The 68,577-nt window shown below is 48.4% G+C and overlaps 2 protein-coding genes across 3 annotated transcripts; both read left to right on the forward strand.

Moving 5' to 3' along the window:
• Positions 1-37,240: 37,240 nt before the first annotated feature.
• On the forward strand, positions 37,241-41,352 carry LOC123098248 (digalactosyldiacylglycerol synthase 2, chloroplastic). 2 transcript variants are annotated; one of them, XM_044520188.1, is made up of 5 exons: positions 37,241-37,675; positions 38,008-38,310; positions 38,608-38,874; positions 39,791-40,140; positions 40,500-41,352. In XM_044520188.1, the coding sequence occupies exons 2-5, from the start codon at positions 38,029-38,031 to the stop codon at positions 41,029-41,031; spliced, it is 1,431 nt and encodes a 476-aa protein (XP_044376123.1). In that variant the 5' UTR covers positions 37,241-37,675; positions 38,008-38,028; the 3' UTR covers positions 41,032-41,352. The 2 variants fall into 2 exon arrangements, with proteins under 2 accessions (XP_044376123.1, XP_044376121.1); XM_044520186.1 differs by having other exon boundaries at positions 37,242-37,675; positions 37,972-38,310.
• A 7,710-nt stretch (positions 41,353-49,062) lies between these two features.
• On the forward strand, positions 49,063-58,831 carry LOC123100147 (ninja-family protein MODD). The gene is made up of 3 exons (XM_044522120.1): positions 49,063-49,162; positions 49,270-49,660; positions 58,280-58,831. Exons 2-3 carry the CDS (start codon positions 49,291-49,293, stop codon positions 58,663-58,665), a joined length of 756 nt encoding a protein of 251 aa, XP_044378055.1. The 5' UTR covers positions 49,063-49,162; positions 49,270-49,290; the 3' UTR covers positions 58,666-58,831.
• The last annotated feature ends 9,746 nt before the right edge of the window (positions 58,832-68,577 follow it).

A 68,577-nucleotide genomic window follows, 5' to 3' on the forward strand; every position in this document is an offset into this window, starting at 1 on the left:
CGGCAAAATGTCCACTCCCACGTCAGCTGCCCAAAGCCAAGTGTTTGGGAGATGGAAATTACTGTCTACCCATTACACGGACAATCCATCGGCCTGATTTCCACTGCTCTAAATAGGGGTAGGATAGTAACTTCAATTAGACGTGACACAACCGCCTCTGAGCCCATTCCGACACGGTGGGCGCCAAACATGGGCGGCAAAACACATTTGATTCAAGCTCGTCCGAAAGACCTCTGTTTCTCCCTCCATTTCCTCATTCATACACGGTGGGCGGCAAAACAAACTCGACTCGGCCGAAATCGATGTAGGCAAATATTTTCAATAGGGGCAGGTTTGTAACTTCACTCAGATGTGACACAACCGCCCTACCTGTCAGCCCCGTTCATACACCGTGGGCGCCAACTATGGGCGCCCACCACCCTCTCCTCGCCCGAAATCGCTCTGGGCAAATATTGGCGAGATGCGACATTACCGTCGTATCCCCAACCGACGAGACGTCCAAATTTTAAACGGGGGCTAAGTTCGTAACTTTCCCATATTTCAGACATGCGCGTCCCAAAAACATGGTTCCCTGTACCTCTCCCTCCATTTTCCCATTCATACACCATCCACGCTAGAACACCATCCCCACACCAGCCTCCGTCCGCCACCCCATCCATCGCCGTCGTCCTCCACCACATCCATCGCCGCCGTCCTTCACCACATCCATCGCCACCGTCCTCCACCATGCCGGAGCGCCTACCAAGACCGCGTCGTCCACTGCTAGAGATGGACGTTTCTCATCCACGGCGACGGACCAAGAGCCTTGCATCACGTCCTCTCGCTTCATCAGCGTTGTCGTCCTCTTTGTCGGGGCCGCTCACACGACCTTCTCTTCCACCGCAACGGGACTTATCCCCCGATGCACCCGTCTACCATCGCAGATCTGCTTCAACGCCACCGACAGCCATCGCACCCCCGATGCCTACACGGCGCCGCAAGAGAGGTGGTACTTCATATCTCCTCAACTTTTTGATCTCAACCAGAAATAGATCTTAACTTGGTTACTCTACTTTCTTTTCAGCTCTTAGAATTTAGTTCTTAGTTCGAAACAAACAATGGCTGCTAAATATCATTTCTCCGGTTTCCCCCTTTTATGATAACTATACGATCATAATACGTGCTTCGTGTCATAATAGCACTGCTCGACCCATCAAGCTAAACAAGCTTAGTTGTTCAAATACGAATCTGATATTATTAAAACAGATTCGTTTAATTGGTCAGCTAAATGTTCCTAAATTAGTTTCGAAAATGCATGTTCGCTGCTCGGGTGTGTATCTCTACTATACCTGGCCATACCTCGGGCCGGGTCGGGCTTCGGGCCGGGCCTAGCCAAGCCCGACGAAAAAAACCCAGGCCCGAGCCCGGCCCAAACACGTAAAAGCTCGTCGGGCTCTGGGCCGGCCCGGCCCGACCTTCAGAGAAATGCAAAAATGACGGGCCTAGGCCCGGCCCGGCCTTCGGGCTCAAGATCTAGGCCCGAGCCCGGCCCGGGGGCAGCGTCGGACCGGGCCGGGTCGGGCTTTTTCGGGCCGGGCCAGCCGGGCTGGGCTTCCCATGGCCAGGTATAATCTCTACAGGGTGCCCACGGTGGGCCGGCCCACCCTGGGATTTTGGGTCGTCCCAGGCTCCGATTCCCCTCTGTTCTGCTGCGCGCTTCTGATCTCTACTCGCCCCCAGCCGCCCGCCTCGCCTGCGACTTGCCGTACCCGGACGGCATGACTCTAGGAGGAGACGCCGGACTAACAGGAGGTCAGGAGCCGCTCGCCCAATAGCGTCACCGCTGCCCGGGCGCGCCACCGTGCCTACCTTCCCAGTCCGTTCAGGGCTTAGGCATGCAGCACCCACTAAGCCAACCCGATTTATCCTGAGATAAGTCCTCAACACTCAGCAGCCACTCCTCATCACCCATTTTCTAATTGATTCATTACTCATTAGGCAGGACTGTCATTAGGGTTTGTTGTGTGCTTAGTGCTACCTACACTTAATGGTTCAGATGTATTTCGGTAATCTTTAGTACATGTAAAGTTCACAGGATTTTCAAAATTCCGGCCCTAGGAACAGACACTAGTCATTTTGGATTGTTGGTCGTAGTGACATTGACCCAGATTACTACTGCAAGCCAGGTTTGTTGACAATTTTACTTGTCTTTCTTACTCATTCGATATAATATCCAATTATTCACGTCGATTAGTTGCAAACAATAAGTACTAGACAAACTTCTTGATTCAGATTTTGGACGGTCTCTTACTGCAGTTACAATTCTGCATACTTGTCCTAGTAAGCTCACAAGTAAATGATTGATTCACTACATCTATTCTTGCCTTGTCATATTTGTTGTCAATATTCTTTTAGGGTGGACCACCCTGTTTCTAAATACTGCAACCGTAGACATGAGTGAATAGTATTTCTCTATGTGATCTCTTCCATCATGTGTGGGCAACGAACACTGCATTGTATAGAAAGAAAGTGTCATTTCCAGCTTTTACATAGGCTTCAATCTTTTACATGGAATACAATCTGCCTACTTGCTTTGTGTTGCACTACCAACACTCCACCCTTGAAGCTAAACATTATGCCACTCATAATTCCTTAGTTTATTTGTTCAAATACGAATTTCATATGATTCTAATGTTCCTACTTCATTTTTGAAATGTGTGTCTGCCTGTTATAGAGACATAGGGGGTTTGTATTTCTGTGTGTGGTCTGGTCAGCACGGTTGGGGGGTGAACTTTGCATATGCAGGGGTTTATAGGGAGACACTCTTCGAGTTGAATCCGCAATGCATTCCATAGATTCCAATGATTTTTATGTTTTCATGAATCTCAGATTCTGAACAGCATCATAATGATTATGAGTGCTACCTCTTGAGCACTGCGTTGGTTTTCCCTTGAAGAGGAAAGGGTGATGCAGAAAAGTAGCGTAAGTATTTCCCTCAGTTTTTGAGAACCAAGGTATCAATCCAGTAGGAGGCTACGCCTGAGTCCCTCGCACCTACACAAACAAATAAATCCTCGCAACCAACGCCATAAGGGGTTGTCAATCCCTACACGGTCACTTATGAGAGTGAGATCTGATAGATATGATAGGATAATATTTTTGGTATTTTTGTGATAAAGATGCAAAGTAAAATAAAAGCAACGGAAATAACTAAGTGTTGGAAGATTAATAAGATGGAAAATAGACCCGGGGGCCATAGGTTTCACTAGTGGCTTCTCTCAAGAGCATAAGTATTTTACGGTGGGTGAACAAATTACTGTTGAGCAATTGACATAATTGAGCATAGTTATGAGAATATCTAGGTATGACCATGTATATAGGCATCACATCCGAGACAAGTAGACCGACTCCTGCCTGCATCTACTACTAGTACTCCACACATCGACCGCTATCCAGCATGCATCTAGAGTATTAAGTTCATAAGAACAGAGTAATGCCTTAAGCAAGATGACATGATGTAGAGGGATAAATTCATGCAATATGATAAAAAAAACCATCTTGTTATCCTCGATGGCAACAATACAATACGTGCCTTGCTGCCCCTACTGTCACTCGGAAAGGACACCGCAAGATTGAACCCAAAGCTAAGCACTTCTCCCATTGCAAGAAAGATCAATCTAGTAGGCCAAACCAAACTGATAATTCGAAGAGACTTGCAAAGATAACCAATCATACATAAAAGAATTCAGAAGATTCAAATATTGTTCATAGATAAACTTGATCATAAACCCACAATTCATCGATCTCAACAAACACACCGCAAAAGAAGATTACATCGAATAGATCTCCACGGGAGAGGGGGAGAACATTGTATTGAGATCCAAAAAGAGAGAAGAAGCCATCTAGCTAATAACTATGGACCCGAAGGCCTAAGGTAAACTACTCACACTTCATCGAAGAGGCTATGGTGTTGATGTAGAAGCCCTCCGTGATGGATGCCCCCTCCGGCGGAGCTCCGGAATAGGCCCCAAGATGGGATCTCGTGGGTACAGAAGGTTGCGGCGGTGGAATTAGGTGTTTGGCTCCGTATCTGATCGTTTGGGGGTACGTAGGTATATATAGGAGGAAGGAGTGCGTCGGTGGAGTAACGTGGGGCCCATGAGGGTGGAGGGCGCGCCCAGGGGGGTAGGCGCGCCCCCTACCTCGTGGCTTCCTGCTTGATTTCTTGACGCAGGGTCCAAGTCCAGTGGATCATGTTCGTTCCAAAAATCACGTTCCCGAAGGTTTCATTCCGTTTGGACTCCGTTTGATATTCTTCTTCTGCGAAACTCTGAAATAGGCAAAAAAACATCAATTCTGGGCTGGGCCTCCGGTTAATAGGTTAGTCCCAAAAATAATATAAAAGTGAATAATAAAGCACAATAATGTCCAAAACAGAAGATAATATAGCATGGAGCAATCAAAAATTATAGATACGTTGGAGACGTATCAAGCATCCCCAAGCTTAATTCCTGCTCGTCCTCGAGTAGGTAAATGATAAAAACAGAATTTTTGATGCGGAATGCTACTTGGCATTATTTCAATGTAATTCTTCTTAATTGTGGTACGAATATTCAGATCCGAAAGATTCAAGATAAAAGTTCATATTGACATAAAAATAATAATACTTCAAGCATACTAACGAAGCAATTATGTCCTCTCAAAATAACATGGCCAAAGAAAGTTCATCCCTACAAAATCATATAGTTTACTCATGCTCCATTTTCGTCACACAAGAATGCTCTCATCATGCACAACCCCGATGACAAGCAAAGCAATTGTTTCATACTTTAGTAATCTCAAACTTTTTCAACCTTCACGCAATACATGAGCGTGAGCCATGGACATAGGACTATGGGTGGAATAGAATATGATGATGGGGGTTATGTGGAGAAGACAAAAAAGGAGAAAGTCTCACATCAACGAGGCTAATCAATGAGCTATGGAGATGCCCATCGATTGATGTTAATGCAAGGAGTAGGGATTGCCATGCAACGGATGCACTAGAGCTAAAAATATATGAAAGCTCAACAAAAGAAACTAAGTGGGTGTGCATCCAACTTGCTTGCTCACGAAGACCTAGGGCACTTGAGGAGGCCCGTTGTTGGAATATACAAGCCAAGTTCTATAATGAAAAATTCCCACTAGTATATGAAAGTGACAAAACAAGAGACTCTCTATCATGAAGATTATGGTGCTACTTTGAAGCACAAGTGTGGTAAAGGATAGTAACATTGTCCCTTCTCTCTTTTTCTCTCATTTTATTGGGCCTTCTCTTTTTTTATGGCCTTTCTCTCCTTTTTTTTATTCCTCACTTGGGACAATGCTCTAGAAAATGATGATCATCACACTTCTATTTATTTACAACTCAATGATTACAACTCGATACTAGAACAAAGTATGACTCTATATGAATGCCTCCGGCGGTGTACCGGGATATGCAATGAACCAAGAGTGACATGTATGAAAGAATTATGAACGGTGGCTTTGCCAAAAATACTATGTCAACTACATGATCATGCAAAGCAATATGACAATGATGAATGTGTCATGATAAACGGAATGGTGGAAAGTTGCATGGCAATATCTCGGAATGGCTATGGAAATGCCATAATAGGTAGGTATGATGGCTGTTTTGAGGAAGATATAAGGAGGTTTATGTGTGAAAGAGCGTATCATATCACGGGGTTTGGATGCACCGGCGAAGTTTGCACCAACTCTCAATGTGAGAAAGGGCAATGCACAGTACCGAAGAGGCTAGAAATGATGGAAAGTGAGAGTGCGTATAATCCATGGACTCAACATTAGTCATAAAGAACTCACATACTTATTGCAAAAATCTACAAGTCATCAAAAACCAAGAACTACGCGCATGCTCCTAGGGGGATAGATTGGTAGGAAAAGACCATCGCTCGTCCCCGACCGCCACTCATAAGGAGGACAATCAAAGAACACCTCATGTTTCAAATTTGTTACATAACGTTTACCATACGTGCATGCTACGGGACTTGCAAACTTCAACACAAGTATTTTTCAAATTCACAACTACTCAACTAGCACAACTTTAATATCACTACCTCCATGTCTCAAAACAATCATCAAGCATCAAACTTCTCTTAGTATTCAACACACTCATAAGAAAGTTTTTACTATTCTTGAATACCTAGCATATTAGGATTATTTAGGCAAATTACCATGTTATTTAAGACTCTCAAAATAATCTAAGTGAAGCATGAGAGATCAAAAGTTTCTATAAAACAAATCCACCACCGTGCTCTAAAAGATATAAGTGAAGTACTAGAGCAAAAACTATATAACTCAAAAAATATAAGTGAAGCACATAGAGTATTCTAATAATTTCCGAATCATGTGTGTCTCTCTCAAAAGGTGTGTACAGCAAGGATGATTGTGGTAAAATAAAAAGCAAAGACTCAAATCATACAAGACGCTCCAAGCAAAACACATATCATGTGGTGAATAAAAATATAGCTCCAAGTAAAGTTACCGATGGAAGTAGACGAAAGAGGGGATGCCTTCCCGGGCATCCCCAAGCTTTGGCTTTTTGGTGTCCTTAGATTATCTTGGGGGGTGACATGGGCATCCCCAAGCTTAGGCTCTTGCCACTCCTTGTTCCATAATACATCAAACCTTTCACCCAAAACTTGAAAACTTCACAACACAAAACTTAGCAGAAAATCTCGTGAGCTCCGTTAGCGAAAGAAAACAAAAGACCACTTTAAGTTACTGTAATGAACTCATTCTTTATTTATATTGGTGTTAAACCTACTGTATTCCAACTTCTCTATGGTTTATAAACTCTTTTACTAGCCATAGATTCATCAAAATAAACAAACAACACATGAAAAACAGAACAGTTTGTAATAATCTGTAACTAACGCAAACTTCTGGAACTCCAAAAAATCAGCCAAAATAGGACGACCTAGACAATTTGTTTATTGATCAGCAGCAATTGGAATCAATATTTTATCACGTTCTGGTGATTTTTAACAATTATTTTCGTGAACAGAAAGTTTCTGGAATTTTCTACAAGATCAAATAACTATCATCCAAAAAGATCCTATAGGTTTAACTTGGCACAAACACTAATTAAAAGATAAAAACACATCTAACCAGAGGCTAGAACAAATATTTATTCCTAAACTTAAGCAAAAAACAAAAATATAAAAATAAAATTGGGTTGCCTCCCAACAAGCGCTATCGTTCAACGCCCCTAGCTAGGCATAAAAGCAAGGATAGATCTAGGTATTGCCATCTTAATGGTACGGCAAGTCATGAAAACTTTTCTCATATTCTCTACGTTCAGCAGCAAGTTTTCTTTGAGGCAAGCAAAAATAATCAAAAGGGATAAATTTAATGGGACAAAATTCCCCAAGATCAATCTCGGGAGGTATGGGTTCCTCCCTTGGCCCTTTGTATTGCACAACCAATTCATCATTACAAGCATTCTTTTGGCAAAAAGTCACAAGCCTTCGTTCAAGAGAAAAACCTAATCCATTATTATGAATAGAAAAATCATCATTAAGCTCGGAAATTCTATCAACTAGAACATCAGCTGGAACCTTTTCCTAAGATTTTCATTATAAGCAACATGATCCAAAGATTGTAAATGCATCATGTCTTCTTGATTAAAAAGGATAGCTTCTATGGGAGGATGACTAGCATCTACCCTATAATGCGCAAAGATTTCTCTAGCCTCTTTCATTATGAATCTAAACTCATCAGCCAAAAAGATAGTGGCGGCACGCTTAACAGAAGAATGCTCAATATTAGAAAATTCTAGGAAAATTCTTTGTATGCAAGGATGCATATGAAGAAATTGCCTTTCAAGTTCAACTACAAGCAAAGATATTGCATCCACAAGGCTACTAGTTTTATGAAGAATAGAGACACCCATAATGGGCAAAGCGCCGGCACAAGTAAAGAAATCTTGAATAACTCCTTTCCCAATAATATTGCCACTACCAATTTGAAACTTTTTGGTGTGCAAGATGGTAGGTTCCTCAAGAGGATCATTGAAAGCATCAAAATTTCCCAAGTTGTTATTATTGCCTTCATTAGCGATAACCTCCCCAGATTCAGACATGGCGAAGGAAAGACGAGCAAAAAGAGGCAAATGGAAAAGAGAAGGCGAATAAAACGGCAAGGGTGAAGTGGGGGAGAGGAAAACGAGAGGCAAATGGTAAATAATGTAATGCGGGAGATAAGGGTTTGGGATGGGTGCTTGGTATGTTGACTTTTGCGTAGACCTCCCCGGCAACGGCGCCAGAAATCCTTCTTGCTACCTCTTGAGCACTGCGTTGGTTTTCCCTTGAAGAGGAAAGGGTGATGCAGCAAAGTAGCGTAAGTATTTCCCTCGGTTTTTGAGAACCAAGGTATCAATCCAGTAGGAGGCTACGCGCGAGTCCCTCGCACCTACACAAACAAATAAATCCTCGCAACCAACGCCATAAGGGGTTGTCAATCCCTACACGGTCACTTACGAGAGTGAGATCTGATAGATATGATAGGATAATATTTTTGGTATTTTTGTGATAAAGATGCAAAGTAAAATAAAAGCAACGGAAATAACTAAGTGTTGGAAGATTAATAAGATGGAAAATAGACCCGGGGGCCATAGGTTTCACTAGTGGCTTCTCTCAAGAGCATAAGTATTTTACGGCGGGTGAACAAATTACTGTTGAGCAATTGACATAATTGAGCATAGTTATGAGAATATCTAGGTATGATCATGTATATAGGCATCACGTCCGAGACAAGTAGACCGACTCCTGCCTGCATCTACTACTATTACTCCACACATCGACCGCTATCCAGCATGCATCTAGAGTATTAAGTTCATAAGAACAGAGTAACGCCTTAAGCAAGATGACATGATGTAGAGGGATAAATTCATGCAATATGATAAAAAAACCATCTTGTTATCCTCGATGGCAACAATACAATACGTGCCTTGCTGCCCCTACTGTCACTCGGAAAGGACACCGCAACATTGAACCCAAAGCTAAGCACTTCTCCCATTGCAAGAAATATCAATCTAGTAGGCCAAACCAAACTGATAATTCGAAGAGACTTGCAAAGATAACCAATCATACATAAAAGAATTCAGAAGATTCAAATATTGTTCATAGATAAACTTGATCATAAACCCACAATTCATCGGTCCCAACAAACACACCGCAAAAGAAGATTACATCAAATAGATCTCCACGGGAGAGGGGGAGAACATTGTATTGAGATCCAAAAAGAGAGAAGAAGCCATCTAGCTAATAACTATGGACCCGAAGGCCTGAGGTAAACTACTCACACTTCATCGGAGAGGCTATGGTGTTGATGTAGAGGCCCTCCGTGATGGATGCCCCCTCCGGCGGAGCTCCGAAACAGGCCCCAAGATGGGATCTCGTGGGTACAGAAGGTTGCAGCGGTGGAATTAGGTTTTTGGCTCCGTATCTGATCGTTTGGGGGTACGTAGGTATATATAGGAGGAAGGAGTACGTTGGTGGAGCAACATGGGGCCCACGAGGGTGGAGGGCGCGCCCAGGGGGTAGGCGCGCCCCCCTACCTTGTGGCTTCTTGCTTGATTTCTTGATGTAGGGTCCAAGTCCTCTGGATCATGTTCGTTCCGAAAATCACGTTCCCGAAGGTTTCATTCCGTTTGGACTCTGTTTGATATTCTTTTTCTGCGAAACTCTGAAATAGGCAAAAAGCAGCAATTCTGGGCTGGGCCTCCGGTTAATAGGTTAGTCCCAAAAATAATATAAAAGTGAATAATAAAGCCCAATAATGTCCAAAACAGAAGATAATATAGCATGGAGCAATCAAAAATTATAGATACGTTGGAGACGTATCAATGAGCTTGCGCGCATGAAAAGAATAAAGCAGAACAATGCCATGGTTGTCAACCTTGGCATTAAGGGACTGAAATCAAGTCTGGATGCAATGCAATGCAAACGCTCTCCACCTACAGATTCATGCTCAGAATATGATCCTAACAGTGATTCTGAGCTAGAGGGAGACCTAAGTCAATGTAGCTCCCTAGTGGAGGAGTCAGAGGAAGATGCCCTATCTTATTCACCCATCAAGGTGCTTGCTCTAACTTTCCAAGGTTATATTTGTCGCACATATCTTGCAACTGATGCTTTGCATTGCTTCTACTTTTTTGAACTGCCATTAGCTTAGTTTACACATCGTGTATGTGAATACGCCCTGCCCATCCATTTTCAGTACATATTCCATCTGTCATCATACCATATTTATCCATTCAAATGTTGTTCTTATGTATCAAACGTTCAAAAGGAAGAGGGCGATTGCTGATTGTGGAGGAGCACAAGCAAAGTATTTGGAAAAGGTAGTGACACCTGATAAATCAAATAGCCCATTAGGTGCAGTTGCAATATCACCTAACCCACAAAACACCCCAACTCTAGCAGACTCTAGCCCTACTACACTGATCATTTCTGATGCCCCAACTCAGCAGACCCCAACTGCAGCAAACATTATGATTATGCCAGTTGACACAGCACCAGCTCTACGACGCAAAACCCCCATTCCAGCAAAGAGTACACCAAATCCAGTTGCCAAATCCCTTTTCGAACCAGAGAGAGCCCCAATTGCAGCAAATAGGACTCCTGTTCCATTTCTTCCCAGTTTAGAAGACAAAGCTTATATTGTTGTCAGGAACTTTGTGCGCATCTTTCCTTCATGGAAAGATTATACCGCAGACACAGAACAATTTCCAGTCTTCCTCCGCTACTTACGTGTAAGTAATGTACTAATGTTATTCATGGTCATTACTACATATGTTTCTGCTGAAGAAGACACAAGATTTCATTCTTTTAAATAGGCAAGGACCAAACTGGATTGTGAAGACGAGCAAGGGTTGGTTGCGCTTTTCAAGCACTCGTTGATGAAGTATCGTTCCTACCCGAGGCAAGCGCACTTCGACGGCAAGCCTCTAAACCAAATTTATGTAAAGTCTCCGGTGCTACATTTATCCGACGGTGACTGGAATAATCTTGTTACACATTGGTCTCGGCTGCAGCGTAAGGTACTATCTATGATATCACATCACAATTTGAACTACATTTCTGCATTTGCCTTAACGTCTCACTTGTACGAAAACTGTTAGCAGAAGAACATTCATTCTCAAGGGACCACGGAATCTCGCAACTATACTGCACACTGCATTGCTCTTGTGAGTACCTCTTGCCCTGTATGACCATACTTACTTTCATAGCTGTTTGATTATGTAGCATCACTGCACATGTTAGCCTCGTTATCGTCCATTTGGTAGACATTATAAGATCCGTATGGACTCTTACATAAATTTAGAATCAACCCAATGCTTTTGAAGAGGTTTAACTCAGCAGTCCTCTTGTAAGGACCGAATGTCGTCTATCACTGTACTTACATTAACAGCTACTCCCTCCGTCCCATAATATAAGAACGTTTTGTACAGTACACCAGTGTTCAAAACACTCTTGTATTATGGGAAGAGGGATTGGTTCATTGTGTAGCATTCTGCATCTTATCTCCCTCGCCCACCATTTACTAAAAAGATCAGATCTATATTTAATCTTACCAAAAAGTAGAATACACAGACAATGCCAGTGCAGAAGTGTAGCCCATTGCTCTTGTCAGTACATTTTGTCCTGTAATGCTTGTACTTCCAGGGATTGGTAGTTGATTATGTAGCATCAATCTGCATCTTATCTTCATTATCCTCTATCCCTTCCAGTATTATCATATCTATAATTACTCTCTACAAAATGTAGAGTACAAGCAATGCTTATGAAGAAGATTCTGTGCTGAAATTCTTCAGTTATCCTTCCCTTGACATGAAGAAGGGCATTATAAAGCCAGTGTTAACTGTTAATGTAAGTCAGTCCTTCTAAAGCCTTTATTCTCAACTACTGTTTAATTTGCTCATACTCCCTATCGTTTACTGCTGTTTAGTTTGCTGTTTCTATCAAAATGCATGTTCGCAAGAACCGTAAGTTCTAAGTTTTACTTGTAAAACCAAATTCCTTATTCATACCATGCACATTACTCAATACTCCCTATATGTATGCTTGTTTTTGTGGATCTATAATCCAGTGTGTGGTGAAGCAGCCCACGTTTGCACCTTGTCATCTCCTGTTTTATCTTACTGATGTGGCTGATGATATGAACAACATGCCATGCACATTAACCAAAATAGATACAATGATTTTCTTTGCCCTTCATCTATGCTTGTTATGTTGACATGGTAATCCAGTAGTGTGGTGAAGCTCCCCACATATGAACAATGCCAAATTATGCTATTGATATTTTGAACTTACTCTTTATTTTCTAATTTGAAATTGGATGGAATTGACAGCACAGTTATCATCTTTGTTTATACACGTGCAAAACCCGTCATCTCTCTGCTTTGTTTCAGGGTGATATGCCTGATGGCATGCACAAGTCTGCTGAAGGCTGTGAGACAAACCCAACATATATTGCAGCAAAGAAGGCAAAACATCTTGAACATAGCGAGACAACCCCAAAGTCTTGTCTTGATGCAGTGTTCAAGTTACTTGAGACTAGCAGTCAGACAAGCTCACAGAATTTGCTGTCTGAATCAGTTCGACTTCTTCAGTCCCAAGTTCTAGAAGAAAGGCATTCTGCAACTCAACTTCGACTTGAAGTCCTATCTCTAAAAAAGATTGCGGAGAACACCAATGAGAACCTCATCGCTAAACAGCTACACCTGGAAGCTATGACCGACATGCTAGGCCAGTCTCACAGCCTTGCTCAGCAGCTTGCGCAGCAGTTCCCGTGCAAGGCTAACCTTTCTTGAACTGTCTTGGAAGTGGTCTCGGTTCAGTATTATTTTGTTACGCTGCAATGGTGCCCAGTTTTTGTAATCTGCTTCTTCGTTGGGCGTTATGATCACTGGTGGCGAACTTCGATGCCCAGTGGATGTAATATACCATAAATCCTTTATTGTATAGTGTAGGTTTATTCTTAGTTACTATGTCTTAATTTCTTTATTGTATAGAGTAGGTTTGTTCTTAATTCCTACTAGTTACTGCCATCATTCGCTATCTGAAAAAATCAGATGTAGTCGACCGGGCCGAAACATTCGCCTCTAACGGGCCTGGTGTTTAGCGGGCCACAATTGGGCCGGCCTGCATCTTTCTTGGGCCCGAATCATTGGGGCCTTCACACTTTGCGCGAGGCCCACAACTTACACCGTCCTATATTTTAGTTGGGCCTTTTGTGGACCCAGTGCTTAGTTTGGCCCAGGTAGCGTTGGGCCATTAACAGGCTGAATATTGTACTAGCCTGTTACAGCCCAGATGAAACCATGGGCCTTTAGCAGGCCGAAATGCATATTGGGCCTCAATTTTCACTAGTCGTCGACGGGCCTTCAGTAGGCTAAAATGTAGACCGGGCCTTTTTGGGCTCAGTTATATCACGGGCAGTTACCAGGACGAAACATATCTCGGGCCTTAGTTGGCCCACTGATATCATGGGCCTTTAAGAAGCCGAAAGCTTAGTACAGACATCAACGGGCCGAATTATGCGACAGGACTTTAACAAGCCCAAAGTCACGTTGGGCTTAATTGTTGCCACCTTTATCACGGGCCGTTAGTGGGCCCGATGTCCCGTCGGACCATATATGGCCCATGGGCAGCACGGGCCATTCCCAGGCCGAAAGTCACACCGGGCTGAAATGGGCCCATGTCTACATCGGGCCTCTAACAGGCCAAAAGTCACTGGGCTGTAATTGGGTCCAAATATTCGGCGAACAATTAACGGGCCAGATCTGGCTTCGGGCCGTAAACGGGCCCAAATATTCGGCGAACAATTAACGGGCCAGATCTGGCTTCGGGCCGTAAATGGGCCTTTATTAAGCAGGCCGTTATTGGGATGGCCCACTAGTACCTGAGTAAGTATTACGGGCCTTTGACTGGGCCGGCCTTTTTAACCTATATGGGCCTCTGTTGGGCCGTGCCACGTGTCGACGTATCATAGGCGCTTTGGGTCCAATGAGTGGATGACATCTGTCCCAACGGTGAGCCAACACGTGTTTCCTCCAGCCAATGATGATTTTACACGTGGAAAATCCCCATTGGTCGGGGCTGTTAACGGGTTATCGGATCCAAAACCGGACCCGATAGCTTAACGGCGTTCCATTATGGTGGATGCCACGTGTCGGTCACCCTTGACGAAAGCACTTCTGTGACGCGCGATTTATCGTCATGGAAGTGGACACTTCTGTGATGATAATTTTGGTAATGTCATGGAACACTTCTACGACAGCACAGGTATGACTATCTTGATTCTGTCATAAATTTGTCATGGATGTACATGCATGACAGAAAACGTGACCTACTGTGACAAACACGTATCATCACAGAAGTGTATTTTTTGTAGTGAGGGCAACCTGCCACCCTCGAATCTAGGGCAGAACGTGGCCACAGTGCAGCGTACCGGGCGGACACCCCTTGCCCGGCGCAACACTATTGCCACACAGCCCGTGACATCATACATGGCAGAGGGAGCCATGCACCCACGATGGCCGGTCGGTACGGCCCGCAGGCGGCGGGCCCTACCTGTCGGCGAGCCCCAGAAGGCAGCGATGCCCCACCAGGCGAAAGCGGGAGTGGGCCGCCTTCCAGCAGGCGGCCCCCTCTCCCCCTCAAAGTTTGTGCGCCATTAACCAGAAGAGACGTGGAGTGGCTACAATGAACGCCCACCAGGCGGCGGGACTGTAGCCACGCTCTCCCTGACAAAGCATGCATCATCAGTGGCACGGCTATAGTGCTAAGCAGCTGGCAAGACCCGCAAGCGGTGGGCGCGGCCTGTTGGCCAAGTACAAGACAGCCGGCGGGACCCACCAGGCGGCAGGCCCCAGCAGCCGATGGAGAAGCCGGCGACCAGAGACACTGACGGCCAGGTCCCATTCCCAGCCGGATTACCATTGTACCCCTGGGGGTAGGCCTATATAAACCCCCAGGTCACCCATGCAAAGGGTTCAAAACCTTAGAGGACACACACACCATGTAGAGAGAGTGGAGTAGAGCTAGCCTTGTTCTTCTTCCTCCTCTAGCCAAACAGCTCAAGGAGCAAGCTTGTAGCTACCTTATTGAGATAGTGATCATGCGGAGACCCCGCAGAGCAGGACTAGGGGTGTTATCTCCTAGGAGAGTCCCGAACCTGGGTAAGATTCGCCGGCGTATGTGATCTCGCTCACTCCCGCCTCTAGAGCCCGGCGACGTACTTTTGTCCCCATCCATGATAAGCCACCCCTTGGCATATGTCGCACGATATCCACGACAATGTCTCTAACCGACTTACCACTATCGTTTTGGGGTTATGCTTTAGAGACGGCTGCATTCACGTTAAATAGGGCACCATCTAAATCCATTGAGACGACACCATATGAACTGTGGTTTGGCAAGAAACCTAAGCTGTCATTTCTTAAAGTTTGCGGCTGCGATGCTTATGTGAAAAAGTTTCAACCTGATAAGCTCGAACCCAAATCGGAGAAATGTGTCTTCATAGGATACCCAAAGGAAATTGTTGGGTACACCTTCTATCACAGATCCGAAGGCAAGATATTCATTGCTAAGAATGGATCCTTTCTAGAGAAAGAGTTTCTCTCGAAAGAAGTGAGTGGGAGGAAAGTAGAACTTGCTGAGGTAATTGTACCTTCTCATGAATTGGAAAGTAGTTCATCACAGAAATCAGTTCCAGTGATTCCTACACCAATTAGTGAGGAACCTAATGATAATGATCATGAAACTTCAGATCAAGTTACTACCGAACCTCGTAGGTCAACCAGAGTACGATCCGCACCAGAGTGGTACGCTAATCCTGTTCTGGAGGTCATGTTACTTGACCATGACGAACCTACGAACTATGAGGAAGCGATGATGAGCCCAGTTTCCGTGAAATGGCTTGAGGCCATGAAATCTGAGATGGGATCCATGTATGAGAACAAAGTATGGACTTTGATTGACTTGCCCGATGATCGGCGAGCCATTGAGAATAAATGGATCTTCAAGAGGAAGACGGACGCTGATAGTAGTATTACTATCTACAAAGCTTGAATTGTCGCAAAAGGTTTTCGACAAGTTCAAGGTGTTGACTACGATGAGAGTTTCTCACTTGTATCTATGCTTAAAGTCTGTCCGAATCATGTTAGCAATTGCCGCATTTTATGAAATCTGGCAAATGGATGTCAAAACTGCATTCCTTAATGGATTTATTAAAGAAGAGTTGTATATGATGCAACCAGAAGGTTTTCTCAATCCTAAAAGTGCTAACAAAGTGTGCAAGCTCCAGCGATCCATCTATGGACTGGTGCAAGCATCACGGAGTTGGAATATACGCTTTGATGAGTTGATCAAAGCATATAGTTTTATACAGACTTGCGATGAAGCCTGTATTTACAAGAAAGTGAGTGGGAGCACTACAACATTTCTGATAAGTATATGTGAATGACATATTGTTGATCGGAAATAATGTAGAATTTTCTAGAAAGCATAAAGGAGTGTTTGAAAGGATTTTTCAAAGAAAGACCTCAGTGAAGCTACTTACATATTGGGCATCAAGATCTATAAAGATAGATCAAGATGCTTGATAAGACTTTCGATGAGTACATACCTTGATAAGATTTTGAAGGAGTTCAAAATGGATCAGTCGAAGAAGGAGTTCTTGCCTGAGTTGTAAGGTATGAAGTTGAGTAAGACTCAAAACCTGACCACGGCAGAAAATAGAAAGAGAATGAAAATCATTCCCTATGCCTCAGCCATAGGTTCTATAAAGTATGCTATGCTGTGTACCAGACCTATTGTGTACCTTACCATGATTTTGGAAAAGGGGCACGATAGTGATCCAGGAGTGGATCACTGGACAACGGTCAAAGTTATCCTTAGTTACCTAAGAGGACTAAGAAATATTTCTCGATTATGGAGGTAATAAAGAGTTCGTCGCAAAGAGTTACGTCGATGCAAGCTTTTACACCGATCCAGATGACTTTGAGTCTCAATCTGGATACATATTGAAAGTGGGAGCAATTAGCTAGAGTAGCTCCATGCAGAGCATTGTAGGCATAGAAATTTGCAAAATACATACGGCTCTGAATGTGACAGACCCATTGACTAAACTTCTCTCACAAGCAAAACATGATCACACCTTAGTACTCTTTGGCTGTTGATCACATAGCGATGTGAACTAGATTATTGACTCTAGTAAACCGTTTGGGTGTTAGTCACATGGCGATGTGAACTAATCACATAAAGATGTGAACTATTGGTGTTAAATCACATGACAGTGTGAACTAGATTATTCACTCTAGTGCAAGTGGGGGACTGAAGGAAATATGCCCTAGAGGCAATAATAAAGTTGTTATTTATATTTCCTTATATCATGATAAATGTTTATTATTCATGCTAGAATTGTATTAACCGGAAACTTAGTACATGTGTGAATACATAGACAAAACAGAGTGTCCCTAGTATGCCTCTACTTGACTAGATCGTTAATCAAAGATGGTTAAGTTTCCTAACCATAGACATGTGTTGTCATTTGATGAACGGGATCACATCATTAGAGAATGATGTGATGGACAAGACCGATCCGTTAGCTTAGCATAATGATCGTTAAGTTTTATTGCTATTGCTTTCTTCATGACTTATACATATTCCTGTGACTATGAGATTATGCAACTCCCGAATACCGGAGGAACACCTTGTGTGCTATCAAACGTCACAACGTAACTGGGTGATTATAAATATGCTCTACAGGTGTCTCCGAAGGTGTTTGTTGGGTTGGCATAGATCGAGATTATGATTTGTCACTCCGAGTATCAGAGAGGTATCTCTAGGCCCTCTCGGTAATGCACATTACTATAAGCCTTGCAAGCAATGTGACTAATGAGTTAGTTACGGGATGATGCATTACGGAACGAGTAAAGAGACTTGCCGGTAACGAGATTGAACTAGGTATGATGATATCGACGATCGAATCTCGGGCAAGTAACATACCGATGACAAAGGGAATAACGTATGTTGTTATTGCGGTTTGACCGATAAAGATCTTCGTAGAATATGTAGGAACCAATATGAGCAACCAGGTTCTGCTATTGGTTATTGACTGGATATGTGTCTCGGTCATGTCTACATGGTTCTCGAACCCGTAGGGTCCGCACGCTTAACGTTCGATGACGATTTGTATTATGAGTTATGTGTTTTGGTGAACAAAGTTTGTTCGGAGTCCCGGATGAGATCACGGACATGACGAGGAGTCTCGAAATGGTCGAGAGGTAAAGATTGAAATATTGGAAGGTAGTATTCGGACACCGAAAGGGTTCCGAGTGTATCGGGTACATACCGGAGTACCAGAGGGGTTACGGGAACCCCCCGGGGAAAGATATGGGCCATATGGGCCATAGGAGGGAGGCTAACCAGCTCACAAGGGGCTGGTGCGCCCCCCACAAGGTAGGAGGCCGAATTGGACTAGGGAAGGGGGCGCCACCCCCCTTTCCTTCTCCTACTCCCTCTCCTTTCCCCCTCCATGAGAAGGAAAAGAAAGGGGGGCCGAATCCTACTAGGACTAGGAGTCCTAGTAGGACCCCCCCTTATGGCGCACCCCCTATGGCAGGCCTCCTCCCTCTCCCTCCTTTATATACGTGGGCAGGGCACCCCTTGGAGACACACCAATTGTTCCAAGCCGTGTGCGGCGTCTCCCTCCACGGTTTACTCCTCCGGTCATATTCACGTGGTGCTTGGGCGAAGCCCTGCGCGGATCACATCACCATCACCGTCACCACGCCGTCGTGCTGACGAAACTCTCCCTTGACCCTCTGCTGGATCAAGAGTTCGAGGGACGTCATCGAGCTGAACGTGTGCTGAACACGGAGCTGCCGTATGTTCGGTACTTGCATCGGTTGGATCGTGAAGACGTTCGACTACATCAACCACGTTAACATAATGCTTCCGCTTTCGGTCTATGAGGGTACGTGGACACACTCTCCCGTCTCGTTGCTATGCATCTCGTAGATAGATCTTGCGTGATCGTAGGAATTTTTTTGAATTACTGCGTTCCCCAACACTCCTTGTCCTCCATGGCTAGAGGTTGGACTAGGGTGTTCTGCCTGTGTTATTTCCTTGTTTGGGTTGACCATCTCATGTCTTTCTGCTCCGGGCACCATGTTCACGCCGTCTTGAGTTTGTCTCATAACGAAAAAACCTTGTTCCTATGTTGCCCGGTGTTCTCATGCTCTCATGTTTGGGAGTGGTTTTTTTCTTTCAAAATGGCAGTTATCCTGCATTCATTAAAATGAAAAGAGTTGTTCAGTTAATTAGGGAAAACCGAGTGAAAACCAGATTGCCTAGTTAATTTTGAAAAACTGGACGAAAACTATCACAACCGCTGAGCAACACACACAAGATACCCGACACCACTACAAAAAGGGCCTCGTCGAGACAGCACGCAGGTGTCATTGTCATCACTCCCTAGAGGCGACATCGCTATCACTAAACCCTGAGCAAACAACTCTGACTTCGCCATAGGCGATCATCGACTCAACACACACTGCAGAGTCCACATGAAGATGAATGATGATCTGTGTCGAAACTCATCCACCTTCGACCAAACATCGCAGTTTCGACTCTAACGGAGAACTATGAAGGACAAAACCAAGCACGGCTGGTGTCTCGGAAGATTGTCGAACAGACCACCTGCAGATACTCATCGTATACCACAAAGGCCTCGCCGTTGCAGCTTCGACTTCACATAACAAACAAACCGAGGCAATCCCGTGGACACGCCGGAGAAGAGCTGACTACTTCAACCATTGTCGCGTTGCCGATGTCACTCCCACCACCATCGTTGCCGCAGAAGCCTAGCCGCCACAACCTCCACCATCCACCGGCCCCGCTCGCCGATATTGAGCTCCAAGACGAAGCCCCCAAGAAGGAAAACAACACCAAGGCACCGCAGCGTCAGGTACACCTGCCATAATTTTGGCTGCCCGATAGTCAATTTGATCCCAAGGCAAAGAATAACCAGTCACACCAAATGATGCATGTCGGGTGGTTGGTGCGACATATGCCAATGGATGGCTTATCATTGTGGGAGCCAATAAAACGTCGCCGGTGCCTGGAAACGGGATGAGGCGAAGACATGCTCGCCGGCGAATCTTACCCAGGTTCGGGGCTCTCCGAGGAGATAACACCCCTAGTCCTGCTCTGCAGGGTCTCCGCATGATCACTAGCTCGATAAAGAGTAGCTACAATCGCTCCTAGAGCTGTTGGGATCAAGGGAGAAGAAGAACAAGGCTAGCTCTTGCTTCTCTCTATCTATGGTGTGTGTGTGTGCTATGCTTGGAAGCCAAACATGCAGAGGTGCCAACCAGAAGCCAACTATGCTCAGTGGCCAACTATGCTTGGGTCGAACCCTTTGCATGGGTGCTCCGGGGGGTTTATATAGGCCTACCCCCCGGGGGTACAATGGTAATCCGGCTGGGATCTGGTCCCAGCCGTCAGTGTCTACGCTCGCCGGCTTCTCCGCCGGCTGCTGGGTCCCGCCGGCTGGTGGGTCCCGCCGGCTGCCGGTTACTGGGTCGACAGGCCGGCCCCACCGCCTAGGGCTTTGTCGGCGGCTGCTTACTGTAGCCGCGCCTCTGATGATGAGGGCTTTGTCGAGGTGAGCATGGCTACAGTGGGCCGCCTCGGGGGCTATCACTGTAGCCTCACCTCGTCTTGTCTCCTTAATGGGGCTCCTGCTTCGAGGAAGGGAGTAGCCGGCTTCCGGAGGCCGGCTATGCTCCTGGCCGACTAGGGAAAGCCGGGCCGCCTTCACGCCTCTCTCTGGCTGAAGGGGCCCGCAGTCCTTGGGCCGTACAGGAGGGGGTCGTGGATGACGTCGTAGCTGGCGTGGCTACAGTGCCGGGCCGCACGGGAGACATCCCTCCCGTACGGCCTCCTGTAGCCATGCCCGCCTCGGGCTTCGGGGGTCGTGGGCCGCACTGTGGCCATGCCCCGTCAGGTCGTCGTTATGTAGGAGTGGTTGTGGTCTCGGCCGGCTTCTAGGAGTCGGCGTTCTTCTTGGCCGGCTTCTTGGAGTCGGTGAGGCTGGGTCGCCTTCCGGGAGTCGGCTTTAGTGGTAGCCGGCCGGGAAGGCGGCCCAAATGCTTGGAGTGCTTGAAGGCCCAAAGGCCTGATAAATTTTCTGAAGAGCCAGGGGTAGCCGGTTTGGCTACCCGTGGCCACTTACTCCGACAGTAGTCCCCGAAGCTGATCGGGCTTCGAGGTGGAGTAGGGTTCGAGAAGCTCGAACAGCTTCCCATCGCGACAAGCCGGCAGCTGGGAGCCGGCCTTGGTCAGGCACGTCGCCTGAGCCGAAATCTTCTGGAGTCGGAGGGCGGGAACCCGCTGGCATGTGCGCCGGGCCGCGGGCCGGCCGCGGGCCGACGGCGCGCCACGTAGCCGGAAAGCCTGCCAGCCCACGCGCGAGACGGGACGTTGCCGCAGAGAGGGGGCCCGCCACGTCCGCGCCCCGGCCCAGGCGCGGATCTTTTGTATCCCGGAACCGCCCGCACGTTCCGTGCGGCAGTTTCGGCTCGCACTTATGCGTAATAAACGCGAGACGTGGGGGGAGTGGGCGCAGTTAATCCCACGTCTCCCCCCCACGTCCGGCCTCTTCGGCCGCGTGAGGCTATAAGTAGGGGGAGGTGGAGGGCGGCAGACCCTCGCACGCTCCTCCTACTCCCTTCGTCTTCTCGCCTTGCTCGTTCTCGCAACAGCGCCTCGCCGCCGCGCTCTTCCTCCGCACGCTCCTCCGCCGCCGTGCTAGCTTCCGCCATGCCTCCCCACGTAGAGCAGCGTGGCGGGGATTGGGATGGCTCCATCGTCCACAACGACCACATCGACTTCCTCCGCGACACACGGCGTCTGCCCAGTGCGGACAAAGTGGAGGTCCGCCTCGCGCCGGAGAAAGAAATCAGGCCGGCGCCGCGGGATGGCGAGCGGGTGGTCTTCCGCTCGCACTTCCTGCGCGGCTTCGGCTTGCCAGTGAGCGCCTTCTTCCGCACCTGGCTGGACTTCTATCAGCTCCAGCCGCACCACCTCACCCCCAACGCGGTGGTGCTGCTGTCGGCCTTCGTCACCCTGTGCGAGGGCTATCTCGGCGTCCTCCCCACCCTTGAGCTCTGGGGGGAGTTCTTCCAGTCGAAGCTGGGTACGCGCAGCCAGGGCGTGCCGGCCCACACTGGCGCCTTCATCGCGTCGCGGAGATCGGGCGCCGACAACCCCTTCCCCGTCATCACGCTGATCCAATCGGTGAAGAAGTGGCAGAAATCATACTTCTACGTGCGGAACATCGCTCCACGGGGCGACTACGTCAACCTGCCGGCTTACGTAGCCGGCCCGCCGGCGGGGAGGCTGCCCCAGTGGTCCTTCCGGGCGGTGACGCTGTCGCAGGGAGGAAACGCCGCCATCGCCCGCCTGCGGGTGATGGTCCAGACGGAGGGCCTGACGGGGCCCGACCTCCTGGCCGCGTTCGTCACACGCCGGGTCCTCCCGCTCCAGAGCCGGCCTCATCTGATCTGTCAGATGAGCGGCCAGCTCGATCCGAGCCGGATGTGTACCAAGGAGATGCCGCAGGCCGACGCTGCCGACATGGTGAACTACCTCGCCAACTGCCAGCTTCCCGACGACTGGCAATTCGGCAAGGAGCCATACAGCCGCGCCAATCCTCCGCCTACGGTACACTCCCCTTCTCTTTTTCTCTTTGTCGCCGAGTTCCTCCGGGCCGACTCTAACTCAGTCGGCTCGCTCTTTCGACAGAATCCTCTGCTTCGGCCGGCCAGCGGGGCGGACGTGGAGCGCCGCTTCGTCCCCGACCGGACCGAGCACGACCAGGAGGACCCCGATCTGGGGGCGGTCCATATGGAGGAAGCCGCCGAGCCGGCTGGTGGCCAAGCCGGCGGCGAAGCAGGCGGCGCCGGGTTCTCCGCGACCTTCGACGATTGGCCGGACGAGGACGAAGCCGAAGTCGTCCCGCCCCGCCAGCCAGCCTCCGGACGCGGCGCGGGCTCCTCCGGCGCGCAGCCTGCTCGGGGTAGAGGCCAGAAACGTCGCGCCACCCAGGGCATGTTCGGTAGCCGGACGAAGAAGCCGAGGGGTGGGGCGGCAGCCACCAGGCGGGAAGAAGCGGCCGCGAAGGCGGCTCGCTTCCGCAAAGTGGTGAAGCAGCCGCAGGCTGTGTCAGCGTAAGCTTTCTTTCTTTCTGTGTATTCTCCTTCTTTCTTTTCTTGGGTGGTCTTCTGAACCTTTGTCTTCTTTTCTTTGATCAGAGCTCCACTGTCACTCGAGCGGGCGGCTGCCGGCTCCGTTGTCGAGTCGCCAGGGGGCTCTGGGAGCACCACCCGCCGCGTAGATCCCCGCGCCGCCCTCCTGGAGGCGACGGAAAGGAACGCGCGGGAGGTGCGGGAGGAGCAGGAAGCGCGGGAGGCGGAGGCACGGAAGGCAGCCGCCGCCCAGGCAGCTCGGGACGAGGAGGCGGCGAAGGCGCTCGCCGAGGCTGCAGCCAAGGCCCAGGCAGAGGCCGAGGCCGAAGCGGCGGCAGGGGAGGCCTTGATGGTCACCCCCCTGCGCGCCATGGCGCCCGGGGACGCGGATCCCTCGCCAGGGGGAGCCAGCGGTTCCCAGCCGGGTCTGGGCGGGAGCGGCGACGACGTCATCTTCGTGAGGGAGGCGCCGGGGCCGACTCCTCCGACTAGGGCGGCCCAAGGCGGTCAGACCGAGCCTGCGCCCGCACAGTCGGCGGAAGGCGAGCCGGCCGCGGGAGCTGCGGTGGCGGTCCGGGTTCCGCCAAGCCGGCGCGCAGGGAAGGCCGCGTCGGAGCCGCAGAAAGCGGCGTCGGAGCCACGGCCGGCCGTGGGCTCCAGCTCGTCGGCCCGAGACGCGGAGGCGGCCAGCGCTACCTCCGGGTGGACGCCAGGCGGAGGGACAGCCGTAGTGAACATCGCCGCGCAAGACGTCCGGACCCGGCTCCAGGGCCAAGCCGCGGCGCTGCGGCAGTTCACCGACGAATTCCTCGCCACGCGGGCTGCCATCCGGGTTAGTATTCTCATCTTCTTCTTGATTTCTCTCGTGGGGGCGCGTCAGCGCACCCACTGGGTGTAGTCCCCGAGATTCGGGCCGACTGCTGAGCAGTCGGCTCGGATCTTCCTTGATGATTTCTCATCGTTGCTTTCGTTCTCACGTCGATCTTCTGTCCATCTTGCAGGACTATCACAACCTCCGAGCGGCCGCCTTCAACTCCCAGGCTCGGGAGCTGACGCAGAAGACCGCCGATCTCACTGAAAGCCGAGGTATGTGACTTGATCTCTATCTCATGTGGGGGCGCGTCAGCGCACCCACTGGGTGTAGTCCCCGAGATTCGGGCCGACTGCTGAGCAGTCGGCTCGGATCTTCCTTGATGATTTCTCATTGTTCTTCTTCTTCTGTCTCTGCAGCGGCCAACGCCAGTCTGAGGGCACAGCTGGGGGAGTCCCAGACTGCTCTTCGTGCCAAGGACGCGGAGCTCGCCGCCTTGGTGCAGGAGCGCGACCGCCTGGTCAAGAAGCTGGCCGACCAGGAGGAAAGCCACAAGGCGGCGCTGAAGGCCGCGCAGGACCGCGAAGCCGCCCTCCAGGCCGAGTTCGAGACGGAGGCGGCCGCCTGGGACGAAGCCAGGCAGACTCTGGTCTCCGGCTATGGCCAGATTGAGGATCTGGTTGACGGTAAGTCGTCTACCCCTTCGTCCTTTCTTGCCATCTGTCATTTTGACTTGTTTTTCTGACTTGGGGTTCTTCTTTTCTTTTCTGCGCAGAGTACTTCCCCGGCTATTCCACTGCCGCCAACCAGGCCATCGAAGCTCGTCGCCAGGCGAAGAGGCAAGCCGGCTTCGAGATTTCGCCGACTGCCGGCCGCTCGCTGGAGGAGCAGCTCCTGGCGATCCAGGCTCGTATCCAGCCGGCTCACAGGCTGCTCCGCCGGCTTCAGCGTGCCGGGTCGCAGGTCCTGGCCGCCCTCTGGCCCGGCCAAGTGATCCCGCGCACTCCCAGTCGGACCGCCGACTGGCTGGAGGTGGCCGTCGGGCGCTTCGAGGCTTGGAAGGCGTCAGCGGCTCGCTCCGGCGCCGGGCGGGCGCTGGAGTTCGTCAAGGCCTGGTACCCAGGCCTGAATCTGGACCAGCTGGCCACCTGGCGGCAGCAAGCCGACGCGGAGCTGGAGCCGGCGCGGCCGGCCATCATTCGACGGGCTTCGGCAATCGCCGACTACACCGACACCAACGTCTTCGCCCCCGAGGTGGACGACAATGGAGTCGCCCAGCCGGAAGATTGGTTCGGGCTGGACCCGGCGTACGGCGAGGACTCGGCGGAGGAGATCGACTCCAGCGACGAGGGCGAAGAGGAGGAGGAGGAGGGTGAAGACGTCGAGCCGGCTGGTGGAGCAGCCGGCCAGCCTGACCGCGCCTCCAGCACTACGCTGCGTGCGAGTGCGTCTCCTGTTGCGGGAGGCGGTCAAGCCGGGACCAGCTAGGCGGCCACTCCTTCAGCCGGCGAGCTGCCTTCACCGACCAACTCGGCCTTCGCGCCTTTGTCTTCTTTCTTTTGTTTCCTGTCTTGTTACTTTTGAACAATGTTTTTGGTTAAGTCTGCGCAGTTCCACCCACTGGGTGTATTGAAACTCAAGTCTGTTGCCGCCTATCGGGGGCTTTTATGTATATAAGTTATGCAATCGGTCTTTCCTTGTACTTTTGCTTTTTGTCCTTCTGCTTTTTTCCTTTGCCGCCCTCCCTTGGTTGCCGTCTCCCTAGTCAAACAGTTGCTCTGCAATCTGTAGCCGGGGAGTGCCTGGCCGATTGGGGAGGGGGAAGTACTTTTAGCTCGGTCGGACTTAAGCTAAGTTTTTAGGAAGCCGGCCAGCCGGCTGCTGTGACAGCCGGCAGGCATATATGGAGGCCGTCTTTTTGCTATATAGGTTAGTTGTTCCTTAGCCGTTTTCGTGTGGGCGTCCTTTCTGTCTTCTCTCTTGCTAGTCGGACAGTCAGTTCTTTGAGCTGCGACTTTCAACAAGAGAGGACTGGGGAGCCGGCGCACTACTTTGCTGACTTCGGGAAGAACTTATAATATAGCTTAAGGCGGCCAGTCCCCGGGCCGACTAGTCGGACCCGGTGCCGGACAAGAATTCAAAATGTAATAAGACATTCATGGATATGACACTCGTCATCCATAGATAAATAAAAGGCAGTCCCCGAGTACTGTTCGGGGGGCCTGTTGGTTTGTAACTTAATACAAAAGGGGTAGCGTGATACATACTGCTTTTCAGCTGTAAAATCGTCTTAGGAGGTTTGCGTTCCATGGTCGCTCCGACTCCTTGCCGGAGTCGTCTCTCTTGCGTGCTCTTGGCTTTTGCGCGTCGATCAAGTAGTAGGAGTCGTTGCCGAGTGCCTTGCTGACGACGAAGGGGCCTTCCCAAGGGGCCGAGAGCTTGTGCTGGCCGGCTGTTCGCTGGATCAGCCGGAGCACAAGGTCGCCCTCTTGGAAGGATCTTGGCTTGACCTTGCGGTTGTAGTAGCGGCGCAGGCCTTGCTGGTAGATGGCGGACCGGCTGAGGGCTAACAGCCGGCCTTCTTCCAGTAGGTCGACGCCGTCTTCTCTTGCTTCTTTGGCTTCCTCCTCCGTGTACATGGTGATCCGAGGCGAGTCGAACTCGATGTCTGTTGGGATGACAGCCTCGGCACCGTACACGAGGAAGAATGGAGTGAAGCCGGTTGACTTGTTGGGTGTAGTGCGCAGACTCCAGAGGACAGCCGGCAGCTCTTCGAGCCAGCAGCCGGCCGATCGCTCCAGTGGTACAACCAGTCGGGGTTTGATGCCGGAGAGGATAAGTCCATTTGCTCGCTCGACCTGGCCGTTTGACTGCGGGTGGGCAACGGACGCTAAGTCCAGTCGGATGCCCTGTGTCGCGCAGAAACGTGCCAGTGCGCCTTTGGCGAAGTTCGTGCCGTTGTCGGTGATGATGCTGTGCGGCACGCCGTACCGAGTAGTGATGTCGGTGATGAATGTCACGGCAGTCGGCCCGTTCAGCTTCTTGATGGGCTTGGCTTCGATCCACTTTGTGAACTTGTCCACAGCAACGAGTAGATGTGTCAAGCCACCGCGGGCCGTCTTGAAAGGGCCCACCATGTCCAGTCCCCAGACGGCGAAAGGCCAGGTGAGGGGAATGGTCTTGAGGGCAGAAGCCGGCAGGTGTTGTTTGGAACTGAAGACTTGACATCCTCTGCAGGTCTTGACTATTTCTTTAGCATCCTCCAAGGCAGTCGGCCAGAAGAACCCATGGCGGAAAGCCTTGGCCACGAGGGATCTTGAGGCGGCGTGGTGGCCGCATTCGCCTTGGTGGATGTCTTTGAGGATTGCCACTCCTTTTTCTGGCTCGACGCAACGCTGGAAGACTCCAGTGACGCTGCGCTTCACAAGCTCCCTGTTGATTATTGTGTATGCTGCGGCTCGTCGTTGCACTAGTCTTGCTGCGATCTCATCAGTCGGCAGCTCTCTGCTGACTAGGAACTTGAGGATGGGCTGGGCCCATGAGGGAGCTGTGACTTCTTCTGCTGTTATCGTGGCCACCATGACTCGGGTGGGTGGGTTGGGTGTTGCGTTGGGGTCGACCACCACTTCTTGCGTCGTTGCAGTCCCCGGGCCGACTGCTGCAGTCCCCGGGCCGGGCTCTGAGGTCCCTGGGCCGGGTGCGACTACGTCAGTTCCCGGGGCAGTCGTCGAAGTCCCCGTGCCGCCTGCGGGATTTCTTGAGCCGGATCCGGCTGTTTCTGGCGCAGGCGGTACGAAGATGGAGTCCGACTCTGGAGACGGCTTGATGGACGGCTTGAGGAGGCGTTGGAGGGAGACGCCAGTCGGTATGGCTTGTCGGGTGGAGCCGATCCGTGCTAGGGCATCTGCTTGGTCGTTGTCGGCCCTTGGCACGTGAAGGAACTCGCACCCTTCGAAGTATCCGCTCATCTGCTGGACGAGGAAGCGGTAGCTCGCCATGTTCGCGTCCTTGGCGTCCCAATCGCCAGATGATTGCTGGACCACTAAGTCGGAGTCGCCGTAGCACAGGATCCGGCGTATGCCGAGCTCTTTGGCTAGCCGGAGCCCATGTACGAGCGCCTCGTACTCGGCCACGTTGTTGGAGGCGGCGAAGTGGATCTGCAGCGTGTACTTGAGCTTGTCGCCTTTGGGAGAGGTGAGGACGATGCCGGCTCCCAAGCCGGTGCGCATCTTGGACCCGTCAAAGTGCATCCGCCAATGGGTAGAGTCGGGAGCCGGCGGTAAGTACTGGGTCTCGGCCCAGTCGACGAGGAAGTCGGCCAATGCTTGCGACTTGATGGCGGTGCGGGGTTGATAGAAGATCGTGTAGGGCGCCAAGGCAATGGCCCATTTGGCCACCCGGCCGGATGCATCCCGGCTGCCTATGATCTCGGCGAGCGGGGCAGTGCACACGACCGTGATGGGGTGCTCTTGGAAGTAGGGCTTCAATTTCTTGGCAGCGAAGTACACCCCATAGCACATCTTCTGGTAGTGCGGGTAGTTTTGCTTTGAGCTGGATAGTACTTCGCTGAGATAGTAGACCGGCCTCTGGACCAGCTGGGCTCGGCCTTCCTCCGGGCGCTGGACCACAACAACAGTGCTGACGACTCGGCTTGTCGCGGCGATGTAGAGGAGCATGGGCTCCTTCTCAGTCGGCGCGGCCAGGACAGGCGGAGTGGTCAACATTTTCTTCAACTCATGGAAGGCTTGGTCGGCTTGATCATTCCACTCAAAGTGAGTGGACTTCTTCATGAGTCGGTACAGGGGGAGGGCCTTCTCTCCTAGTCGGCTGATAAAACGGTTCAGGGAGGCTAAGCAGCCAGTGAACTTCTGCACATCTCGCAGCTTGGTGGGTATCTCCATCCTCTCGATGGCCTTGATCTTGACAGGGTTGCACTCAATGCCGCGTTCGGAGACCAGGAAGCCTAGCAGCTGGCCGGCTGGTACTCCGAACACGCACTTCTCGGGGTTGAGCTTGATCTGGAATCGGCGCAAGTTGGCAAATGTTTCCTTCAGGTCTTCCAGCAAGGTACCGCGCTTCTCTGTCTTCACCACAATGTCGTCTACGTAGACGTGGGCATTTCTGCCGAGTTGTTTCAAGAGACATTTCTGCATGCAACGCTGAAAAGTGGCACCGGCGTTTCTCAAGCCGAATGTCATTGTCAGGTAGCAGAAAGCTCCAAAGGGTGTGATGAAGGCAGTCTTCAGGCGGTCAGCTGGGTCCAACTTGATCTGATGATACCCTGAGTATGCATCCAAAAACACAACAGCTCGCATCCGGCTGTAGAGTCTATCACTTGGTCAATCCGTGGCAAAGCAAACGGATCCTTTGGGCAGGCCTTGTTCAAGCTTGTGTAGTCTATACACATGCGCCACTTGTTATTCTTCTTCAAAACCAGAACTGGATTGGCAAGCCATTCTGGAAAGAACACTTCCATGATGAAGCCGGCTGCAAGGAGCCGGGCTATCTCTTCTCCCACGATTCTTCGCTTCTCTTCTGATAGTCGGCGGAGGGGTTGCTTGACCGGCTTCGCATCAGCTCGGACATGTAATTTGTGCTCGGCGAAATCCTTCGGGACACCCGGCATGTCCTTTGGGGACCATGCAAAGATGTCTCGATTCTCACGGAGGAAGTCGGCGAGCTCGCCTTCCTATTTACTGTCCAAGTTCGCCCCAATCACGGCGAACCTCTCCGGGTGCTCCGGGTCTAGAGGTATCTTCTTCGTCTCTTTGGCAGGCTGGAAGGAGCCCTGCGCATCACAGTCCTTGGGGTTGGGGGACAAGGTCGGCTGCTTGCCGGCCATGGCCACAACCCGTTCCAGCATCTTCTTCTCTTCCGCCACCACGAGGGACTCGGCCAGCCGGCTGCTGGCCATGGCACACTCGATGGACTTCTTGTAGTCGCCGGCTACCGTGATGATCCCCTTCGAGCTCGGCATCTTCATCTTCAGGTAGGCATAGTGGGGCACAGCCATGAACTTGGCCAAAGCAGGTCGGCCAAGCAGTGCATGATAGGGGCTCTCCAGGTCCACCACCTCGAACCATATTGCTTCCCGGCGGAAAGTGATCTTTGTCTCCGAAGAGAACATCCATCTTGATCTTGCCGATTGGAGAGCAAGATAGGCCGGGTACGATACCATGGAAGACAGTGCGGCTCGGCATGAGCTGCTTTGCTTTGATGTTCAGCTTGTCCATGGTGTCGCGGTACAGTATGTTGATACTGCTTCCGCCGTCTATCAGGACGCGGGAAAATCTGGCAGCTCGCCTCTCCGTCGCAAGGGTGACGTCCAAGACCATAGCATAGGAGCCAGGCGAAGGCATCACCTCTGGGTGGTCGGCCTGGCTCCAGCTGATGGGCTTTTCCGACCAATGCATGAACTCGGCGGTGCTAGAGGCGACTGCGTTTACTTCTTGGTGTTGCCGGCGTCGGCTGCGCTTGTCGTCGACTTGACTCGTGAAGACGACGTAGGCGTCGTGCGCTTCGGGGAACTCGTCTTGGATGGCGCCGACTGCCGGCCGGGCCGCCGGCTGCTGGGGAGCTGGAGGCGGCGGGCCGGGAGGCGGAGGCGGCACTATCCCTTCGCCCTTGGTGATGCGGGTGAGCCAGTGGCATTTCTGTGTTGTATGGTTGGACGGCTTCGCGCCGCTGTGGAACTTGCAGGGGGCATCGAGTGCTTGTTCGTAGGAGAAGGACGGCTGCCAGGGCGGCCGGCCTCCCTTCTTCTTGGGAGCGGGCCGCTCCTCGGGCTGCTCGTCTTCAATGTGGCCACCTGCCGACTGGAGGAAGTCGGCATGGGGCCCTTGCGCTTGTGGTCGTTCTGGTAGGGGCGCCGGTTGGGGTCGCCAGCCGGCTGCTTGGGAGCCGGAGCGACTACCTTCCCCGAGGCGTCCACTCGGAGCTCGGTCTTCATGGAGGAGTCGGCAGTGGCGTACTTGTCGGCGATGACGAGTAGCTCGTCGAGGGTGGCGGGCTCGTCGCAGAGGAGTCGGTGCTTGAGGAGGGTGCCCTCTCGGCACCCGGCAGTGAAGTACTCGATGGCCTGGACCTCATGCACTCCCTCGCAGGAGTTGCGGAGCTCGGCCCATCGCGTGAGGTAGTCGCGGGTCGACTCGTTGGGCCCTTGGACGCAGAGGGAGAGCTGGCGAGGCTTGGGAGGCCGCTTGTAGGTGCTGGTGAAGTTGCGGACGAAAACCTCGGTGAAGTCCAGCCAGCTGTTGATGCTGTAGGGCTTGAGGCTGTTGAGCCATGTGCGCGCCGTGCCCTGCAGCATCAGGGGGACGTACTTCACGGCAACGCGCCGGTTGCCGTTGGCGATGCTGACGGCTGTGGAGTAGTCGATGAGCCAATCTTCCGGCTTCACCGAGCCGTTGTACTTGGGCGTGTCTCTGGGGAGCGAGAACCCTTTGGGGAAGGGCTCGTCGCGGATGCGGGGGCCAAAGCATGGCGGGCCGACATCGTCTTCTTCTTCTAACGCCAGGGACCGAGCAAGGCGGTCGATCCTGTGGCGGGCGTCACTCTCGCCGACTCCTTCTCGGCGGCCGAGTCGGTCGCCAAGAGTCGGATGTGTGATGGGCGGCGGAGTGAGGCGTCTTTCTCTTCGAGGCGGGGGAGGAGGCAGGTTTCCCTGATGTTCAACCGCCCGAGGGCGGCCTTCCGCGTCGCGCTCGATAGTGATGCGGGTCCGGCTGCGGCTGGCAGCCGGCTCCTTGTCTTTCTTCTGGCGCGTGCCGCTCGCAGTCGGCGAGCGGGACGTCGCGGCGTGCTCCCGGCGCGGGGGATGGCTATCAGCTCGGGCGCCGGCTTCGTGCCGTTCTGCAGCCGCGTCGATCAGCTGCTGGATCCGTCTTGTCATGTAGGGGAGCTCATCGGCTCCCAGCCCATTGAGCTCCTCTGCTGCCGCCTGAGCGGCTCGCAGATTCTCGAGCGGGGTGGCGTAGACGGGGCGATCTGCGCCCAGCATGCTGGCAACGGCTGCGCCGCGCTTCTGGACGAAGCCGGCTCGGCTCGGGCCGCTCGGCGGCGGCGTCCCGAAGGCGGCGCGGTCGACTTCGCGCTGGTGGGCCTCGGTGAGGCGTCTCATCGAGGCTATCTTCTTGCTCTCCGTGATGAGGGCAAGACGGCGTGCCTCCAGGGTCTCGGCGTCGGCGTCGGCCGGGAGGGGGATGGAGAGGTCGTGCATCGCTGCTTGCTGAGCGTCGCGGGCGCTCCCGCCCGAGTTGGAGACGTGGCTGATGACCAGCACTTCGGTGACAGCGCTGCTGCCGCTGTCAGCTCGAGGGAGTGGGTCGTCGAAGACCACCACGTCGGAGGGGTAGGCGTCGAGCGACGCGGTGTCGGAGTCGATGAGCATCGGGTCGGTGGAGCCGACAGACTCCATGTCCGCAGCAGGCTCGCTGGAGACGTGAAGTTGGTCGAGGAGGCTGACGAGGCGGCTCTCGGGGTAGTCGGTGCCTGCGTCGGACGCAGGCTCGTCGGAGATGCGAGTCTCGCCGAGCAGATCGGCGAGGCGGCTCGCTGCGCAGGCGTCGTCGACGCCTTGCAGCGCGTCGGGGCAAGCGCCATCGGGCGCAGCAGGCTGGCTGCGCTCGCGGGGAAGGAAGAAGGTTCCCGTCCAGAACAGGTCTCCGGACGACGGTGCACCTGGCCCCACGGTGGGCGCCAAATGTCGGGTGGTTGGTGCGACATATGCCAAAGGATGGCTTATCATTGTGGGAGCCAATAAAACGTCGCCGGTGCCTGGAAACGGGATGAGGCGAAGACATGCACGCCGGCGAATCTTACCCAGGTTCGGGGCTCTCCGAGGAGATAACACCCCTAGTCCTGCTCTGCGGGGTCTCCGCATGATCACTAGCTCGATAAAGAGTAGCTACAATCGCTCCTAGAGCTGTTGGGATCAAGGGAGAAGAAGAACAAGGCTAGCTCTTGCTTCTCTCTATCTATGGTGTGTGTGTGTGCTATGCTTGGAAGCCAAACATGCAGAGGTGCCAACCAGAAGCCAACTATGCTCAGTGGCCAACTATGCTTGGGTCGAACCCTTTGCATGGGTGCTCCGGGGGGTTTATATAGGCCTACCCCCCGGGGGTACAATGGTAATCCGACTGGGAACTGGCCCCAGCCGTCAGTGTCTACGCCTGCCGGCTTCTCCGCCGGCTGGTGGGTCCCGCCGGCTGCCGGTTACTTGGTCGACAGGCCGGCCCCACCGCCTAGGGCTTTGTCGGCGGCTGCTTACTGTAGCCGCGCCTCTGATGATGAGGGCTTTGTCGAGGTGAGCATGGCTACAGTGGGCCGCCTCGGGGGCTATCACTGTAGCCTCACCTCGTCTTGTCTCCTTAATGGGGCTCCTGCTTCGAGGAAGGGAGTTGCCGGCTTCTGGAGGCCGGCTATGCTCCTGGCCGACTAGGAAAGGCCGGGCCGCCTTCACGCCTCCCTCTGGCTGAAGGGGCCCGCAGTCCTTGGGCCGTGCAGGAGTGGGTCGTGGATGACGTCGTAGCTGGCGTGGCTACAGTGCCCGGCCGCACGGGAGACATCCCTCCCGTACGGCCTCCTGTAGCCATGCCTGCCTCGGGCTTCGGGGGTCGTGGGCCGCACTGTGGCCATGCCCCGTCAGGTCGTCGTTATGTAGGGGCGGTTGTGGTCTCGGCCGGCTTCTAGGAGTCGGCGTTTCTCTTGGCCGGCTTCTTGGAGTCGGTGAGGCTGGGTCGCCTTCCGGGAGTCGGCTTTAGTGGTAGCCGGCCCGGGAAGGCGGCCCAAATGCTTGGAGTGCTTGAAGGCCCAAAGGCCTGATAAATTTTCTGAAGAGCCAGGGGTAGCCGGCTTGGCTACCCGTGGCCACTTACTCCGACAATGCAGTCAAAATAGCCAAAACCTCCGAGCACACAAGATCAAAGGTTTCCCTTGGAGAGGCCGTGATGGCTTGATCCGTGCAGGTGCTTAGTTTTTCAATGGTACTAGAACAATGCTCATGAGTTGCAACGCGTGCGTTACTTTGTGATTTACATGTCAATAATAACATGATTGTGTGAATAAATGTTCATTAAATTCTGACTGTGAATTACTTTATATTTTGAAGTTTGGTAAGTAAATTAAAGTGAAATTGATTCAGAATGTAAGTAAATTAAGGTGATTGATTATCATATATATGAAAGGTTGGACGAAGGAGTGGTGGAAAGAAAGGTGAAATGAGAACCTTGGAGCATCTCCAACAGCCGCGCTAAATAAGGGCCACGCCGCAAATTTGCCCATTTTAGCGCGCGCGTAATCGGTAGAGTGGCTCCAGCGGACACGCAATAAGAGTGCGCGCGGCATATAGAGTTGGGCGTGCGGTCCGAATAGCCATTGCGCGCTGTGTATTTGGTGCGCCGGCTTCCGCGCGCCGCACACTCGAGCGCCCGCACCGCACTCTCTCCTCCGCGCCACCTTCGCCCCGCCCGCGCCGCCGCCGGCGAATTGACCCGTTGGACGCCCGCGCCGGCACCCCCCTCACCCCTTCCTACAGCCGCGACCCCTCCGCTGCCGCAGCCGCTGCCGCCGCCGCAAACCCTAGCACGGGCAGCTTTGGCTTCGCCTCCGCTGGAGCTCCTCCAAGCACCGGCATCGCGCGCGGCTTCTTCATGCCGCCACGGATGACCTCGGCGACGGGTGGCGTCGCGCCGGCGCACGCCTTGAAGCCACGTGCCACCCTCTCGAAGCTCCCAAATGCGGCGCGGCCGAAGAAGGGCAAGACATCGGCGAAGAAGAACAAGGCGGCGGACGGCTTTGGCTCCTCGGAGCCGTCGAGGAAGAAGCGCCGGCGAGCTCACCTGTTGAGCCAGCGGCCGACGCGCACAATGTGTTCGAGGAAATGCCCCAAAGGTATAAAATTTTGCAAACTTTTTTGTTGTTGTTATTTTTGAATGCATACATATAGATAGCTTATTTGCATTGTTCTATATACTTTGTAGTGTTAACGATGAGGCATACATGTCAACTATGGGTGTTGGCTCCAACAATTCGCATTGGTCTCAAACCAATGACATGCATTTCGATGACCATGAGTTTGAGGTGGACGAGGATGGTGAGGGCATTTTCGACGCACCGAAAGGAAGAGGGGCAACTACACCAACGAAGAAGACGTCTTGCTATGCAATACTTGGTTGCAAGTGTCGAGGGATCCATCCGTTGGAGGTGATCAAAGTAGAGATGCTTATTGGAACCAGATGAAGGAGCACTTTGATCTACACAACAAGAGTGGAACTGACCGCTCCGCTCGATCTCTTCGCTCCCGGTGGTCGACAATCAACAAGGATTGTCAAAAGTGGGCGGCCGCACAAAAGGCGGTTGACAAGTTGAACCCAAGTGGCACTAATGACGATGGGTAAGTACCATTTCATCCATGTTCATCATGCTTGTTGTTGGTGTTTGTAGTGCTAACTTGTTTTGTTTTTATGTAGTGGAATATTGCACAAAACTTGTTCAAAGGAGAGGAGAAGAGGACCAAGAAGGGGAAGATCAAGAAAGGAAGGCCATTTTCCTTGCCTCATTGCTATGAAGCATTGCAGGATGATGAGAAATGGAAGAAGCGTGTGATGATATGGATTATTTGGATTTGCGCAACAAACGCAAGCGAACAATTGATTTGGATGATGATGATGAGGAGGAGGCATCAAGTGATGATGGCAAGAGGAGCCCCACACCAAATTTGGTTTCATACTCGAAGCCAAAACGACCGGATGGGACCAAGAAAGACGCAAAAGAGAAGAAGAAGAGGAAAGGAGATGATGAGCTCAAAAATGCTATGGAAGCTATTGTGAAGGCAAGAAAAGAAGCCAACGAGGTGAGGAAGATGACAAGGAATCAAGATGCCGCGACCGAGGAGAGGAGGTTGGCGGCCGAGGAGAGGAGGGTGGCGGCCGAGGAGAGGAAGGTGGCATTGGAGGAGAGGAAGGTGGGCATGGAGGAGCGATCTAGATTGTTGGACTGGGAGAAGCATTTGTTCTTCTTGGACACATCTATCCCCAATGAGGCGCAAAAGGAGTATATCAATCTTGCCCGTGAAGAAGTCTTGATCCAAGAAAGAGCCATGATTCGCGCCATGGGTGGCCTTGGCGGCATGGGTCGCGTTGGCCTTGGCGGCATGGGAGGCATGGGTGGCTTCAGAGCTACCATAGGCGGCATGGGTGCCATGGGTGGCTTTGGAGCTATCATGGAGACCGTGGAGGCATGGGTGGCTTCGGAGCACCTCCGGCCGGCATGGCCGGCATGGGAGGCATGGGTGCACCTCCGGGCGCCATGGGCGGAATGTCTTCCAGTGTGCCTCACACACCTCCACATGAAGTTGCCGTTGAAAATCTTGCCAACACCTTCCAAGCTCCACGTGATGATGCGGCGCGCGACAATGAAGAGGAAGAGGAAGAATCGTCTTCGGAGGAGTCGGATGAATCGAAGGAAGATGAGGATGAAGACGAGGACGAGGACGAGGCTTGATTGTTGATGTGCCTTTCGTTGGTGTGAACTTTTGTGTCATGAATTTGGTTTGGATTGTGAACTTTGTTGGATGATGTTGTGGGCATGAATTTGAACTTGGGGGCATGAACTTTTAGTCATCAGCTTGTTTGTGTGATTTAAATTATGCCATGTGTTTTGTTTTGTGATGTTTGAAATTTATTTTGTGTCCAAAATGCAACATATGGCATGCGCCGGCTGCTCACGCGCGCTGCTTGAGCTGCGCGCGCTGCATTTTACCGCGGCTGTTGGAGCCAGCGTTGCCCGCCGCGCCAAACCAGACGATGGGCGCGCTGCAAACTAGTTTTTAACGCGCCGCGCGTTGAGCGGCGGTTGGATTAGAAGATAGTAGAGATAGAGATATATAGAATTTTCTTTTGGGAAAATGTATAGAATTTCCTCCTGGACTATTCATTCTACCACTCCGTTGTTATATTCGTGAGCTGGCACCCCATACATTCGAACAGACACTCCCTCGCTGGCACGATGCCCTCCCAGAGACCCGGTCGGTTGCTTGGATTCGGTCGGCGCCGGAGCGTGGCTGTCAAGGGAGGAATATTCCACACCATTAGGCATAACCTCAGATTACCGGCCACTAAACTACTCGCGCCTGGGGTCGCCTCAGCCGTCACGCTGTGCCGCCTCCCGTTCGTCCAGACGCCGGCGTGCGGCCCAGATCCACCGGCGCACGTCAGTACGTCACGTCGTCGCCGCGCGGGACTGGATCAGGGGAAATAGTAGTAGCACTCCGGCTTCCGGGGGGATCTAGCCAGCGCCAGCGCGCGCCCACGACCGAGTACACGACACGACAGGTGTTGGTGGGGTGGCCCGGCCGAGTACTACCTTTCCCCCTCCGCTTCGCTAGCTCTGCTCTCGGTTGCCGCCGCCACGCGCCCGCCCGCTCAACCGCCGCTCGTCGCCCCTAGTCGCCACAGCCGGCCGCTCACCCGCCGGGACGAGCCCGTCCGGCCGCGAGCTGCCCCGACCCGACCCGGCCCGGCCCGGCGCCTCTGCCGTGTAGCTCTCCTCCTCGGCCCTTGGTGGTAAGGTTAACCGCCCTGATTCCCTGCCAATCTGCTCGAATCCGTCGTTTGGAATAGTCGTCTACTCTATTTGTTTGTTTATTTAATTTACTGCTAGTATTCCCCCAGCACGCGGGAGCTCGCTTTCATGCGATTTGTGTAGTCTGGTTGCAAGTTGCAACATGCATACCTGCTGTTACAGTTTACCCTGTGTCTCGTAATCATTCATACATGGAGATTGTTCAGTTGTTAGCACCAACGTCTTAAAAACCAATTCACAAATTTGTTGCTCATGCATATCCTTGTGTCCTTTCCAGTGACGGGATAACCATAAATTTGGGTGGAATTCACAGTGTACCTGCACGCTGCACGCCATGTCGGCGAGGCGGCATTTCGCTGTGTTCACCACAGCGAGCCTTCCATGGATGACGGGGACTTCCATCAATCCATTGTTCCGGGCAGCTTACCTTGCGAAGGATGGGAGCAGAGACGCCACCTTGGTGATCCCCTGGCTTTCTCTAAGGGACCAAGAGTTGGTTTACCCTACCAAGATTGTGTTCGATTCGCCGTTGGAGCAAGAGGGTTATGTTCGTCGCTGGATTGAGGAGAGGGTCGACTTCAGGCCATCATTCAGCATCAACTTCTACCCTGCTAAGGTATACCAGTTCTTCCAGCTCAATGTGTTCTTAGGATCATCTTATCTTCTCCATGGTTTACTTTGCACAGGTGGTTTCGTTCCAAATATATCTGACTGAAATTGATTACAGTTATAAGAGAACTTTGATCCCTTGCTTGCATAAAGTTAAGTGCAATAGATGATGATTTGTTCTTGCTGGCGGTAGGCCCTGTAGTTGTTGTCATCCATCTGGCAATATGTATATTCTGCCTCACATTTGTAATTTGGTTTCGCTTTGAGGCTATTTGAAAGAGCTTGGCCTTTTCTTATGATGTAGTTTTCTAAAGAAATGAGAAGCATTCTACCTGTTGGGGATATCACAGAATGCATTCCAGATGAAATGGCCGATATTGCTGTTCTAGAGGAGCCCGAGCATCTAAATTGGTACCACCATGGGCGAAGATGGAAAAATAAGTTCAGACAAGTGATAGGTGTGATCCACACAAACTATCTAGCATATGTGAGAAGAGAAAAGAATGGACAAGTGATTGCCTGTTGCCTCAGATATGCAAACACTTGGGTTACCCGAATTTATTGCCACAAGGTAACATCCTGAATATGTGCAGTCAAACCTTCACCTCTGTTATGTAAGACGTGTTATCTCTGTTCATGATGCCTCATTTATCTCAAGAATCAGGACCAAGCATGAATGATTCCTATTCATAATCTTTGTCCATGCATGCCCACATGTATGTCCTTCAGATATAAGATCAACAAAGTTGTGATGAGTTAGCCTTTTTTATCTGTTGACCTCAGTGCAGTGAACGTAGCCATGCTTACTCTATACAATGTTGACCTTATCATGTGAGATTGATATGGATAGAAATAGATATTTAGTCAGAGCCCATAACAAAATGTGCAAAAACTGCCTTGGAAATGCAGAAGAGATAAATATCATCTAACAGAGAATCTCTGCACTACCCGGATGAATCAACAATCTGTAACATAACCTTTATTTTCCGGCAGCCCTGACCCAATAGTTGTTCTTGCTTTAGCTGTATCAACAAATCTTGTACTTTTGTCTATAATTTTGCAAAATATAGTATGCTGGATAATTACCATCTACCGCTGGAACTTTTGACCAACTACTGCACCATATGTTATTTTTTTATAATTTGGATATTGGTTTTAATTGGAATGACTGCGTAGGAGTATGTGGTGAAATGCATACTTTTGGTTATGAGGTATGATGAATAAAAAATAGGCATACTTTCAGGGTGCATTTTGCTTGTTCAAACTTTCCGAACATTTCTATGACATGTTTGATGTTTCATGACATAACAATAGTCAATTAAAAATATAAAATGGAGGTAGCTTGAATTTTCCTGTCTGGATTTTCTTGCTTCCTTTGCCTTCTGCTCCATTACAAATTGTTGAAATTGAGTACCCTGTAATCCATAGAACCCAGAATCATCCTGCCCTGTTCAGCTGAATCTTACAATGCTAACTTTGGCTTACAGATAATCAGACTATCAGGTGCCACTCAAGATTTACCCAAATCTGTTGTATGCAATGTCCATGGTGTGAATCCAAAATTTCTTGAAGTTGGCAGGCTAAAATTGAAGCAGCTGCAGAATGGAGAGGCAGCCTTCACAAAAGGGGCCTACTACATTGGGAAGATGGTGTGGAGTAAGGGTTATAGGGAGCTTCTTGACCTTCTGTCCAAATATCAGAGCAGGTTAAGTGATCTTGAAGTAGATTTATATGGTAGTGGAGAAGATTCAGATGAAATCCGAGAATCTGCAGAGCGCTTAAGTTTGGCTGTAAATGTTCACCCTGGTCGTGATCATGCAGATCCATTATTCCATGAGTAAGTTCTCGTATTTACCAACTAAGTATTTCCTTGCATCTTTCCTATTTTCTATTTATTTATTTTTCTTTTTATTTGAAATCTATATATAGCTATATAGCACTGTGAAGACAATAAGGTTTGTTTCTGTTTCACCCTTTTATCAAGCTTACTGATTTAATCACAACTTGAGCACAAGCTACTGAATCAGGCTGGGGGGGCGGATCTAGAATGCTACTCCCTCAACATCTTATATTATGGGACGGAGGGAATAGATCGTAGGAATGACATAATATATGTTGTTATTTATTTTATTTTCAGGATACAGCTATAGTTTGTGTTATTAAAACTTAAGAGTGAATCACTTTCTTTTCCAACAGCTATAAAGTGTTCATCAACCCCAGCACAACAGATGTGGTCTGCACGACCTCAGCTGAGGCCCTTGCAATGGGAAAAATTGTTATATGTGCCAATCACCCTTCAAATGAGTTCTTCAAGCAGTTCCCCAACTGCCGTATCTACAACAACGATGAAGAGTTTGTACAAGTCACACTGAATGCTCTAGCAGAGCAGCCTACTCCATTAACAGATATGCAGATGTATGACTTGTCGTGGGAGGCAGCAACCGACAGATTCATGGAGGCTGCTGAGATTAACCTTCCTACAGCAGAGCCAAGAATCCAGCAAGCATCCAAGACATACTTCCCCACTTTTCTAAGGACTCGTAAACTGAAGCAAAGTTTGGAGGATGCATCAGTATACCTGCACCAAGCACTCTCAGGGCTGGAGGTCACCCGTTGCGCCTTTGGTGCTGTTCCAAAGACGCTGCAACCCGATGAGCAGCTGCGCAAAGATCTTGGCTTGGCTTCTCCCCCAAAGAGAAAAAAGCAGAAACAAAAGCTGATGACGTGACACTGCAAGTTCGGCCCCGAGCTCCTAGTTGAATTGCATATTTGCCATGCGTGTACATTGTTCAAAAATATGGATGAGTTAGTGGTTTTTGTTTCATTAATATCGACTCCGACGGCTGTGTGCAAGGTAGGGTACAATGTAATGTAGATTGGGTGTTTTTGTGTGAGGGGGAAATAGTCTGCCGAGAGTGTTGTAATTCTGGCATCGGCGTGCGCTTTTCTTCGGTTCTGTGTGAGGTTTGTTGTTTGGCACATTTTTGTCATCCTCCATGTACATTATTCCACGACCTGGAAGAGTTGGTGGCGCCTTTTCCAATTTTTATTTACTTGGATGACTCTGTGTGAGGTACAATGGTGCATTATTTGCTTGTCTTGGGAGTGGGAAATATAGTGTGTTGAATATAACTCTGGCATCGGCCTGAGCTTCTTCAGGTCTTTGTGAGGTCTTTTTATACCCAACCTGCCCCGTATGTGTTAGCATGGTGGAATTTCTGCACAAACTGATGGACTAGCACGGAGATGATGAGATTGCCAGCTACTTAGGCAAAGTATAATATAGAAGTTATACTCTGTATTTCATAGAGGTTTACAGTAGTTGTGTGAATGTGTGGTATTATTTGAAAATGTCGAACAATTAGTGTTCTTTTCACATTTGTCCAGTCACATGAAGCATTACAAAATGAGATTGCAAGCAGCTACTTACAGAAAGCATTATAAAATGTTGTCTGCAACAGAAGAGGCTACAAAGACCACCAAAGATCCACACATGAGGCCTCGCATAGCAAATTACGTGACTACTACCCATGTCGACGAACTCTCGGACCAAACTGAAGAAGACTATCTGTCGTAACTAAACTGAAGAAGACGATCTGACGATGTATAAACGGCAAAAGTCGCGAGACTGTAAATCATCCGCTAAGGTCTTTCAATGGCGTGTCCACGTCGAAGTCATTTGAACTGAATCTACTCTGTTTTGTGGACTTTCTTATCGATTTTGTACTCCATATACAAACACTTTACCGCGACGTAGGACGTAGCGATGGCATGGAAAAGAATCATAAGCCTATTTGAGCCCACTGAAGAGGTCTCGGCGCTCGAAGAGAAGCACCCAGGTCTTGCTGGAGCCACCGGTGCTGCTGTGGCCGACGGCCGTCGTCGCAGTCTTGCCGATGCGGCCACCGTCGCCTCTGCTGCCGACGACTTTGGCGAACTCGGTGGCGCAGCTCTTCCCCAAGCTTGAGCCGAGACGAGCCCTCAACGTTGGTTTCCACTTGGGAGTTGGGAGACGTGCGCCTGGGTGAAATCGAAGAGCTCTAGCTACCTGCCGCTCCGCAATGCACAATGCGTTTGGTGCATAGCTAGCTTATTCCACCCCAGTCTGGATCGTAAAAACTCTTTTATCTCTTACAGTCAAGCTCAAAACTGACAGCCAGTTGTCCAGCATGTAGATAGGCACTTGTTCGACGCAACATGATCCTGATAGGCCTTTGGATCGGAGTAGGCTAGTAGATCCGGTGAACCTACCTTGTCCAGTAGCAGATGAACTCGAGCTGGAGGCCATCATGGTGCTGGGGCGCACGGCGGTGGCAGAGAGTAGGCGAGGTGGAACTTCCCATGAGCACCGCGCTAACCCTAGATCGGTAGGGATTGTAGGTGGGGATTGTGGCAGCGATTAACCTCGTGAATAGCGCCCCGGCCCCCACCTCTGTTTATATAGCGCGGGTCACAGGGGCCCACCAACCATGGTTTGGTTGGGCGCCCCCGATCAGGGCGCGAGTCAAGGGCCCGTTCGACCCGTTGGGCTCGAACGGGAGAGAGATCAACCTAACATTCTCCCCCTTGATCTCAACTTTACTTTTAACTTTATACTTTCTAGTTTATCTGTTTCATCACATATTGGTACATAGAGCATGTTTCATCGTCACGGCTTAATTGCCGTTAGAATCATACAACTACAACATACGTTATGTTCAGAAACAAATTCTGTTCCTTTTGGGCCTATCCAGGAATCATAAGGCTTTCCCTTAAACCCATGCCGGCTAAGTGTTCCTTGAACACATTGGGTGGTAAGCCTTTCGTTAGCGGATCCGCAAGCATATCCTTTGTCCTTATATGCTCGAGACTTATAGTTTGATCCTGGATTTTATCTTTCACAACATAATACCTTATCTCTATTGTTTTGGCAGCATTACTCGACTTGTTGTTGTGAGCGTAAAATACCGCGGGCTGGTTGTCGCAGTACATCTTTAGTGGTTTGTGAATACAATCTACCACTTGCAAGTCGGGTACAAATTTCTTTAGCCATATCGCCTGCCCCGTGGCTTCGAAGCATGCTATGAATTCTGCATACATCGTGGATGATGCAACTATCGACTGTTTGGAGCTTTTCCACGAAATAGCTCCCCCAGCGAGGGTGAATATGTATCCTGACGTGGATTTTCTATCATCTCTGTCCCCCGCAAAATCTGCGTCTGAATACCCTTTTATCTCTAGGGAATCACTTCTCCTGTATATTAGCATGTAGTCCTTCGTGCCTTGCGCATAACGCAATGCTTTCTTTACCATCTTCCAGTGCTCTAGGCCTGGATTCTCTTGATATCTACCGAGTACCCCGGTGATAAAAGCTAAGTCAGGGCGAGTGCACACTTGTGCATACTGTAAGCTGCCAACTGCCGAAGCATATGGTACTGCTTTCATTTGATCGATCTCATACTGGTTCTTGGGACATTGAAATTTCCCAAAACTATCGCCCTTGACTATTGGAGCAGGTGTGGCTTTACTCGCATGCATATTATACTTTTTAAGAACCTTTTCTAAATATGCTTGCTGAGATAGTCCTAAGACTGCATTGTTCCTATCTCGGTGAATTTCTATGCCCAAAACATATGATGCTTCACCAAGATCTGTTATGTCAAAATTTGAGGATAAGTATTTCTTTGTTTCTTGTAGTAGACTAACATCACTACTAGCAAGCAGGATATCATCCACATACAAGATTAGGAAAATATATTTCCCATTTTTAAACATTGCATAAATGCAATTATCCTCAATATTTTCTTTAAATCCAAAACTTTTAATCGTTTGATTAAACTTTAGATACCACTGCCGAGAGGCTTGTCTTAATCCATAAATGGATTTCTTCAGGCGGCATCCCATATTTTCCTTGCCTTCCATGATAAAACCCTTGGGTTGTTTCATGCAGACCTTTTCTTTTAAATCACCATTCAGAAATGCCGTCTTAACGTCCATTTGATGTAACTCTAAATCAAAATGAGCAACTAATGCCATTATGATTCTGAAGGAATCCTTACATGAGACTGGAGAAAATGTCTCATTGTAATCTATCCCTTCTCTTTGTGTAAATCCTTTTGCCACGAGTCGTGCTTTATACTTTTCTATATTCCCTTTAGAGTCATACTTAATTTTGTAGACCCATTTACAGCCTACTGTTTTGGCTCCTTTGGGAATTTCCTGTAAGTCCCAAACATCTTTGGAACTCATCGATTTCATCTCGTCTTCCATTGCCTTCATCCACTTCGATGAATGAGGGCTTCTCATGGCTTCTTCATATGAGGTGGGATCTTTTTCCATATGAACCATTTCTGTGTTATAAACTTTAAAGTCAGTAGAAATAGCTGACTTTCTTGGTCTTGTAGACCTTCTAAGGGCCTCAGTTTCTGGCACATTTTGTGCGTCAACTTCCGGCACTTCTTCTAAATTTTGCTGTTGCACCTCCCTTTCATGCTCAACAACGGGTTCAGTCGGCTCCTGACGAACAGGTTCCGGGTCTTCCCCCATAGCTGTCATGGGTGGAGTTGCAACTGGTAGTGAGAAAAATGGCTCCTGAATCATCGGATTAGGTGCATGCACCCTCTTCTCCTCAAGATCAATTTTCCGAGCTACCAAGCTCCCCCTCATCATTTCGTCCTCTAAGAAGACTGCATATCTCGTTTCTACAAACTTTGTATATCTATCAGGGCAGTAGAAACGAAAACCTTTTGATCTGTCTAGATAGCCAATGAAGTGGCAACTTACTGTTTTGGGATCTAACTTTGCAATGTTTGGATTAAACATTTTGGCCTCAGCAGGGCACCCCCACACCCTAAAGTATTGTAGGGAGGGCATCCTTCCTGTCCATAGCTCGTACGGTGTTTTGGGCACCGACTTGCTTGGTACTCTATTGAGAATGTGAATGGCGGTTTTAAGCGCCTCCATCCATAATCCCAATGGCAAGTTGGAATAACTCATCATGCTGCGCACCATATCCATAAGGGTACGGTTGCGCCTTTCAGCTACTCCATTTTGCTGAGGCTCGCCCGGCATTCAATACTGGGCTACTATGCCAGTCTCCTACAAGAACTTCGCAAAAGGTCCAGGGACTTGGCCATATGGAGTGTGTCGACCGTAGTACTCTCCCCCACGGCCAGACCTTACTATCTTTATTCTGTTATCGTGCTGATTTTCAACTTCAGCTTTGAATATTTTAAATTTATCCAACGCTTCCGATCTTTCTTTGATTGGATAAATATAACCATAGCGAGAGTAATCATCTGTGAATGTGATGAACGAGTCATATCCATCCACACTTTTCACCGGAAATGGTCCACAAATATCAGTGTGAATGATTTCCAGTGTGCCTGTGCTATGGATTGCACCTTTTTTGATTTGTTTTACGTACTTTCCTTTAATGCAATCTATGCATTGTTCTAAGTCTGAAAATTCTAACGGAGGAAGAATTTCACTTTTGACTAATCTTTCTATTCTCCCCTTCGAAATATGGCCCAAGCGACAGTGCCATAATTTCGATGAGTCAAATGTTCTTTTTCTTTTCTTTTGTTCTTTATTCGACGCAGAAACATGTTCTTTCACATTGCAAACGGAATAAACTTTTTCACGAAGTGATAACAAATAAAGCTCATCATGTAGTAAAGCATCACCCACATAAGCATTATTTAACCAAATGGCACACTTGCCATGTCCAAAATAACACTCATAATTATCTTTGTCCAAGCAAGAAACACTTATTAAGTTTCTATGACATGATGGAACAAATAAAACATCTCTAAGTAGAAGATTGAATCCATCAGCTAACTCCAAGGAGATATCACCGACAGCTTCAACTTCTGCTTCAACTCCGTTCGCCACTTCAATGCGTCTTTTGCTTCTTAGCGTAGTCCGCGTCGAATGGAATCCCTGTAAAGAATTTGCAACATGAACAGTTGCTCCTGAGTCAATCCACCAAGTGGATTTTGAAAACTGTGCATACAGGGATTCATTGACAAATGAAACTATATTGTTACCTCTTTTTGCCATGATCGACTTTAGCCAAACAGTGGAGACAAGTGTCTTTGTCCACTGAGAAAGGCTGTTGCTGACGCTGATGCTGATAGGAAACTTTTCCTTGTGGCTTTGAAGGAGAACTTTTGTTGTTTAGATTGTAATTCTTTCTTTTGTGACCCTGCACATAGTTGAGTGTACCATCATGTGAGGCTTTGAGTCTCTCCTCTTCTTGAACACACATTGCTATTGTCTTTTCAACGTCCCATGTTCCAGGTGACATATTATAGTTCACAACAAAAGTTTCAAACTCCTTCGGCAATGAAGCCATGACAAGGTGGACCAGGAGCGCTGGTTTGATCTCCAGATCCGCATCCATGGGTTTGAGCTTTGCTGCCATATTGCTCATCCTGAGGATGTGCTCTCTTATGCCATGACTACCACCTGTGTATTTTTCTGTCACCAGTTGCTCTAACACCTGGGTGGCATATATCTTTGAAGAGCCAATAAACTGGCTCTTTATCTTTGAGAGCAACTCCCCTGCGGAAGTGCACTCTGCAATGGAGTCCACAATGGCGCTCTCAATGGTGTTCTTTATAAAGGCCATGCATTTTTTATTTGCATTGACCCACTTTTGATTATCTATGAGGTAGGACTGCTCCAAAGGAGCATAGTCCCCTTTCTTTTTAGCCCATGCAGCATCATCATCAGTAGCCTCTCTTACTGGCTCTGTGGGTCTAACCGGCTGTGGTTTCTCCATAACCCAGTCAAGATCAGCACAAACAAACGCCAGTTCAACTTTCTTCCTCCACTCAGTGTGGTTGTCACCTCTGAGTGTCGGAACTTCTTTTAGGCAACTCATCAAGTGAAAGCCTCCTGAAATCACAATTTAAGTGACATCAATATAACAATCATATGTATTAATCTAACGTTGGTCAAATTAAACATATAATTGTCTATGCAATTAAATCTATATTACCGTTGGGCAAAAATTAGAAATAAATGCACCTTTAAATGTCAATAATAAAACATGATCATGTTATTAACAACGTTGGTCATAAAAATAACATAATCATATTTATTTTAATAATCACTTTAACATGCTCTCAAAAACTTAATACTATGTAAACTTTTATTTTCTTTGTAAAAGAGCATTAATTATTTACGCAGCGGAAAAACATGAATAAAAATTCACGAACTTTTTACCTTTTACAGAAACTTTTCTATGACCGAATATAAAATCATGAACTTTATTAAAAAAATTTATAAAATTCATGAACATTTATTTTCCGAAAAATTTCCATTTGCATTTTCAGAAACTTTTTCTGTCACTTTTCTATTTTCTAGACAAAATTTTCGTTGAAAAAAAAATTGCATAGGAAAGCTATTTAAAATCTGCCCAGAAACTGGACTAGAACTATTAAAAAACGAAAAAGGAAAACTGCTGCACAGCCGGCCTCGGCCTAGCTCGCGCGGCTGCTGGCCTCGGCCCAGCGCGCGCGGCGGCGCCCGCAGCTGGCGGCCTCCGTTGCAAGCAGCTACTTACAGAAAGCATTATAAAATGTTGTCTGCAACAGAAGAGGCTACAAAGACCACCAAAGATCCACACATGAGGCCTCGCATAGCAAATTACGTGACTACTACCCATGTCGACGAACTCTCGGACCAAACTGAAGAAGACTATCTGTCGTAACTAAACTGAAGAAGACGATCTGACGATGTATAAACGGCAAAAATCGCGAGACTGTAAATCATCCGCTAAGGTCTTTCAATGGCGTGTCCACGTCGAAGTCATTTGAACTGAATCTACTCTGTTTTGTGGACTTTCTTATCGATTTTGTACTCCATATACAAACACTTTACCGCGACGTAGGACGTAGCGATGGCATGGAAAAGAATCATAAGCCTATTTGAGCCCACTGAAGAGGTCTCGGCGCTCGAAGAGAAGCACCCAGGTCTTGCTGGAGCCACCGGTGCTGCTGTGGCCGACGGCCGTCGTCGCAGTCTTGCCGATGCGGCCACCGTCGCCTCTGCTGCCGACGACTTTGGCGAACTCGGTGGCGCAGCTCTTCCCCAAGCTTGAGCCGAGACGAGCCCTCAACGTTGGTTTCCACTTGGGAGTTGGGAGACGTGCGCCTGGGTGAAATCGAAGAGCTCTAGCTACCTGCCACTGACCGCAATGCACAATGCGTTTGGTGGCTAGCTTATTCCACCCCAGTCTGGCATCGTAAAAACTCTTTTATCTCTTACAGTCAAGCTCAAAACTGACAGCCAGTTGTCCAGCATGTAGATAGGCACTTGTTCGACGCAACATGATCCATGCTCTAGCCCCCTGCCGTGCGTGAGACAGAAAACGGTCGCCTTTTAAGCGGCTGGACAGATGATAGAGATAGATGGAGATAGCTAGAGATAGACAGGTCGACACGGCGAGCTGGTCGCACGCAGTTCGCCGGAGATCGGGCCAAAAAGCCCCTCCCTCTGCTCGATGAGGACAAGCCAGGAGTTGAAACTGAAGCTCCGGGGCCGCGCAGGCGCAGCCGCAGCCGCTCTCGCCCGTGGCCCCACGTTCGCCCCGCAGGCGCCCGGCTGTACCGCGAGCGTTACCGCTCCGGCCGGGCTCGGCTCCGCCGCGGGCCACGCCACGCGCCCCCTCCTGGCACGACAAGTGTCCTACCGGGCGGCGTCCCGTGCCCGCGCTTCCGAAAATACCCTTCACTCCCACGCCTCGAAAACCGCGAGGGGGGCCTCCGGAGAGGAGCACACTGTTTCTGTTGCGACAGAGAGCGTCTCCGTCGACGTGCGAGGCAGCGGCGAGCAGAGCGTCTCCTCGATCCCTCCTCGGCCGCGCACTCCTTGTAAGTCGCGCCCCTCTCCTCGATCCTCCTCCTCCTACGTGATCGTTTCTCTCACCAACACCAATTGACGAACGAGTCCGTGCGGGCGCTTCCTCTGAACCGACCAGTTCGTGGCTTCGGCGCCGGCGATGGACGCCTACTCGAAGGACATGCCGCGCGGCGTCGGCGGCGGAGACGACGGCGAGAAGAAGGTGCGGCGCTCGGAGTCGGGTACTGAGGAGGTGGACCTTACCCTCGAGCTGTCGCTCGGGGGGCGGCTCGGGGCGAAGCGGAGGAGAGTCGAGGGGCTCGCCGGGTCCTCATCGGTGGCGGTGGCGCCGCCCGCGCCTGTCGGGACAAACTCATCGCAGGGGGCTGGTTTCCCTCCGCATGGCGTCGCCGTGGAGCCCTCAGCTTTGCTGCGTGCAACCTTGAACCCTTTCCTTGGGAGCGCCTGCGCCGCTGAGGTCCAGCCCTCGGCGACCCCTTTGCGCAGCATCAAGATGGAGCCCGTGGAAGGTGCATCTTTCTTCGTGTTTCCATAATGCTATATTTGTCCTTTGCTATACAAATGTGGTAGAGTAGTACGTATTTGTTTTTGCTCAATTAATGGTATTTTTTGCTCAATTAATCTCGTGCGCTGGTGCATACATCTCACATATTGTGCTAGTTAATTAGGTCAGGGGTAACGGCAGATGAATGCTTTTATTTATCCAGTATAATGGACATGAATTGTTTAATCGTTCTTTTTTAGATAAATTGTTGTAAGACTGATTTGAGATCCGTGGGAGTGCCAATTTGTTTGTCGCAGTCTCACGGTCTCTCCGTCCGTATCCGGGCGTATGCTCTGTTCGCGTGACATGCCAGCATGGCAGTGGCGGCGATGGCCCACATGTCAGTGGTTGTGAGGAGTGGCGCTAGCTGGAAGTGTGTAAGGCGGTCCGCATGGCATGACAGGGCGACAATGGCCCACATGTCAGTGTCTGGGAGTGAGTGAGGCGCTGGCTGACCCGTGTGTGATGTTTTTTTTTGCACACGACCCCTGAATTTTAATTAAATACCGTCGCCTGGTGGGGCATACTGCTAGTGAACAGTATAAATGAAATTGGACTAGATTTTTTTAGATAATTCCCTGAATTTTAATTATAAACAGCCACCTTATAGGCCCCACCCGTTAGTGAGAAGTACAAATGAAACTGGACTGGAAAAAATTGCAGTGGTGGGGTTTTGAACAAACGATCTGCTGGTCTAACGAGCAGCCGTCGCTAACCACACCACGTGACAGCTTTTGTTCTAAAATGGACTACCAGATTTTATTTTATACTTATATTCTAGAAGAACAACACACATTAAAGATGGAAATGGAACAAGATATTAAAGGAACTGGATGTTCAAAGCAGGGACCTCTCGGTGCTACCAATGCGTTTGTGTGCTAACAAACAGGCAAGACGCCACTTAATTCTTAATGAGATAATTTACAGTTTAAGATTTAGGGAATATGCTAGTTCATTTGAAACCAAATGTTCAACATGTTTTTGAAAAAAGTTTCACGTGTATTACAAAATGGTAAATGTGTTTGTGAAAGATGTTTGTCATGCATTCAAAAAATTTACAACATGTATTAAAAAAATTATTGCATAAATTAATCTAAAATTTATACAAACACCTTTAACATGTCTTAATACATTTACGGAGTTTACTATTATTACACAATTATTTTTAATACACGGCGAGTAGTTTTCAAAATGTAACCCTGTCAATTTTTTTGTAATTGTGTATTTTAAAAATACAATGAAGATACACAACAATTGCCCGTTCTTGTGGTCCTGAATGAAGACACATAAATTTACACAATAATTTTTAATATACGTTGAACTGTTTTACATCCACATAAATTTTAGAAGAAAAAAAATGTTTACCTCTTCAAAGTACACAAGCAGGGAATACGAGACTAGCTGAGACACTCCCAGTGAACTCACGTGTGAGCATAGGTGCAACACACTTTAGGTAAATAGAGTTAGGGTTTGCCATTTGCCAATTGAGTAAATTGTCAAAAATCACCACAATTGCATCGCTCAGTGCGAAAACCCATCATTTTCATAAAAGTTTACAAAACACCGATTTTTAATAATCGTGTTGCTGAAAGAACTAACCGGTCAATTAATAGCCATTTGATGCGACATATGACAGATGGGGCCCACTTTCAGGAGTGACGTGGCACCGCAAATTAACGCCGTCGGCTGAAACGTTAAGTTAACAAAAGGGCTCACTCGTCAGCACAATTGTTCATTTTATCGAATACGTTCTGTGTGCAGCGACCGGCCGCTGCTCGCGCCACGCGCACCGCACGGCTCTGCGCCGCCGTCCGTCGACGGACTCCGGCGAGCCGAGCATTGCCAGCCCCGCCTCTAGCGCCGTTCTTCTCCTTCCTTCCCCACCCCTGAGCTCCACCTGCCTCGTGCCCGACGCACGCCATGGCCTCCGCCACGACCTCCCTGCCAATGGCCGCTGCGGGCCGCAGAAGCAGGCGGAGCTGGTGGTGGTGATCTGGATAGGTTGAGCAGGGGCGTAGGGCTAAGAGGCTGCCGCGGCCGTGTTGCCGGAGTCGACGTGTTGCGGCGCGCCATGGACGGCGGGGCGCTGGGGGGGAGCGGCGTGAGTGGCCATGGCCAGGATCTTGTCCAGCGTGTGTGTGGCGTCGTGTCGGAGCCAATGGAGGAGTCGAGTAAGTCGATGGTGCAGTGTCATCGACAAATTTTGGAGACGATGACGTCCGGCCGGAGAGGAGGAAGAAGACCTGCGAGTGGCGGTCGGGACGCGTCCGTCAAATTCAAGGTGCAGGAGGACGTAGAGGAGGAGGGCGATGTTCCTGGACATTGGGTGCGAGGTCGACAGAGGCCGTTAGTCGCGCGGTCTCTGGTGGTTGTGCTCAGGCGGAGCTCTCTTTCTCCGGGCAGAAAAAAAAGGAAGGGGAAACCGCATGCTCTCCAACTCTGGCGAGACACGACTGTCGCCTTGCTCTGCTCACGGCCTAGCTCGCCGGCCGGCGGCGCTCCGGCGGGTGCGGCTGCCAGTCGTCCCGTGCGTGGTGGCGGATCGAGGCGGTGGCTCGTGGGGAGATAAAGAGAAAGGGAAAGAATATTTTATGTTTTCTTCCTATGACAAATGGACCCCACATGGCAGCAACGTTGACTGACTCGGTCCAGTCGAACCAGGTCAATGCGAGCCACGTTAACTGCCACATCGTACTGACCGGTGGGGACGAGGCGCCAGGTTCGTTGTCAAAACGCGTTCAATCGACCGGTTAGTGCTTTCGGCAACGTGATTACTGAAAATCGGTGTTTTCGGCAAACTTTTAGAAAACAGGGGGGTTTTCGCACTAAGCGACACAATTATGGTGGTTTTTGGCAATTTACTCTTGCCATTGCACCTGGTCGGTGAATAAAGTAGTACTTTGTATGGGGTAAGGCGCCTAGTTCTGAAGTATAGCTAGGCCGCTGGATCTTAAGTGTATTATTATTTCTAAATAAGGACACCCAAGGGCATTGACAAGCTATAAGAGTCTAAGATGATGTATCATCATCGATGTTTCCCACCCAGAAATTGTATTACATCTCGTTTGGCTTGCTTATTTGATAACTTACACATTATAATGGAGTTATCTTCTTTACAATTGTTTGCATGCCAGTGTCTACTAGGACACTGTCATGATTTGTGTATCATTTTAGGAAGATGGAAAATCAAGGTAAAATCGGGGTGTGAGCTAGCTGCTTGGATGGGCAATCGTCAACCTCAGCCTCGCAAGCAATTATTAGCTCACTACTTTTTTTTTTGGCAAAGAGGCCAAGTTCATGTATTGAAGTGAACCAACCCTAAAGGACCATCCCTAAAGAAGCAGCAAATTATGCACAGGTCCTTCAGGAAATCGATGCCGTGAGCAAAACTCAATATTCCCTCTAAACCTCTGAAACACCACCAGAGTCGTGGAAACATTGTTGATGTAGTGGCCGAGAAGTCATTGGCCGGTCCAGAAGACATAAGAAGAACATATCGCGACAAAGAGGGCTGGATGACCATCCTAGATCCCGACGGATGGGTTGGGGGAGACCTCATCTCACTAGCTCGCGACGAAGCTGAAGCTAGTTGAAGTTCATTGGTTGAAGAAGGAGCTAGAGGACCAAGACATGAAGCGATGATTGGAGAAGGAGCAAGATATGAAGCATGTCGTCTATTCCACTCGACGATGCCTTCGAAGACCATCTACAAAACACGACGAGATAACATATCCACAACACACCGAAGAGCAATGACCAGAGCCACCATTGATAGTCTCCAACAAGGTGGACCAGAAGTAGGGGAAATATTATGCTTATCACGCATGCCGCCACCACCACCATCGTCGTCGTCATCAAGGAACCAAACGCTAAATCCATGACCCCAACTGGTAGATGGAACGATGGACGGAGGAGCCTCGTCCACACATGTAATGGGTGAGGCGGGGCGCCTACCCGTCGAGAGGAACAAAGCAGAAACAACTCATTAGCATGTATGTGTGATGTAAGAATGATGCTTAGTCGAATGTGTTATTGGATTTCGATACAGAAATTTGACACGACGGATGCCAATGTCGGACTACACAAATGAAGTTGGACACCTATTGAGGTCTATGTAATTAATGAACAATTGGGGCAGCTGCCATGATGCTCTACATGTCGGTGTACCCATGCTACACCTGTGTGCTTGCTAACCTAGTTTACCATTTGCTCAGACGTGGTATCTGATTCCGGTGCCCGATTCAACATGTTATTTTTTGACACATAAAAATAACACCCTAGATACTCGAATCTGACATGGATTTGGGTGTTGACATGACAATCATAGTTGGACATCAATCGAGGAACCAGCTAGACCCTGTTGGGCAGACTAGGCCCAATACTTTTCATTTGATTGTGTCTTGTGATACACATGACACTTACATCAACATTTATTCAAAGGCGGTACATGATTCCATTGCATTATTTGACATGGTGTAATTGGACAGCACCAATAGCAGTGAACTTCCACAAATTTCGGATGTCATATTCGACAACCGAAGTTGGAAACCTGCCAAGGTCTATTGCTAATGAACAAAGTAGAAGTTGGTGGCCATCCTAGTCCTGATGCTCACCATACTAGTATACCTTGCGACCTCAATGTGGTTAGAGTACGTAGCATCAATGGTTGTCATTTCGTTGTATCTCGTGAATCACATGATGCCATGGATGTGGTGCATGATTTCTGTGACTTACTCGGCATGATAATGTCAAACACGAGAAATAACGCTCAATACCAAACGAATCCAGGTGGTCATATTCGGAAATGAAAGTTTGAAACCCATCGAGGTCTATCACCAAGGAACAAATTTGAAAGCCGTCGACCATCCTAGTGTGGATGTTTGTCGTTCCGGCAGTTCTGGCATACCGTGAGATGTTGATGTGCTTGATAACTAGTGCAACATTTTACTCATCTGGCAAAGTAGCACGAATGCTTTCCATTTATTTGTATCTTGCAAAGCACAAGATACTTGGTCAAACATCTCTCTGGAGGTGGTACACGGTTCTGGTGCCGTATTCGGTTTTCAGACATGGCAAATAACGCTCAAATCCAATACAAATTCGGGCGCTATATAAGGAATACGGACGTTCAAAACCCATTGAGGTCTATCACCGAGGAAAAAGTCAAAAGTCATTGGCCATGCTAGTGCGGATGCTTGCCGTTTCGGCATATCTTGCGACTCCAATGTGCTTGTTTAACTAGTGTGAAGTTTTACCCATTTGGCGAAGTAACATAACACTTGCCATATCTATGTATCTTGCGAAGCACATGATACTTGGTCAAACATCTCTCCGGAGGTGGTACATGGTTCTGGAGCCGTATTTGGTTTTCTGACATGGCAAATAACGCTCAAATCCAATACAAATTCGGGCGCTATATAAGGAATACAGACGTTCAAAACCCATTGAGGTCTATCACCGAGGAACATGTCAAAAATCATTGGCCATGCTAGTGCGGATGCTTGCCGTTCAGGCATATCTTTCAACTCCAATGTGCTTCTTTAACTAGTGTGAAGTTTTACTCATTTGGCGAAGTAACATGAACGCTTGCCATATCTATGTATCTTGCGAAGCACATGATACATGGGCAAACATTTCTCTTTAGGTGGCAGTTCTGGTGCCTTATTTTGCATGAAATTGCTGGACAGGCAAATAATATCAACATGGCGGTCCTATTTGACAACTGAAGTAACCCATCATGGTCTATCACTGGGGAACAAGTCGGAACACCTTCGTCCATCCTAGTGCGGATGCTTACCGCTCTAGCAAACCTTGCGGTGGTGATGTGCTTGTTTACCTTGTATGACATTTACTCGTTCAGCAAAGTAGCATGAACACATGCCATTTCTCTATATCTTGCGGAACAAGTGATAGTTGGTCAAACATTTCTCTGAGGCGGTACACTGCTTCAAGTGCCTTATTCGACAAGAAATTGTTGGAAATGAAAAATGACACTCAAGTATGACAAAAATTTGGGTTACCGCATTCGGTAACCAAAGTTGGAAACCTGTTGAGGTCTATCATTGAGGTACAAATCAAACAATGTCAACAATCCTAGCCCCGATGCTCGGCATTTCGGTGTACCTTGTATCACATATGTGCTTGGTTACCTAGTATAACATTTTTCTCATTTGGAGAAGTAGCATCAATGCTTTGCCATTTCGTTGTTTCTCATGAAGCACATGATACCCATTCAAACATTTTTTTGGATGCGGTACATGATTTCAGCAACCTATTCGACATGGTATTCTTGGACACGATGAATAACACCCAAATCCAAGATGAAGCACATGATACCTAGTCAAACATTTATCCAAACGTGGTACATGATTCCATTGCCTTATACAACATGATTGTTGGACATGGCAAGTAACGCTCAAATCAAATCCAACACAAATTTGGACTATCATATTCGGAAATCAACGTTGGAAACCCGTGATATGTTGGTTAGGAACAAGTCGAACGTCGTCGACCATCCTAGTCCCGATGGTCGCCATTTCGTTGTATCTTGGTGATCCCGATGAGTTGTTTACCTACTCAACATTTACTCAGACACGGTACTGGATTCAATAATTGAAGTTGGACAACCGTAGAGGTCTAAATCATATAGGAACAAGTTCAACATCGTCGGGCAGGCTAGCTCCGACTCTCGTTATTTCGGTAGACCTCGCAATGCCCATATGCTCGCTTACTAGTCCAACACTTACTAAAACGTGGTAGAGGATCTCGGTGCCTTGTCCACCATGATATTGTTGGATACGTCAAAAGCACTCTAATCCAACACGGATTCAGAGTGTCAAACTCAAAAAAATGGACACCCTAGAGGTCTATCATCGAGGAACAAGTTAAATGACGCCCGCCTCATGGTCCCGACACTCAAGAATCCGTTATACACATATGCGCTCAACATGGACTCAAACATAGTATTCGATTTTGGTGCATCATATGGTATGTATTTTTAAACAAAAAAACAGCACTAAAATCCAACATGGATTTGGGGATGTTGACTTGGAAACCAAAGTTTGGCAAGGATGTCCGAGCAATGCCGGAGATGTTTGTTGTATGGTAGTACGGTGATTGTTTGTCGCACCAACGATGCCATATCAAGCACCTTTTACGTTGTGAAGCATGTGTGCTTGCTTAGCTAGTCTAATATTTTCTTGGATGCGGCAAATAGCATTCGAATCCACACGGATTTGGAGTGTCGGAATCAGCAATCAAAGTTGACAGTGATGTCCGAGCAAAAAGCCATTTCGAGCATGGATTTCGGCAACCCCTTTACCACCACCACTTTGTCGTCGGCCAGAGACCAAATCACACACGATTGGTTGCGAGAGTGCAAGTGAGCAAAGCAACCCCGCCCCTTCTCCACGACTAGATCCCCCAAAACATGCTTCCATATGATGCACATTGTTCCCTTTTTTGTTTCTTTGCCTTTAATATTTAGGTCAACATGATTCATATTTAGGCTAAACTAACTATTTTTGATTGGAAAAATAATTAGCTAAAGGGTCTACTAGATTGGATCTATTAATATTACCAAACAAACATGTGGTTATTTCCTAAAAGGTTGGTTCCATTATTCTTCATACCCCCTCCGTAACATAATTATAAGATGTTTTTTTGGCATATACTCCCTCCGTGTAGTATTTGTCCTATTGAACGTGTAGTTGAACAGGAACTGCAGAGATAGCAATAACTGACTATGCTAACTCCTGCAGCTAGGTTTTGCCGACGCAGCGTTGATCTTCTAACAAACGATAAGCTGCATTATCGTGGTACTCCTAGTTCCTAAATCTGTGCTCCCGATGCATATGCCCATGTATATATCGCCAGTACTAGTGCGAGTTTTACATTTTTTAATATACGTATAATAGAGAGAGAATACTGTGCCTTTTCTTTTCTTTTGAGAGTCGTGTTGAGTTTTACTTGGGAAATACAGTACTTAACGGATAAGGAAATACAGTACTTAACTTGGATCGTCACTTCTTTGTGTTTCTCGAGCGGGCGGCTCGTACGGCCGGCCTTGCTGCCCATGGCAAAATATTATGATTGCTACACAAGCTTTTTTTAGGCCATGGAACTTTCCGACTATCTTGTGGAACAATGATAAACTGAATTAATGTTGGCTGCGCCCAGATTACTTCGCAAACTACTGTTAATTCAAGCACTTGATGCTAAACTGAATTACCAATCAGGCTCTTCTGTACGTGTTGGTTCTTGTTACACTGAATTACCTAGACCTTGCTGTACATATGATGATCCATTGCCATGCATAGAAAGGCTTTGTTTTTCAATTTGTCAAGGTCAGTGCATCTAATTTTTTTGGACTTCTTTTTGTAAAACTCATAGAACTTGTAGGCCATGGAATGGCTTCCGTTACTTGGGACATGTTACCTGGTACACCAATCCTCGTTGTAAAACAACTATTGATAGATTCAGACTGTTCTATACATGCTGTTGTTCAGAGGCGGTTGGTTCTTATTCTACTATCAGATTTGCTTCTGTTGATCCCTATTGTGTTTGTTGGTGTCTGATCTTACAGGAACTCCTAGGGCTGAAGGGCGGAGCCTGTCATCAGCTGTTGTGCCCTGGTCTGAGGGTACAAACGGCGTCATGGCAACCGCTTCTTCTTTAGCAGTGGCGGTGATGATGGCCGCAACCCTTGGTTCTAGGGGAGAGCAGCAAGGTGCTTCAGAGAGACACGCGGCCCTGGCGCGGGAGATGCCATTGGTGTGGACGAGCGGGCTCCACAATGGCATGAGGACTGTAGGCTTTCTGTACCAGTACAGCAGAGTTGACGAGTTGAGGATCATGTGTGTGTGCCATGGTAGCTTCCTCACTCCGGCGGAGTTTGTGGAGCATGCTGGAGGCGGCCAAGTCGCCAACCCGCTGAGGAGCATCATCGTCAAGACCCCGTCTTGGCTTTAGACCGGCGCGGCGCGGCGGCGCGTGCATGCAGATGAGATCGCCCCAAGTGTTAAGCGTATTACCTTTCGAACTAGAAATCTCATCGTGAGCTAGACTGCATCTATGTTACAGACTTTACATTACAGTACTTATTACCTGAACTGAAGACATGGGGGGAGAGTTGCTCCTGCAGACAACTTAATAGCAAACATAAAGACAGATTGAACATTACTCGTCGTTCTGGTCATCGCTTGTTTCCTGTATTGTTTTCTTGTACTGTTTCATCTTCCGGTCAGCAGCTTACCTTGTTAGAAGACGCACGGACAAAAGTGGGGTGGAACATCTTAGTTAGAAGACACAGGTTAGCCTCTTAATGTTAAGCGCTTGTAGTTGGTAGCATCCATGTGGCGATATGCATATTTTGGCTCTTAATGTTCGCGTTTGCTAATTAGTGGCTGAAAAAAATTGCGGCGTCAGTCAATTCTCAATTCTGGCGAGGCTGAAGGCGGGGGTGGGTTGAGGAGCGCCGACCCCGGCGAGACCATGCCATGGTCGAGAAGGAGCCGGCGATAGCCGGCGTGAGCGAGTCAGGTCGAGGGGTGTGGGGTCGCCGGAAAGTCTGTTTGGCGGTGAGGTTTAGAGGGATGGCTTGGGGCGGCGGTAGCACAGCGGTGGGGTGAGGCTAGGGGAGGGCGGTGCGGCAAGGCGGTCGGGGGAGCGCAAACGGCCGCGGGTGGCGGCGGCAGGTGGCCCGGCCGGCGGTACGTGGGGGAGGGAGAGGAATGTTGGCTGGAGGAGGAAGATGGATGGTAGGCCGTTGGGTTTTGATCGGACATATGACATTTAGATCGGGAAATTGACTGATGGCAAAGAAAAATGTAGGTACCCGACAGATAGGCGCTTCTCTTAATGTTTCATTTGGTTTTGCTTTGAGGTTATTTGAAAGAGCTCGGCCTTTTGTGTGCAGGAGTTTTCAAAAGAAATCAGAAGCATCCTACATATTGCTGTTCCAAAGGAGCTAGAGCATCTAAATTGGCACCACCATGGGCGAAACATGGAAAAATAAGTTTAGGCGAGTCATAAGTGTGATTCACACAAAATATCTACTAGCAGATGTGAGAAGAGAGAAAACTGGACAAGTGATTGCATGTTGCCTCAGATATGCAAACACCTGGGTTACCCGAATTTATTACCACAAGGTAACATCCTGAACACCTGGGTTACCAGAATTTATTGCCACAAGGTAACATCCTGAACGTGTGCAGTCAAACGTTTCATCTCTGTTATGTAAACCGCATTATCTTTGTTCATTACGCCTCATTTACCTCATGAATCAGGAGCATGCATGCCCACATGTACATCATTTAGATATAAGATCAACAATGTTGTGCAGCCTTTTTTTATCTACTGGCCTCAGTGCAGTGAACATAACCATGATTACTTTATATAAATGTTGAACTTACAATCTGAGTGTGGTACCTCTAAAAATATCCACTTATATAATTATATGGAGTCTATGACAGAACGTGAACAGAAAGTGCCTTGGAAATTTGGCATAGGAAAATGGAATTTCTGCTCTACCGAGATAATCTAACTCTCTTTAACATAACCTTTGTTATCCTGCAGCCCTGACCCAGTAGTTATTCTTGCTTCAGTCACATCAAACATCTTGCACTATTTTGTAAAACCTGGTATGCTGGATAGTTACCATTTACACCGGACCTTTTGACCAAGTGGGCCATATCTGATTTTGAATAATTTGAACATTAGTCTTGATTGGCAATGACTAGGTAAGAGAGTGTGGTGATACTCGTAATTTCAGTTATGAGCTAGGATGAGTAAGAAATTGGCATACTTTCAGGGTGCAGCTTGCTTTCAACTTTTTGAAACATTTATGTGACATGTCTGTGAACATCTTACTTGTTCAACTTTGTCCGGATTTTCTTGCTTCCACTGTATTCTGCTCCATTACAAATTGTTGAATTTGAGTACCCTGTAAGACCTAGAACTCAGAGACACACTAACCTGTTCGGCTGAATCATTCAATGCTAACTTTGGCTTACCTGAAAACAGATTTTTTTTTCGAAAAGGGGGATCTCCCCGGCCTCTGCATCAGAGTGATGCATACGGCCATCTTATTAACGAAATAAAAGGTTCCAACAAGGTTCCAAAGTCTCCGACTGAAAAGTATTAAAAAGACAGCTCACACAGAGCTAAAGAGGCTAGAAACACAGACTAGCCAAGATAAGACGCCACAACCGGCTGGCTAAAGATAGATAGGTAAACTAATTGCCTATCCTATTACATGACCGCCATCCAAACCGGTTGAAGATATCCCGAGCTACCATCTCCCAGCGGATAGATCCAATAACCAAATGCTCCCTGGCCTCCATCGGAGTGAGTAGCGACCATGAACGGATCACGACCGTGGCTCGGAAAATAACCTGCAAAAAGTGAATACATGATGTTCTGTTAAAAACCAAATCATTTCTGCAAGTCCAGATAGTCCACAACAAAGCGCAAACTCCAACACGAATATGTCTCGCTAAGTCAGGCTCAATCCCAGTGAGCCATGTCCCAAATAACGTAGTGACAGAATTCGGTGGAGTAATATTAAAAGCAATGTGAACCGTCCGCCAAAGGACTCTGGCAAACGGGCAATCAAGAAAGAGATGTTTGATTGTCTCGTCCTGATCACAGAAGCTACACCTCGTAGGTCCTGTCCAATTACGCTTAATCAAGTTATCCTTGGTTAAAATAACCTGTTTATGGACAAACCACATAAACACTTTTATTTTCAAAGGAACTTTGACAGCCCAAACATGCTTGGAGGTAGGAATGGAGCTCGAATTAATTACATCAATATACATTGATTTAACCGTGAATACTCCAGACCTAGTTAGTTTCCAGCGTAATTCATCGGGTTGTTGAGAAAGATGTACATCCATTAGTCTCCGAACTAGAAGGAGCCAATCTTCCCAACGATTGCCCACTAACGACCGTATGAACTGAATATTAAGGGGGATGGATTGAAACACCGTAGCAACGAACACCTCACGTCGTTGAACAATGCGATATAAAGACGGATATTGAATGGCCAAGGGTGTCTCGCCGAGCCAAGTATCCTCCCAGAAGCGTGTACTAGCACCGTTGCCAATAACAACCTTTGTCCTATTAAACAGAGATTGTTTGACTTTCATCAGTCCTTTCCAGAAAGGCGAGTCAGTTGGCCTGACTGTGACCTGGGACAAGGATTTTGTCTGTAGGTACTTGCTGCGAAGGATTTGGGCCCACATGGCATCAGTCTCAAAAGAAAGCTTCCACAACCACTTGCTAAGAAGGCATATGTTCTTAACTTCAAGATTTTCAATACCAAAACCCCCTTGGTCTTTCGGTCTACAGATGATATCCCATTTTGCAAGTCTGTATTTTCTTTTTAGATCATCACCTTGCCAAAAGAAACGCGATCGATAAAAGTCCAGTCTTTTCCTAACACCAACTGGGACTTGAAAGAACGATAAGAGAAACATAGGCATACTCGTGAGCACCGAATTAATCAGAATTAATCGGCCTCCGTATGACATGAGCTTGCCCTTCCAGCAACTCAGTTTCTTCTCAAACCGGTCTTCGATGCACTTCCATTCTCTATTAGTCAGCTTTCGATGGTGGATTGGAATACCTAGGTAAGAGAAAGGTAAATCCCCCAAGTCGCACCCAAACAATTGCCTATAAGCCTCCTGTTCGTCTTTGGCTCTACCAAATAATCAGAGTATTAGGTGCCACTCAAGATTTACTCAAATCTATTGTATCAATGTCCATGATGTGAATACAAAATTTATTGAGGTAGGCAAGGTTTAGTTGAAGCAGCTCAAGAATGGAGAGGTAGCCTTCATAAAAGGGGCATACTACATTGGAAGATGGTGTGCAGTAAGGGTTATAGGGAGCTTCTTGACCTTCAGTACAAATATCATAGCAAGGGTTATAGGAAGTAGTAGAGTAGATTCAGCTGAAGTGCGAGAATCTGCAGAGCGCTTAAGTTTGTCTGTGAAGGTTCACCCTGGATGTGATCATGCAGATCCTTGTTCCATGAGTGAGTTCTCGTATTTACCAAATACTTTCTAGAATCTTCTTATTTTCTATTTATTTTATTTTTTATTTGAAATATCAGTTTGAAATCTATGTACAATATGTCCTGGTGAAGATATGTAGAAGGTTGATTCTGTTTAGCCCTTCTATTAAAAAAATGAGCTTACTGATTTTATCATAACCTGAACACAAGTTACTTGATCAGGCCTGGGAAGGATCTACAAAGCTAGATCATAGGAATCACATAATACATTCTGCTATATTCAAGCTATATTCAAGATACAGCTATCGCTTTTGTTATTAATACTTACTAGTGGAGCACTTTCTTTCCCAACAACTATAAAGTACTCCCTTTGGTCACAAATATATGATGTCCTAACTTTTTTCTGAATGGATGTATATAGACATGTTCTAGTGTGTTTGTTCACTCATTTCAATTCATGTGTAAACCATACTAGAATATCCAAAACATCTTATAATTATGAACGGAGGGAGTATTCATCAACCCGAGCACAATAGATGTGGTCTGCACGACCTCTGCTAAGGCCCTGCAAGTTTTTGCTATTAATACTTACCAGTGAAGCCGATGATCTACATAAAAGTTACTATTCAAGATTTTTAAAGCTGCAATTTTTTCGTCCAGAAGAACACTGAAGTCATTTTTTTGCAAAACTACATACATAAGTAGAACACTTGCCATGTTTGCCACGCACACAAAAAAATAGAATTGTTTGATTTTTTTGAGTCAATTGCAAGAAACCACCACATTTGTGGCTAGGTTTGCAGGAAACTACCAAGTCGTTAATCTGTTGCAAAAACACCGTAAAATCTCTTAACCCGTTGCAAAAAGCACTGAACAACCGTTTAGCCTCGTTTGATCTCTTTTTCGATAGGTGGGCCCCGAAAACGCTGACGTGGCGTGACGGACAGGCAAACGGCGCCGTTAGGAACAAAACGCTCAAGACGCCGCGTCGGTCGTTCCTTGTCAGATAGTCCCCCCCGCGCCCCTGTCCTCTCTCTCGCCCTGCTCCCCTCTCCTCTCTCACCCCTACTCACCGCCGGTGATGGCCACCTCGCGTGGCGGTGATGATGGCGGTGGCGGTGGTGCTGGCGATGCATCTGGTGGCAGTGGTGCTCCTGCAGATCCAACAGAGGTTTGCGGCAGTTCAAACCCATCTCAGGCTCCGCCTCTTCCACAGCCGCCGTCGCCGTCTTACTATGTTGAGTACGCGGCGCCAAGGGCATTCGCCAAGGCCGTGAAGGAAGATCCAGAGGGGAGCCATCACTACGCATCCTCCTTCGGCGGTGTCTCGTAAGTTTTCTCTTTCCGTACCTCGATTTGGTTTCTAGGGTTAGGGTTCTCAGGTTAGGGTTCTAAGTGTTTGTGATTCTAGTGTTATAGGATTATTTTTGTAGGTTGTTTATGTGGTCAGACATGTAAGTGAAGTGTTTATGTAGTTCTAGGGTTCTAAGTGTATGTAGTAGGCACCTAAACATTAACTGAAATTACTGAATGTTAAACTCAATTTGAACCTACTCAATTACATGAAATTACTGAATGTTAAACTCAATTTCAACCTACTCAATTACTGAATTTACAACTGAATATTTAAATGAAAATGTTACTGAATTTATAACTGAATCCTGTACTGAATTGTTAAGTGAACAAATTACTTTAACTGTATTTTGGACTGAAACTTTAACTGAAACTTTAACCAAAACTTTAACTGAATAGTTTACTCTAACTGTATTTTTAACTTAACTGTATTTTTAACTGAAACTTTAGTTAAATCTTTAAGTGAGACATTAACTGAATTGTTTGTACTAACTGAATATATAACTGAATATTTAACTTTTAACTGAATTTTTAAATGAAACTGTAATTTTAACTTAAACTGTATTTTTAACTGAAACTTTAGTTAAGTCTTTAAGTGAAACATTAACTGAACTGTTTCTACTAACTGAATATATAACTTTTAACTGAAACTATATTTTTAACTGAATCTTTAACTTTTAACTGAATTGTTTACTTGAACTGAATTGCTTTACTTGAACTGTAGATTGAATGATGAAGTGTGGGAAGTCAGATTCCATTTCCATGACAGAAATAATCTTGAAAGAAGCCTAAATGTGGATGATATCACATTTTACAATCTGATTGCACTAATAGAGCTTGAAGGATATGGGATGACAGACTTTATGTATTATGTCAGAGATCCAGGTGTTGGGGTTTCAGGTATGGAAGAACTGACAAATGATGATAAGGTGGAGGAAATGTTGGATGACCTAGTTATCAAAGGTCAGAAGGTGGTGAACATAACAGTCATCAGAAGTGATGCTCCAAGACCTAGTGATTTGAACATTGGACCAGTTTGTGAGGAGCAGGTTCCATTATCTGAAATAGGTGTGCCAGTGGTGTATGAGATAGATACAGCAGGAGTACTGTTTCCTAGCCCAACAAAGCCACAACCAGTGCTAGTGCAGGTCATTAACACACAGGAGAGTTCATTTTTGAAGCAGAAGTGTGCACCAGTACCAGAATTTGCAATGGAGATTGGTGAAGAGAGGCATGAGTATTTCATGGAGCAAGACCAAGATCAAGAGCAAATCGAGCAACTGATGGAGCAGAAGAGGAATGAAGAGATTGAGAAGTTCAGGAAAAAGGGGAAAGAAAAAGAGAAACACAAGGCAGCTAAAAGAAAACTTCTAGAGCTAATGGTTGAAGATTTCACTGATAGTGACAGTGACACAGATTTACTAGCAGATGAGGATATAATTGCTAGGCTTGAGGCAATGAAGAAGCATAGAGATGATCCACTTCATCATATTGAAGGGGACACTGATGTGGATGAGCCATATGAAGCAGATGAGGAGGAGGAGGAGGAGGAGAAGGCACCAGAGGAGGAGGAGGAGGAGGAGGAAGGGAGCAGCATAGGAGGAAGTAGCAGAGGAAGTAAAAGAAAGGGGCCAACTACAAGATCTCATGCTAGTTTGGATGAGATTATTGAGGAAGATTGGTTTCTTTCATCTGATGAGGAGAGCAACCCTGGTGACCTAAGTCAGGAGGACAATGATGGGGCTCAAATACCATGTGTGAAGCTTCCAGCTGATAGGAAGAGCAGGGCTAAAAAGAAGAAGCCCAGAGTTTGGTATGATGAGCAAAGGGAGAACCTAGAAGAGCAATTTATGAAGAAGCTTTGTTTCCTAGATGTGACCCAGTTCAGGAGGGCACTTCTTAATTTTCACATCTCACAAAATAGGAACCATGCATTCCACAAGAACTGTCCAGACAGGATTATAGCTGTCTGCAAATTTAAGAATTGTCCATTTTTCATTGCAGCTTCTCAGATAGCACATGAGAAGACATTCTGTATAAAGAAACTGAACTTGCACCACAGCTGCCCAGTAGTAGGAGAGAGCACAAAAGTTGCTGCTAAGTGGTTGGCACATGAATGTGAGCAACAGTTGAGGACAGACCCCAACACACTTGTACAGACTATAATTTCAAACTTGAAGCAAAAGCATGGAATAGAGGTATCTATACATATGGCCTATAGGGCAAGAAAGCTAGCTAAAAATGTAGTCCTAGGAGATCAGAAGGCACAATATCATAGGATAAGGGATTACCTAGAAGCTGTGCTAGAAACCAATCCAGGAAGTAGATGCATTGTCACAACAAAGCATCTGAAACTACATCCAAGCAAAAACCCAAGATTCCATGGCTTGTTCATCTGCCTCAATGCTTGCAAAGAGGGTTTCCTTAATGGTTGCAGACCATTCATAGGTATGTGCACACCTACTAATTAAATAGTGACTCTACATTTATATGTGCACACCCACTAATTTGTTGGTAATCTACTTGTGATCTTGTATGATAGGTGTTGATGGTTGCTTCATAAAGTTGACAACAGGGCAGCAAATCTTGGCTGCCACTGGAAGAGATGGAAACAATAACATATTTCCCATTGCTTTTGCAATAGTGGACAAGGAAATGGCTATCTAGGATACCAAAACATACATGGGCTAGGCATGCCATGGACAACAATTGCAAAACTGACTTGGTAGTTAACAATATAAGTGAAGTTTTTAACAAGATGATACTTGATGTCAGAGCCAAACCCATTAGAACTATGGTAGATGGGATCAGGACAAAGCTGTTAGTGAAGTTCAATGCAAATAGGACAAAGACTAAGACTGCTAAGTGGCAGATATGCCCAACATATGCTGAGAAGCTAGGGGAAGCAAAACATCATTCTAGGTTTTGTAAGTCTATCAAAGCTGGACCTGATCTCTTCCAGGTGACAAGTGGAGAAAGCACATATGCAGTTAACTTGTTGCTACATACATGTGGTTGTATGAAGTGGGACATGTGTGGAGTACCTTGCAATCATGGTGTTTCTGCAATCAACAAGGCAAAACTACAACCAGAAGATTTTGTTCATGATTTCTTCAAGAAACCAATGTATAAGGCAGCTTATAGTCAAATAGTTTTCCCTGTGCCTGGGCCTGATTTGTGGCCAAAGACTAGAACCCCTGACATTGAACCACCAGTGTTCAAAGAAAAGCCAGGAAACAAAGAGACAAAGAGGAGAAAGAGCAAGTTTGAAAAGCCAGCTCCAAAGGATACATCTAGGATGGCAACTATCACTTGTAGCAATTGCAATAGGACTAGGCATAGATACACTAGTTGCAAGCAGGCTCTTAAACTAGCCCTAGCTATGAGAATGAACCAGCACCAGGTAACTATTGTTGTAGGTTTTTGTACAATTTCACATACCAGTTTCTAACATTTGTATGCTGTAATTTCAGGAAAGCAGGAGAGATGATACACCCAGAACTGTATCTGCTCCTGCTCCCATGCCACCAAGGAGAAGTGCTCCTTCTGCTCCTGCTGCTGCTCAAACTGCAGCTCCAGCTCCACCAGCTCCAAGGGCTCCAAGGGTATCAAGGAGAGCTCCTTCAGCTCCTGCTTCAGCTCCCAGTGCACCAAGGAGAGCTCCTTCTGCTCCCGCTGCAGCAGCTGCTCCTCCTGCTACAAGGGCAACAAAGAAAGCTAAAACTACAAGGACTACAACTTCTACTACCGGTGCTGGTCCAAGTTCTTCTACTGCTGGTGCTGGTCCAAGTTCCTCTACTGCTGCTGGGCCAAGAGGAAGAAACAAGTTCATCCCCCCAAGAGTTGCAGGTAGTGGAAGAGTGAGGAAGCCATCCTTTAAGATGTCTGAGTGGTTCAACTGTTCTCAAGGGAGCAGGTGAAGTTGTGTTAATTTGTGGTGAGCTGATGATGTTCAAAACATCTGCATTTTGGTTGTGATGACACCTTTCATGTAAGGTACCTAGTGGACTTGTTGGGCTGTGATGAAAACTTGTGTTGCTTCTGGTTAGCTGTTGATGTTCTAAACATCTTTATTCTGGTTGTCATGAGTACTTTCATGTAAGGTACCTAGTGGACTTGTTGGTCTGTGATGAAAACTTGGTGTTGCTTCTGGTTAGCTGTTCATGTTCAAAACATCTTTATTTTGGTTGAGTACTTTCTGGTTAGTTGTGGCTCCTAATTTTCTTATTGTTTGCTAATAAGTGTGATGAATGTGGCTACTACTGTGATCCAAGATTACCTAATTTGATCATCTAGGGTGCCTCGGCGTCGACGATATCCAAGATAACCTAATTTGATCATCTAGGGCGCCTCGGCGTCGCGGCATCCAAGATAACCTAATTTGATCATCTAGGGTGCCTCGGCGTCGACGGCATCCAAGATAACCTAATTTGATCATCTAGGGTGCCTCGGCGTCGACGACATCCAAGATAACATAATTTGATCATCTAGGGTGCCTCGGCATCGACGAC

This window comes from Triticum aestivum, chromosome 4D, assembly GCF_018294505.1.
Source record: "Triticum aestivum cultivar Chinese Spring chromosome 4D, IWGSC CS RefSeq v2.1, whole genome shotgun sequence".
NCBI classification, from domain to species: Eukaryota; Viridiplantae; Streptophyta; class Magnoliopsida; order Poales; family Poaceae; genus Triticum; species Triticum aestivum.

Bases quoted from the DNA above. Each gene is read 5' to 3' on its own strand.
- LOC123098248 (XM_044520188.1), top strand. From the start codon at position 38,029: ATGTCGGCGAGGCGGCATTTCGCTGTGTTCACCACAGCGAGCCTTCCA. The intron at 38,311-38,607 runs GTATACCAGTTC...CTTATGATGTAG, and splicing joins TCAACTTCTACCCTGCTAAG to TTTTCTAAAGAAATGAGAAG. The intron at 38,875-39,790 runs GTAACATCCTGA...TTTGGCTTACAG, and splicing joins CCCGAATTTATTGCCACAAG to ATAATCAGACTATCAGGTGC.
- LOC123100147 (XM_044522120.1), top strand. From the start codon at position 49,291: ATGGACGCCTACTCGAAGGACATGCCGCGCGGCGTCGGCGGCGGAGAC. The intron at 49,661-58,279 runs GTGCATCTTTCT...CTGATCTTACAG, and splicing joins CAAGATGGAGCCCGTGGAAG to GAACTCCTAGGGCTGAAGGG.